The 61523-nt window shown below is 27.8% G+C and overlaps 3 protein-coding genes across 4 annotated transcripts in view; 1 reads left to right on the top strand and 2 right to left on the bottom strand.

Moving 5' to 3' along the window:
* Positions 1–1134: 1134 nt before the first annotated feature.
* Positions 1135–13013, top strand: LOC132939066 (proton-coupled folate transporter-like). Of its 2 annotated transcripts, XM_061006081.1 has the most exons (8): positions 1135–1304; positions 3568–3929; positions 5266–5814; positions 7879–7980; positions 11704–11841; positions 11928–12011; positions 12111–12267; positions 12332–13013. In XM_061006081.1, the coding sequence occupies exons 2-8, from the start codon at positions 3707–3709 to the stop codon at positions 12387–12389; spliced, it is 1311 nt and encodes a 436-aa protein (XP_060862064.1). In that variant the 5' UTR covers positions 1135–1304; positions 3568–3706; the 3' UTR covers positions 12390–13013. The 2 variants fall into 2 exon arrangements, with proteins under 2 accessions (XP_060862064.1, XP_060862063.1); XM_061006080.1 differs by lacking the exon at positions 1135–1304 and having other exon boundaries at positions 3424–3929.
* Positions 13014–15754: 2741 nt separating this feature from the next.
* Positions 15755–35503, bottom strand: LOC132939329 (probable peptidoglycan muropeptide transporter SLC46). Its single transcript, XM_061006427.1, has 7 exons — positions 34843–35503; positions 29884–30610; positions 20724–20825; positions 18738–18875; positions 18563–18646; positions 18159–18315; positions 15755–16310 (listed from the first exon to the last, which is right to left on the bottom strand). Exons 1-7 carry the CDS (start codon positions 34930–34932, stop codon positions 16178–16180), a joined length of 1431 nt encoding a protein of 476 aa, XP_060862410.1. The 5' UTR covers positions 34933–35503; the 3' UTR covers positions 15755–16177.
* A 21468-nt stretch (positions 35504–56971) lies between these two features.
* LOC132939491 (CUGBP Elav-like family member 3-B) overlaps positions 56972–61523 on the bottom strand; it is a 19109-nt gene continuing 14557 nt past the window's right edge. The window contains 5 exon segments of the mRNA XM_061006680.1: positions 56972–58554; positions 58557–58574; positions 58929–59090; positions 59162–59215; positions 59361–59477. Coding sequence (XP_060862663.1) covers positions 58454–58554; positions 58557–58574; positions 58929–59090; positions 59162–59215; positions 59361–59477 — 452 coding nt within the window. The 3' untranslated portion in view covers positions 56972–58453.

Below are 61523 nucleotides of genomic sequence, written 5' to 3'. Positions count from 1 at the left end.
AAGATATGTAATCGATACGAATGCACTCAAGGGATCATTGGCACATAACCATAGAAATCAAATTCAAGAATCACTATATAAGATTCAACTTAAACAAAAAGCAAATAGTATCATATTATTTTATTATCATTATAATTGACATAATATATTTTACTTAAAACCATGGTAGGTTCAAGGTGTATAAGCCTACTCTGTACTCAATCGGTTGTACCCGGGGTCTCCAACCTTTTTTTACGGTTGGCCAAATTTGAGATACGCTTTGGCATCGCGGGCCAACATTTTTAGAGGAATATAGAGTGGTTAAGAAATTGAAGATAAGATAGATAAGATTTATTTAGAAACATTGATGTTTGTTTATATACTTTTTCATTTTATAACGGGTTCTTCTATTATTAGTTAGTGTTAGTAAACTTAGTATATACGTATAAATTACTATTACCTATAAGCAGTTACGAATAGCACCAAAAGAAAATAATAACTAATTAAATAATAATTCAATCAATTAAAAGCAATAAATAATTAATAATTAATATTTAATAATTAATAATTCAATCAATTAAAAACAATGAAATCTAAATGAAAATAATATACTTAATAAAATAATAAATATATTATTTTCAAAACATTAATTAGCTTGGCGGGCCATTGAAAAAACCTTGGCGGGCCAAATTCGGCCTGCGGGCTGTAGCTTAGGTTGGAGACCCCTGACTTATATCTATCCGAAGACATACTAACACAGTATTGTGTAGGTAACTTTCACGATTACACAATCAATTAGGTTGCATCTCATACAGGCCATTCATAATATTTTGTATATTAACGTACTCTAACAGTTATAAATATATGCTTAATATATAAACACATAATTAATGTCCCACGATGCAATATGTTATGCCGTAGACGTCGTTACCTAATAGTTGATTTCTAGATTTATTCCTGATTTATCCGGTTTGATCGTTTGGTAGAACGATGGAAGTGGTAAGAATTCAGTTACTATATGATAAAAATATATATTCAACATGTTATGATGCGTCTATATATACAACTATTAAGTATTTATCGTAGGAAAAAACCTTCAGATCCATAACGTACAATATGCAATCACAAGTGATAACAGTGATAATATTATAATATTACCGTACACGCGTGTGGACGAAGACGTTGATTTCTCACCGGATAGCAAGTTTTTGATTTGTTCAATTGTAATTAATAATATTGTTGCTAATTATTTGAAAGGTGTGCTGCTAATTGTAAACATTCACATGTCTTCAATTTGTGTTACTTCGTGAAATGAAATTGGTCTGGTAAACATATATTGTTTTATATTATTACTATACCTATCTATATATTATGTTTATGGCTTGAATGGTACCTCTACATTTTAAAATAACAAAAATGTAATTAAATAGTCGTGCTTATAATATTTATAATATTTAAAATTAATAATATTTTTATGTTTTTAATTATTATTTTATATATTTATATAAGACACCAAATTCATAATTTTTTTTAAGCTGTTATATGCACTAAATTTTTTAAAGTAATCAAAATAAAACTACATGTTAATTTTTAGACCATCACTTATTAGTAATTAAAGGTACCTACTTATTGTGATTGATAAATTAAGTTCACAATCTTGCTAATAATACTATTGCAGTTGATAGACCAGATATGACTGATGGGCCAACCTGATAATATACAATATGTGGTATAATATTATTTTAAATATTTTTAAAATTTTTCCCACCATAAATTAGGTTTTTGATCTATGTTGCTCCGAAAAATACGTTTGACCTGCAACGGATTATAGATAACAGAATATATTAAACATTAATCGAAATCGATAATAGTGTTTTTGGTAGGTCGATTTAGCAGCAGCTGCAACATTATCTAGTATTCGACGATATAGAAACCATAATATTGCCAACAGTTTTAAACAAATACACGTTATGGGCTTCGTAGCTATTTAGTTTCAAACGAGTATACATAACACGAAACGAGATAATGTTATATTATTATACAGAACTACAGAATGGTGTTAGCGACCAATACATTGGTAGTTGCAACATGACGTGTGGTGTCCAATATTCCGGGGATTAGACGCTTATTTATATTATACAGATAGGGAAAAAACACGTAAACATTAGTATTCGTAGACAAAACACCCGTTCACCCATGACTATTGGGAGCTCTGAGGGTGGGAACCACGGTAGCGATATGAAGATGTCAAGTTTATCTTAGTCTTTCTTACACTGGACCAATATTATGCACAATAATAATATATTAGGTAGGATTGTAGGAATAATACCAAAGGGCAAAGACCAACGTATTTAATATTTTTATATAATGTTACCCGAATAGCTAATAAGTATTAAGTACCCACTAAACAGTGCAACTCGTTTGGGCACAACAAAAAACATATTATATTATACATTATATTTAACACGTCATAAAATCAATTAAAAACTAATAATAAGTACTTAGTACACACAAACATAATTTAAAAATAAAGAAAACTAATATTTTTTTTCAATTTAAAATGATTTAACAAAAGGAAATTTAATAGAGCATTTATGAGAATTAAATCATAGTACTTATACACCTAATGTTTAAAAAATATATCTAAGTAAGGAAAAACAACATTATCTAAAAAAAAAAAAAACTATAATTTCAAAACTTATAAAACCATAAAAATGTCGATAATATTCGTGTTAACAACAAATCTATAATAAACAATGAGCATGTACAGTATGCAAAAGCTTCACAGATGACATCCTTGCACTCTGCGGTGGGTCGAAGGAATAATGTGTGTTACCGTCGTCGTATCGTCGTAACGCGTTGTTCAAATTGCATGATATTACCTATTATTATAACGACAAGTTATCGATGTTGCAGATGTAAAAAAAAATATTGTAATATACAGAGCGTATCACGAAGCATGTTCACACCAAATTTTTCTTATATTATGAATTTATTTAAATTCTTGTTTTATTGAATTCAAATCTAAATTGTAATAATTTATTTCTGAGTTATCTAAATGTAAATATTATGGTTTTACAAAAAATAAATAGATGTAATATTTCATCTAGTACCTACCTAAGTTACTCATTTACACGGACAATTATTACAACAATTATCAAATCATCATAGGCCCCATATTTTCCAAACATATTATTCTTAGTACACAAAGTTAAATTTTGATTTAGAAACATCTAAATGTCCGATAAAAGTCATCTGCTTAACATTTACTAGAAAATAAAATGACTGTCGTACGAAAAAAAGAAGTCGGTACGTAATTAGTTCATTATTAAGTAAAAAAATTGTCATGAGCGTGCTCAGTGAATCGCCCTGTATATAGGCGAGGTACCTATATCATACTTATCACAATATTATAAATCATAACACGCAGATAGAGTGTGGGTGGGAGAGGAAAACTTTGGCCGGCTACGACGACGACGATGGCAGTCAACTACCGTTGTTTGCGCAGAACGATGACAAATAAATAATGATAACCGGCGGCCGTGCACTGTAATAGATCGTAGGCAATAAGCGATCGTTTGATTCTAGTGTTCGGAGAAGCGCCGCCGCCGCCGCCGCTACCGCCGCCGCCGCCACTGAACACTCGTCCGCGTGCATCGCGTAACCCGGCGGGTAGGGTTACTCTCTCAGCGACCGCCGCACAGGACGGACGACAGACGAGGCCATCATGGGGTGTTTCGTGGAAACCGTGACGGCCCTGTATTCCGTGTCGCTGTCCATGTCCGCGTTCTTCCAGAACAACCTGTTGCTGCGGAAGGCGTGCAACTCATCCGTGCCGTTCGGCGAGTGCACCGAAGGCGAGGCGCACGCCCAGCACGTCGTGTCCACCATATACTCGTGGAAAGCGGCCATACAGTACACCATTCCCGTCGTGATAATCATACTCGCGGGTAAGTCGGCGGCGCATCGTGATAATATCATTAATATACATTCATACTATTGTATGGGTAGTATAGTAATAATAACAATAATAACATAGTATGTAACAATGTACGCTATAGATGATATGCAAATGCAATAAGCAGTTGGTAGGTATAACAACAACTGTTGTCCGATAACAACGACGACGGTCGACGGACAGCAATATGCATTAGAATACGATATCTTCGCGCGATTAAAAAAAAACTCAAACGGTTGTGTCCTCTGACCTAGACTACTGTAGTACATAGTAGGTATTGTTAGGTCGTACATGTGTAACCATATACCTAGGTACTTGAATTATATTATATTGAAATGCAATATGATTATCGTAATATTTGTTAACATCCAGCTCGTGTCTGCGGACGGTTATTATCACACGTGTCCTTCTTATCCATGCCAATGAAGATCCGATGGTTGCTTATTTCTTATCTGCAATACCTGTCCACCTGTTGACTGTTGTAGTCACCAGAAATTACCGTTCGAGTTCAAAAGGCCGCTCACGAGTTCAAGTTTTTCGATTTAATATTGGGTTCGTTTGGTATGCAGTTTTATGTTTATGACTTTGAAATAGTTTGAATACTTCCCATTTATTTCGGCACTCGTCATCGGTATCGGTTTTATTTTTTAGTAAATTTTAAATACAATAATAATAATAAATATTATTAAAATACCTTACATATTGTACCGCGCGGTTCAGTAAAAGTATCTTTAATTATTCAGGGAACACGTTTAAAAAAAAAAAGTAGGTATTATTTTGTTTAATTGTTTAGTACCTACTTATACATAAATATTTATTATACGGTCTGTAATATGTACATGGTAGTGTATTATACTATACCTACATTATTTGATGGACATTGGTTTCTCAATTTAAATTAAAATGAAAAATACTCTACAATTTTTATACTAGGTAATATTGTGCTTGAGCTATAGGTAACCTATTACACAGCCACACAGGTTAAGTATCTAAACAAATTATTTAAATAATATTAATAACAATGTACCAAATACCAATTGATGACATACCAGACTTCTAAAATCAAAATAAAACTAATTGGAATACCTGTATAAACTAATTTGTATAACTGTAGTTATAAGGTATATTTATTAACATATTATAGCAAATAATACAGTAAGTTATAATAGATCAATCAACTTTTCATCCAAATATTATATTCACTACCTTTTTATAATGAATGTATAATGTAGGTATATATTTATATCTATATATTATTTGTTTTGTACACATACTAATCGATGTGTAAATATAGTTGCGAGTTAATACATAAATAAAATTCGTTTCAGGTCCATGGAGTGACAGTCATGGCAGACGTCGGAGACCATTGATTTTAATACCACTTATAGGCCAAGTCTTAACTGATAGTTTGTGCATTTTAAATGTTTATTTTTGGAACTGGTCTCCACAAATCGCTGCGCTTTTTGAAGCCGTAACACCAGGGTTATTCGGTTCCCGAAATATGTTCTGGGTAGGTCTAATATCGTATATATCAGATAATTGTACTCATGAATCCAGAACATTAAAATACGGAATCATAAATGCAATTTACACTATAAGTACTTTAATTGGAACAGGACTGGCTGGGTTTTTAAACGTTGGTCTAGGATTTTATGGTGCATTTTTAGTACCTATTTCGTTAAATTTAATCGCTTTTGCGGTTGGTTTAATATTTATTAAAGACACTTCTATGCCTTACGACAAAAATGTTGTTTGGTTGAAACCAAAATATTTTATGCAAAATTATTTGAATGTATTTAAAGGAAGCAGTAAAAATTATTCAATCACGTTAGCAGCATTACTAATGTGTCAGGCTGTTTTAGTGGGAAGAATTGGAGGTAAGTTAATTTATAATTTAAATAATATTTTGAAAATGTATGAATACAAATAGTAAATCCGTTTGATCCTATAATTTATAAGTTTCAATATTTAACAGTGAATTTCTCATAATACATCCTACTATATTTAGGCATTATAGTCATAAATTATAATGAAATATAATAATAGTTATTTTTATTTTTTAAATGTATTAGTTATAACGAGCATACCATATAATATGTATGATTTGAAATTTGTTTAGCTTAAATATGATTTTCAATATTTCGATTCCCGATTACTAACTAATATAAGAACTTACTAATTCTTATAATATTAGCTAGAATTATATCAATTCTCATTCCTTGGTTTTTAATACGTTGAACAAAAAAAAGATAAAGATAAAGCAGCGATTGTTTAAAAATCAGTAAACATTGAATTATAAATCATAAAATAAATAACATTTTGTACCCTAGTCGGAATCGAATAAAATTTTTTTTTTAGTTACTTAAACAAATATATTTTTGTTTCTATTTCACAATGATAAATAATAATAAGTTTAAAAAATTGCATTACCTATAGTATTTATTAAAAAATAATTAATACGTAGGTAGGTATAGTTATAAAAATTACAAATTAACTTTCAAGTACGATTAGAGGTACTTTTAATATATATCTCTAATCGTGCTTTCAAGTTAAATTTTTGTTTATTTTTTAGACAAATGTTTAAGGAAAACAAGTTTAGTATGAAAATATGGTGAAATATAATATGAATGAAGGTAATGTTTATAAATTATGATGTAGCATATTTATAATTTGTAATTAAAAAAAAAATGATGCAGTACAGTTGATTCAAAAGTCTTCACCCAATTGCAAATTTATTTAGCTCAAAAACAGAAAAAAAAATTTTATATGACCTTTATATCATTGTAAAGATAGACGGATAATCAAGTTTATTTTTATTTTCGTTGCTGATAAACGCGTATTGTAAATAATTCAGAATATTTTTAAGCGTTTGTAATGATTAGCGGACGGACGACAGTGTCGAGATGAACAAATAACAAAAAATACTTACAGCAAAGAATATAGATGTGTGATGGGTTGTCATTGGGTTTATATTCAACATTTGTAACACACTAAATTTATTGAAACTATATTATTTAAAAAATATTTACTTTCTCACCTCGCTATTTAATCTTAATTTTGAAAATAAATATAACCACTGATTTAGACACTTTTTATTCGTTTAATACAAGGACTAGGACCGATTGAATAAATGTTTTATTAATCAAGCTAGGTCAACGTTATCTGAAAAATCGAAACAATTAGGCTTTTGAAAAACCACTATCAATTTATTGAAAATACTTAAACTTATAATTTTACAATGTACTTGGAAATTACTCATTAAAATCAAATGCATTTTGTATTTTAATATTATTTTGGAAGTATTTTGCCAATCTCTGATTTAGTATTAAATTCTTATTATTGTTTATGTTGTAAAATGTATAATAGCGTATAAAACTACCTATCGATATTTTTTGAAAACAATTTCACAAACCTACTTGCTTCACGTTTACTGGGTTTGTATAATATATCATACAAATTATAATCATTAACGGTATGTCCGATGTATAGCCATATTAGTTAGATTAGTTATAAGTACCTACCTATATTATTATGAGTTATGAACAAAAAATAAATAATATCAACAATACTAATCAATTTTAATTAAATTAAATATGAACTTTTAAAATTGTATAAAGACTTTTGAATCACTGATACACTTTGTATAATATCAATATTAGTTCAGTTTATCAAAGAAAAACTAATTAGTCAGTATTATAGGGAAATGTGCAGGACATACTTTGAGTGTTCACATTTTAAAATTTGAATAAAAACTCAACAAATTAAATATTTAGAACTTTTGAGGTGTTGTTCTTTGTTTTCCTGGACATTTTTAGTATAAAAAATGGTTATTATTTCCATACAGTTTATTTGAACTCTTCAAATTATTGAATTTATCATGATATCATACACTAAGTAAGTACAATATTTTCAGTTGAAATTAAAATTGTTTAATGTTTTAGGTGAATATGCTGTCACCTATTTATTTATGAGATTTAAATTTAAATGGTATGAAGTGCAATACAGTTATTTTGCTGCTTACAAAATGTTGATGATATTTGTTGGTGAGTTATAATTTTATTTAATAAAATATAAAAATATAATTTTTAATGTATAACAATATAATGGTACTTAACAAAATTAAATTAGAAAACTATTATGCAACCATTGTTATTGTTTGAATATGTTTATTATATCTTATTGTAGGTAGGATTGAATTAATACCGTCCTCATCTAAAAAATAATAATATGTAAATAGTGCGTGGTTTGAATTATAGTAGGTATATATTATGTATAACTAGTTTTTGAATAACGTGACCTTGTGGGAGTATGTCGTGATGTCAGTGGATCCCCTCCCAACAAAAAAAATTTTGATTAAATAAAAATTTTCAATTATAATTAGTTTAAAAATATTACATTTTCCATCCCCCCCCCTCCTTCACGGATACCAATGTTCCCAATGATGCGTTGGTTTTTCAATTTTAATTTCAAATTATATTTTATATAATTGAATCAGACGTTGATTATTTGATTTGATTTGGTTTTTAGAGCTAAATTTTAATGAGGTAATTTAACTTTATAGTGTTTATTCGATTTATACAGCGTATTTAAAACTATTAAATGTAAGTATCCCAACTATACCCAACATTCGATAATACTAGGTATATAGGTAGAACAATAGACATTTTCTTTTTCGAAAGTGTTTAAAAGTTTTAATTATCTCTATATTGTTTGTATGTAATAATTATAAACTGTTGAAGTTTTCAAGTAGGTAAACAGAATATTGTATAGTTCAATTTAATAATCTATCTTTTTTCTTATATTTAATTAGAGGTTCCAGATTATTTGATAATTTATCATTGTAATAAAATATTTATAGTTTTAGTATATTTACAACTTGAAAAGTACCAATGTGGCTAAATGTATGTGATACATATTCATTATAGTCGATTTGAGTAGTTATTTTCTAAATAATTTATTGATTTACAAAAAAAATACTATTTAAAATATTATGAAATATGGCCGCCAAGATGCTGAAAGTTGTTGGTCTACTGACTACTTTTATTCGATTGAATAATTGAATTATGTTAATATTTTCAAATTTACTGTTCTGATTTAGTAGTTGTATTTAAATTCTTAAAACGATAAGACTGTACTTTGTGGTGCATCCAAGATTATTATCAGTTGATGGATGAATGGTGTAAAGAAAGATTAAAAGGGTCATTGCTTTTCGCGTCCCAAAGTACCTTTTCAAACGGGGATATTCCAAGATTGTTCCATTTTTATGTACCATATACCTTTATCACAGGCCATAGCCCAAAGGACTACGCAGTCCGTAGCTGGAAGCCAAATTGTTATCACTCCAAATGTAAATTACCTATTTCAACAACTTACTATAAAGCTCTTATAGTAAATAATTATATTATGATACCCTATTTAAGATTATATACAGTAATAAATTAGTATGGTTACTAATATACAGATTACACATAGTTTATCAATAGACAATGATATAATACTTAGGTACAGACTGTGTAGTGTGTATATTATCCCACTTGACACTTTGTTAATAATAATTAATAACAAATTAAAATTCTTATAACAGTGTAGGTACTAAATTTACTAATAATTCATTTTTTTTTTTAAATATTTAATTTCATTCCCACATGATAAGGTTGTATGGCCAATCCATTCTTCTATTATCTATATGGTGTCCAATACTCGCAAACACGCTACCTGTTGATTTTTGGAGTGTAAGCAATTTCAGGTTGTTACTAGTTGCATCCAGCTGTAAAAATATCGTTCTGATTGCAGCCCATATTTTTAAAAATAAATTTGTAAAAAAAAGTGTAGAATACGATACACGAATCTAATACGCTCCTTCCTTATCACAAAAGAACCGGTCCTTACATGCAACACGTGCATGGGAAACCTAGCAATCAATCACATAATTGTGACCCAGCCTCACTCTAACACGCACTTAACAAATAAACTGTAAACAAAAATTTTACTTCGACGCATTCTTTTGACGTAAAAAAATATCTTTTTCTGGAGATGAATATTTGGTATATTCGGTACATCTACGACGCTTTTGGGAAGACAAATTAACACTGGGAGCACTGTCGACGCCTGTCGTACTGATGGTTAGGCGGGTTCCTCCTTCGTGGAGTCTGCCGGATACTATTATCAGGTTGAATGTATTTTCTCAACATTTCGTATACGTTTTGCTTCAATATTTGTATGTATTTGATAATATTAGTAGAAATTTTACTTACCAACGTATACATAATAAGCTATACAACCCTATAAAGTTACGATACCAAAAATAATTTATTAAAAAAAGTAAAATAACCAATATAAAACTATATCTATACATTCTGAACTAGAAGATAGAAACCAGAGCGCGTCTTGGTAATATATTTCCCCAATACGTCAAAAAAACTTTCTTTTTTCAAGGGACACACTTGGATGATACGTTATCCTGGACGTATTTGGGAGATAATCGGGAAACTCAGTTTTAAACAGCCTAGTTTCGTCCCAGATTTTAATAAATTGCATGCTATTATATATTGCACAATCACTAGTCTAATATCATTAGTTTGTGGTAGGAACCCGTTTTTTTTGTGAAATTTATTGATAAAATGTTATTATTCAAGAATGTTTTTCGTTTGATTAACAATAATCAACACGTCTATCAAAACTGCAGTGACCGACCTCGAAAAAAACCAATTATAAACAGTTACATACATATTTATTCGTTGAAACGCCATCTTGCCAGGAAAATATATATACAAGGAGATTATAACTAATTGTAAACAGGCAATATAATATAAGGAATTACATGGAATTCTTAATTATTTTTTTTTCGAATATTTACTATTTTATTTGTTAAAATTTTCTATGTTTATCAGTAATAAATAATTAACACAATAAAATATGGTACAAAGAATTAAATAAGAAGTAATCAAATATTTATTCTTAAACTAAAAAATAAAATGTAATTAACTAGTAGGTATTTCCAAAATATTGCATCGCTCGTGATGAAAGAATCTTTTATCTATATAAATGACATGATAACAAACTCTTCAGAAATAAAATAGTAGGTAAAATAAATTATAAGAAAAATCTTTAGTTATAAATAATTATATCATAATAATATCATAGTATGAGAAAACAAAATATAATATGAAGTTTTTGAATTATTATAATTTAAGACAATGTATTAAGTTAGATTTGTTTGAATTGTGTCACTATTTTAATCTAGGTAGATGGGATTTATGCGTTTACTAGTAAATAATTTATATTATACAAGCCACAAGGTATATAATTTATTGATTATATGTGAATAATAACAGTTTTCACTGTTCCTTATTTCAATTTTTCCATCATTCCAATCCAATGATGTTCCAATCTGTTTCCAATTTGGCAATATGGAATCTTCAATAGCGCTATAGGTACCTGATTTTATTTAATGACAGGACCTCTGACCTCTCGAATATTGCATAAGATTTAGCCAATATAGGTACAATTTTTTTATTTAATTCGCATCAGCTATTATAATATTTTGTAAGATGAATTAAAATTATGCATTTATTTAAATCTTTGAATCCAATTTAGGTAATTCAATCGTCCTTTTACAGTTTAACATATTAAAAATGAAAACAGATTCGATGTAGGTGTAGTATCGGCCACCTGGTAACCTACTTAAATATAGCATCGTAAATTAATATCATCTTGTTTAATTAACTATGATGATCATCAACTACTTATCTAAATCTAACTTCTAGGTACACTTTTTTCTGTTACTGTTTTGAGCCACCGTCTGAAAATAAATGATGCAATTATAGGTTACATTGCATGCACATTTGATATTCTTGCAGCAGTGTGTTACGTTTTTGTCAACGAACCTTGGCAACTATACATCAGTAAATATAAAAATCAATTTCTTATTATAATGCATGAGATTAAGCGTTTTGTATCTAACATTTAATACTAAAATTATTACTTATAGTTCCATTAGTTGACTTTTTCCATGGGACCGCACTCACTATTTCTACTTCGTTGACATCTAAAATCGTAGAAAACGAAAAACTTGGTAAGTACCTATATCTTTACATTTTCATAATAATGTACCTTTATTTACAATTTTTTAATTGAATTTAAATGTCGTGTTATTATTATTTATGTATATTAGGTCGATTAAATTCTGTCCAAGGATTAATGAGCACATTCATGTCATTCATTTTAGTTTCATTATACAGTACAACGTATAATTTAACATTTGAATACTTACCCGGTGCTGTGTTTTTGTTAAATATAATCTTAACTTTTCCTTTATTAATAATATTTATGTGAGTAAATATATTATATAAATGCTAAAAAGTGTTGTATATTTATAATTTTTATATTTTTCAGGATTATTTACTGTAAATGTAAACACATGTGGACAGCAAAAGAAATAACTCAGAGTTAATTAAGACAATTTAGGTATAATTTTTAAATTGTAATTGTAAGAAAAGAAAAGACAGTGTACATTGTATAACGTAATATCATTATCGTTCATGTAAATGATATTTTAATTATAGTTAGTTAGTTTTATAAAGTATTATTTTATGTATTTCATATTGTATTAATATACATCAATATAAATAAAAACTTAATGTTCCATAAATGTTATCTTAACAGAGAATTAAACTAATATGGTTCAATAAGTGGGTACTAAATGTTTATGGTCAACACTTCACTAGCGTAAATACATCTTTAAATCAGGGCGTGGACTTTAGTCGCAGTTATTTTCTATGGAAAAATCTCACTCACGTCCCCTAATTTTTTTCGTTAACGAATAGAATTACATATATTATTACCTTATATTGATAAGACTGTATACAAGGTTTTGTAACTACTTACGTATACTTCAAAATTTCGAAACTCAAAATTTGAATATTTATATTATTAAAGGGAAATATTGGATTAAGCATGCTTATAGAATCATCCTGCAAGTAATATACATTGCGGTACTAAATGTTTGTGCAACAAACTGATAACTTACTAACAGAACCCAAGGCCGTATCTAGAAATTTTTTTTTTGGGAGGGGGGGTCCAAAACATGTATATTGTATTTTTATTGAGTTTAGGTTTTGATATTTGGTTAAAAATAAGACTTATTGATGACATTTTTTTTTTTTGGGGGGGGGGGGGTCCAGACCTTAGTACGGCCTTGACAGTAGGTACCTATACGCGTTGGAGATTTCAAGTCTAGAAAATATTATATACGATTTAATCTTAGTTTAACGATGTATACTTATGAATGAAAATCAATGGGACAGAAAAAAAATCTAAAATGTGTTATCGAATATCCGGTAAATATAATATATTGGGGTTGACCACCATATAGATTATAGATCCGTCATCATACCTAAACCTATAAATACAGTATACACCACATCGCTGTGGTATAGATCGCGTGTTAATCAAAAACCAAAAATAATTTCGCAGAGGCAAGAGATTATTCTTTTAAATACTTAAGTTGTAGTATACACTACACTTAAACGATCAGTGAAAACTTAAACCGAGTTAAACCTCTTGTTTACTACATTTTATTAGGATATATAATGTTTAAAAGTATTAACCACCTTCTTCAAAAAGTAAGTGTATATAGGTTGGCATCTTTATACTTGTAATATAGTTTTGTGAAAAACTTTGATGTATCAATCACAAATTCAGAACTTTACGTTGGTCAAACATTTGAACTAAATACACTAAATACACCTAAATTAATTTAACCTGATCATTTATTTTTACTTGGTGTGTAAGAAATGTATGTTTCACAAATACTATCTGAAATTGTATTTTAGCATTTAGGTGTGAGATTTAATGAAACCTGGATCGGAACGAAACCGCCGTCGCTCACGGGAGGGCTGGTTTCCCGACATTTTTATTACCTAATATGCTTTTGGTGGTCCTTTGGCAGTGGCTGATCTTTAAACTCGTCCTGCTGATCCTTTTCCTGTATCTGCGTCTGCTGCAAGTGCCATCGCTGCATACCATATTTCATATTTATCACCGCCGTCGAGCTCATCCAGCTCCTGCTCCGCCGTATGTTTCGCGTTCGGCCGTGTGTTGTAGTATACACCGCGATAAGTCGTCGTCGTGACCTTACGAGAACATGGCCTGGTCAACGCAAAGGCCCACGTCCCACGGAATCAGCCGCATGACATCCCAGGCCGACAACCCACCTGTAGCTGCCCTCGGTACAGTATGTCTCGTTATAGGCGTCACTCCAGTTCCACGCGGAATGGACACTCCCCGATGGTCATAACCAGCGTTTCTCCTTAAGTTTGTTCGGTTAACCTTTCATCGGGCGCCTAGTTAGTGTAAATAATAGATTTTAAAAACTTTGATTAAAATAAATAAATCTTGATACTATGGTCCAAGATATTATTTATAATAATATAATATTATGACATGATTTAACATATTTAGTAATTAAAATGAAAATGTATTAATTAAATTATAGCCAGATGTCTATATAGCTTATTATGAATTAGTTTATTAAAAGAAAATAAGACGAAAATAACTGTGTATTTATATTTTCTACCATATTAATGTTATACCGATATCTTATAAATGTTAACTAAAATTTGCAGATAGTTAATTTATTAATGAACAACGGATATAGATTATGGACATGAGCTCAACTATAAGAAGGCTGGAATAGTTAAGTGGCTTATTCCCCCTCAATAATCACACATAGCCTCCCTTCTAAATAAAAACGGCTTGTTTGTATTATGATTTAGATTCATCAATTTTCAAAAACTTATCTGTTTACAGTTTACAGGAAAATAGAGTAATTATCAAATGAAAAAAGAAGTTGGTACCACCACAGGAATACGGAATACTCTTTAAGAAGTATATAAAATCTAAGTATTTAAAAATATGATCCTTAATTAAGTATACTTAAAATACTAAAAATCGAAATTTCAATTTATTCATTATCAAAGAAAATAAATGTAGGCGAACATGCTTTGTGAATCGCATGAAGGTATATAATAATTAATATTGTGTATTTACTTCATGTTCATTACATTAACGATTTTGTTCTTATAATATAATATGTTCTTATATTATATTATAATCTTATTCAGTACCTGAATATTTTTTAAATAAATTATTTTAAGTTTTTTGTTTATTAAAAATTATTTATGATTTTGTTTAAAATAAAAGTGATATAGGTATACATAATATATAATATTATTCTTTAATTTATAATTTATAATTTATTCCATAAATGTCTTTCAAATATTTAAATGTTTAACAACGAGTTTCTCATTATGTAAAAACTATAATACTATGAAAATGTTGGCAAAATTATATCAACAGTCTTCTAGAGTCTAGACTAATGAAGTGAAGGTATATTGTAATATTTACTTTACTTTCAAAAGAACAAGAAAAAATATTCTTTTAAAAGTTCAGTTTAATTTTATAAAAACAATTTAATTTTGGTCATAAACAAAACAGTAGTTTAATTTAACATAAATTATATCATGATGAATCGAAAGATTCTAAGGTTGAAAAAACGTTTTGAATAACTTTTATTAGCATGTCTGCATGTGGTAGCCGGTATAGGTACCAATGCACCGAATACCGATTAGCTATTACCTACAATAACATAGGTAATTACATAGCTTACCATAATATCAAATTATCAAATTGTTATATAATTATTATGCTATACATTTATTCAATATACTTAATACTAGTTGAGGATCTATAAAACGTTTCCTATTATTATAGGTATAGGTACATTGGACTTAAAACTTATTCATATAAAAACATGTATACAAAACAAAAATTAAAATCTCTATTAGATAGATCGAATTAGAACAATCAAAACTTAGATATCATTAATACATTATAAAATGTTGTATCTAAACATACATCTTATACTATTTACATTTTTCACTAAACTTATGAGGATTTAAGATTTTGTATTAATTTGCATTACATTTTAGTATTTTACATTATAATATAAGCAAATGTGGTATAAAATATGATACAATTTATTACAGAGGCTGTTTTACATAAATACAATTTTGGTTATACAATAAAGGTAATGCCAGTAAAGGTATGTATATTGTATAACATTTATATCATAGGTAGGTAGGTAGGTAGGTTTATAACATAATAACAAATAAATATGCTGCGAAGTGTTAATAATATTCACCATATTATTACATCATATTAGTTTACACATGGGTGATGTCAAACAGAATCTATAGTTTTAATCGATTCTTCTTTGACAGTATTATTACATTCGTCTTTAGTTTTTTGTGCTACACCATCATCTTCATTATTTTTAAATATGTTGTCTTTTTGATCGGCTTTGTATGTCAACCTGAAAATAATGCAAAGTAATATTGTTACACCCTGAATAATACCGTCTTAGTTGGCAACATTCAACGATAAATAACTAATTAGCAGTAAAAACATGAAACACAATAATAATAGTAGTCTTAGGTGGTAAAGTCTAATATTAATATATTACATTTCGTGTGTTTACTGTATAATAATTCTTATAATTATTATGGAGGGTTGTGGCCCCGTGGCCATTCGTATAGCTCAGTTAATCAATTTTCAAATACAAACACATACGCACCGTATGTTTGTATAAACAAAGACCATAAGAAAATAATCTTTACATTTACAATTTATTTTTCAGGTATAAATAAACTACCTATGCTAAACAATACTAAATAATTAATACAGAACCTCATATCGCAGTTATATTTTATACATTTGAATTTTCAATAGGTAGGTTTTAACTTTTTGTTGGGTTATTTATTATTATATATTTACATAACAATCTTATCATTTTAATTACCTTGGTAGGTACCTATATTATAGAAATTATGGTTGGTTTGGCATGTTATTATTCAATTATTGTAATGCTATTAATACAATAAAATTATTGTAATAAATATGACGTATTGTGTAACAGTTATATAATATTGAATTATTATTAATTAATGAAGTACTTGTATTTGGAAAATTTTCATGATAGATTTATAACCGTTTTTTTTTTCGTTTTTCACAATTTTTTTTTCAACATTTACTGTGTTTATTGATTTGTTTATTATTTATAATATACTTACCTAGTATTACCTACAAATTATAATATAAAATATAAATATGACCTCTTTAAAATAAAATGTATGTTCAATCTTTACTAAAAGATTATCAAAACTGGGGACTACACAGTAAGAAAAAATTTTAAATCAATTATCATGTGTGTGGATCCTCGAAAAACATAATGTTGTACAGTTATACTGGCTGCAACGCATATTAAATATAATACAATATCAGCATAAGTAGTAAACTGTTCTTATAAAATCAAATTAGAGGCCATAGAAAATACCAAACGTTTTGTTTGTATTTTATAGCCTTATAAGCTCACACGTCCAGATAAAGTCAATATTGACCAACAGCCAACCATAATAACAATCAAAATCAAATTAAAAGTCAGACGGCCCTGCAGTACCTATACCTATACTTTGCACCAAAACCACTTAATTTCGTCGAACGAATTCTCACTACCGTTTATATATTATTATTATCGTTGCACAGACTTTGAGAAAATGTAAAACGATTTTATTACAATATATTATCCTCCCACCAAATTCCAAATTTATAATTTATAGTTTCTACCCCTTATGATAAAATGTTATCACTATACAAACTGTTAAATAGTTCAAAAAAAAAATGCATGTACATTTAAATTATAATTAACTGTTACAGTTCCAATAAAAAAGCAATTCAAATATTTTTGAAAAATATGAACGGGTATTTGTGGCAATTTATATATAATTTAACGAGAAATATTATTTCTATAGCACGTATACCATACCTATTCTTGATTTTACATTATTTAATTACAATTAAATGTTTTAGGATTTTTCTATTCATTTAAGCATTGATAAGGGTTATATACCCTGCATATACTCACTACTCGGTCTATTTTTTTTTTATAATAGCTGTAAGGTACCAACATCAACATTTATTACAATGAATGTTATGAACAGCTCTATATGGATTTAATAATGCACACACTGTACACATTGTAAACGAAAAAGTACATACTAAAGCATTTACAATTTGAAAAATACGATTCTATATAATATACCTCATAATAAATATAGAGCATAATATTGTAAAGTTGCGTGGAATATCATTGCATTGTATTTACCCGAATAGTATGACAACTGGAACAGTAATAACCGCAGTCAACAGGAAAAAAGCTCCCGGTAGTGTTTCAAATGTGAGCTTATATAATTGATTATATAACGGATAAATAATAATTGGAGCGAGCGTTTCCAGCATACCACGAACAGAATTGAGTTGCGCTAAAAAAAAAGTATAAGAATTACGTAGGTACGCCTTATAAGTGTGTATGTTATAGTAATACTATTATAATTTTGAATAATAATTTAATGAAATATTATCATTGACATAGTTTGCCGTTGTCCCACAATGTTTGACAATCTAAATTATATTTGAAAAACGGTTAGCGTATATAAAATTGTCACAAAAAAAAATAGCTATAAATTCGAGAAGTTTACTGTTGACATTTATTATAATAACAGCATTTACCTAGTTCACTATTATCGACGAGTTTTGACGCCATCGAAGTGCTGACTGTAAACGCTGCACCATGGAAGATGTCTATCACTGGCACTGCAATTTTAAATCACACGTTAAATCGTATATACAAATCGTGGTTTTCGATTTATCATTAGAAAATTATCGAGTTTGGTGAATGACCAACCTGCATACAGCTGCCAAGGTTGGGTGACAAAACTATAGCACACGGCAGCGATCAAGTCGAAACTGCTGCCGATAAATCCTATTGCTGCGTCGTGCATTTTCAGTTTTACACTCATTAACCATATAGCTAAGATAGTCCCTGTAAATAAAATAACACACATAATAAATATTTACTGTTGACTATTTCAAACGATGCATTAAATTTTCATTTAAATTTTATATTTATATTTTATATCATAATATTATGTCATTTATGAATTGTTACAGTTTCAACTTTCAAGATGATGTTTTAGTTCAAGACAAAATGTTTAGTACCTATAACATGTATAATATAAATATTATATAACATGCGTGTGCATTCGTCTTACTTTTTACGGTTTGTAGGTTAACGTCCATCTATTTATAAGATACGTTTGGAATTATAAGTTGAAAAATATATAACTACTACCTATTAATATCTATATAGAACTGTGTTAATCTATAATAATTTTCGTCTTTTAAATATTAACCTTCGTGTCACTATATCACTTTCTAGAATGCTTTGAAAAGGAAAGGTTGAGGGAAAAGGAAGAGTAGTATATACAAATTAGAAGTAACCCAATTTTTTAAACATAATATACCGATTATGTAAATTATGTAGCTGGTATGAGATTGTCTTCACGCTCTAAATCTGAAACGGACGACTATACTTATATATTTGCAATGGGTTCGACCTCGCGGTATCTCACAATTATAATGATGTATGATTGTTATGACGTTATAAAGTTGTAATTTGTAATACAAAAAATAGTTAATTCATATATATGTAGAGGTAATTATACAATTATAATATGTAGAATCTCTGGCATGTACAATGTACCTGCCTTTAATGAATTAATAATGGTTTAAACACTTTAAATTATAATTATATATTATAATATTATACCTACACAACATTTAAAAATAATAATCTGTTACAAAATAATGATGATATTGATATAGATTTTTTTATCTACTAAAAGTTCAAAAGTTTTCTATGTTACATTGACTTGCCTTCTTAGATTGGAAATTAAGCACAGATTATTATTTTTAAATGTTTTTTTTTTTATGAATTTCCTAATTATTTTTGACAAATTTAAGAAATATAACTATGCAACTGTTGTGACGTAAACCTAATATTATTATTATAGCCAGTTTTATATTCTCCTCAAAGCTTTTAGTAAATTCATTGATTTATAGTTGCTTTCACTTTTAAACACCCACCAAAATGGCCCATAAAAATATTATACTTCTCAATTTATTTTTATTTTTACAAATATCGAAATGATTTAATTTCTTAGAAAAACCCAACATATAATGTGGGTGAAAAAATTACATTAAAAGAGAACCCATGATTCCTAGACAATATAAATGCCAAACTACTACACTATTTTGGTAAAAATTAAGCATAGAAACGTTTAATATTATAGTGATGGTTGTTTAATTAAAATAAACATAATATCTACATTATTAATTCATGTAACAGGATATTTACACACGCCAAAATAATAAGCATGTCAATAATAGTTATCAGCTACCTATGTTTTAGCCGGAAATACATTTTAAAAATTGATTTATTTAGTTAGGTACTTAGGTGGGTAGGTTATAAGTACGTGTATTATAGATACCGTGAAAAATCGAAAATATCGTACTTATACACTATTAAATACGCCAATGCATTTCCACATGAACAAATATTGTTTTTAAACCCAAAACGATATTAATGACGAAAACGGTATATATACAATAATGTTCAATTCAACGTGGGTATTTCGAATTTCGACTGTTTGCGTTAGGTTCTAATAACTTTCGAATTTCATTAATACAGAAATTAATTGCGATTGAACTTGCAAGAATAAAAAATAATTCTAGGAGATTTGTCTCCGATAGCGCACATACACCAAAATCACCGTGTGATGGCTTAAGTCAAACTTATGTTATTTTGTCTGAATAATATTAGTTATATTACCTATAAGTATCCCGGTCATTTTGTATGCAGCGTAGAGGCTGTAATCGATTTCGTTCCATCCAAATTTATATCTGACAAAAAGATAAAGAATGGAGTATTCACCTGAAAAAAAATGTAGTTAAAGTTTAACATATTAGTAGTTTATTTCTTCATATTAGTTATGTATTTAATTTATTAATTGTAATTAAACTCTAATGTTTACTTTTCTATTGGATATTAGTTTAATAATATTTATCAACACAATAGAAATCTGCTAAGTATCAAAATATGCATAACACAATGTCACAAGGTGTATTGTTGTTTATTTATACCGGTGCTGTAAGTTGTCAAGTAATAAAATCAAGATTTCACATTACATTTATTTTTGTTTTAAGAATTTTAAGGAATTCAGGTAAAATAGAAAATGTTATACATCATACAATATATAAATGTATAGGGGGGACGGAGTGGCTGAGTGGACTAAGGCATCGGATGCGACGCGCACCGACGCCGGTTCGATCCCGGCCGTAGGCTGCATTTTTCTTAGGGCAAGTCACGGTGTCCGGAGGGAGATGCCGCCATCCCCCGACCGGGCATGGCAGAAACCTACGGGTGCCCAACTTGAAACTCTGCCAAACCTAAAAACGTGTTTCAACCAACCGTTCTAACCACCCTCTCCCCCCAGCCCCCCGGCCATAACACAAAAAAACAGCTAATGACCATAGTTCAATGAAAAAAAAAAAAAAATAATAAATAAATAAATGTATTTTATACTTATAATTTGAAGCCAAACATTTTGGAAAGTTAATTATTTTATATACTATTAAATAAGGTTTATGGGTAGTATAAATATTATTTTGTGTGAGTTACACATTATATATTTGTAAGTAACAATAACGTAGTTTAAAAATAGGGACAAATTAGGTAAAAAAAAAAAAGTAAATAAGTAATTACAAAATAAATATATGAAATAAGTAGGTATTAATTAATTTAAAAAAAACAGTTAATACTTAGTATAATATAATCAATATTTACAAAGTATCAATGAATTTCAAATTAAATTCCTGGCATGAACTTGATTGAAAAAATCTTTTTCTCTGGATAAAATATTTTATCACGTCACGCTTGAAATTTAAATTTAAAAAAATATATTTTAATTTACCTACATATTTCAAATGGTTTAATACTTTTTTCACTTCTCGTTATTTTAATTTCTATACTTTCATCAAATTTTATTTACAGTCTTATCTACAATTTTTTTTTACTTCTGTTACAGCATCAACTATTAGGTTATTAGCTTGAAAATATTATTACGTTATATAAATTGTAAATTTTTCTAAGAATAATAAAAATAATATATATGTTATAATATGCATATAAAAATAATTGATACTAGTATTTATAATCAATGGTAATACGTATCTTAGCTTTGAATAGTAATACGCGGAACTAATATAAAATATTTTATATTCTGAGCGGAGCGATGAATGCATTGATTTTACAATGATGTTTTTTTTTTTTGTGTGTGTCTGTCATTACCTTTTGGGACAGTAAAAATGCTTTGATTTTTTTCAACAGCATTTTTTCTAGAATCTAGTTGGTACTTACTACTTGGAGAGTCAGGAAAAACAAACAACAATTTAAGGAAAAACTAAGATTTTTACGCAAAACCAGTTTTCAAAAAGATCATTTGACGTATAGGTACAATAATTGTATTAAGTTCAAATTTAACTTATCCATTAGGTACAATGACTCTCTAGATACTTAATGTACCGCAGAGTGTTACCCACTTACCCGCTTTTTTTTTTTTTTTTTTGATAGTTGGTTTATTAAAATACAAAAAAATGTTTACCTGCAAAAGGCTATATACAATAGCCGAAAAGTCACAATATGCTACACGTATTATACGTTTTTTGGGTATAAATGTATGGTACGTATATTAATTACATATCATACTAGCTAAATAACTCAGCTTATCGCCCGTTTGTCGTTTTTTTTTGTGTTATAACTTTTTTTTTAATCAGTTTTTATATTACTTCTAGTAATTGCCTTTAGATCATTACTATTATTAATATTATTATTATTATTTATTAGATCATCTTGATTTATTAAAAATAGTTGTTTCTGGGTACAATTCTAAAAAGTATAATATAAGATGTCAGATTTTACCTCATCTGCCCAAGTAACCAATTAATACACAACAAAAATATATATATACTAATTTTTACTTTTAGGTAGGAACTGTTATAATCTTCAAAAAAGTTTAAATTTCCACTGTGAACTCAAAATCCTTGTTCGAGGACCTTTTTAAAATGAGAATTTTGGAAAACCCTTTCTTAATGGAACTTTACATCATAAAACGAAACTACTGACCAAAATTTATATTCATTGCTTCAGCAGTTCTGGCAAGGCGATGATGAATCAGGAAAAGTTCATTTATATATTATATAATAAATAATATACCAACAAAGTTTTGTAAATATATGCAAATCAAACTAATGGAACTACCTACCCTTACTTATTTTTCACATTATTGATTGAAGACGAACTACATATTTTCAATATTTAGCTAACAAATTATATGTAAAAGATTACAAACTTTTAAAAGTTTTTGATAAATGTATTTTACATTAAGACCATTTCATATTTGAATCTCACATTTACCTTAATTTAACGTTCACCTATACTGTCAATCTTAATATTTAATACCTATGCCTACTAAATATTTTATTTAAACTTGAACTTTCATTTTAAAAATTCTACTTTTCTGAAATTGTCTTGTCATTATTTTGGAAAAAATATTTAAACTATTACAATTGAGTTCAATATTTAAATAGAATACATTTCACAGTACATAACTTATGTTATAGATATAATGGTGTATCGTAGAAAGGAATACATTGAAATTACTAAAATATTTTTGAACCTATGTAATATATTTGATTAAATGCAAAATACAGTAGGTATAGAACAATAATATAAACTAATATTTAAACGTTGAATCTATAACTTTTAGATTATTTTTTATTCTTTTTTTTTTATGTAGGTACCTATCTCAGAATCGATGTAGTGATATAGTACAGGAAAATGATAATTGTTTGGTTGATATATATAAAGTGTAATATAAATAAGTGACCGGTGTAATAAACTAACTACCTTTATCATACATTTTATTCAAATATTTTTTTTTTTTTTAAATAAAAATGATTATATGCATTTAAAAAAATGTAATTTTTTAATACAAGAACAAATTCTGTTATTTACGAACATAGTTTGTTAATAGCCCATTGACAGTTATTTATTTTACACATCCTGTTTATTAACTTAGTGGCTAGTATAATATGTTCTAGATTGGGTAGGTAAGTTTTTACTTATCAGAATTTAAAATTAAAAAAGTTGAATGATTCCACACATATTATGTAAATAAGAATATTTGTACTTAAATAATTTAATAATTATGCTATTTTTAAATAGGAAATTAACATTAAAAACCCAACAATCTTAGAATAAATTAATAAAGGGCAAGAATTAAACGCATAGATGTCTGAATAAAATTACCATTTCCAATAGATCGCTATGTAGAGTGTAGAGTATGATGTACATTGTAGACATATATTATTATAGATACGATTATGCGAATTAAGTATACTGTAGTAATTGTTGTTTTGTAGTCGAAAAATTATTAAATTACCGTTACGATATTTTCTCGTAAACAGTATTTTTGTATATATTTGTTAATATTATGAACATTTTCATCATCCTATAATCATGAAAAATATAATATTTAAAAAATATATTATCACTTTCAAGGGCATATATTATAAATTTTAATATTATGTTGTATCTCAATAAGAAAATATATTGAACTAAATTATCTGTTCGTGAGTTTCAGGCACTATAGGTAAATACCCAACCCTAAATACACGTTCGAAATACAGTAATGACTATACGAGTGATCTTAGATTAGGTAGGTAAACAATTATTTTGCGCATTCACAGCGATGTACCGTAATATTATATTAGTTAAATTAACTAAGTAATAAATTTAATTAAAATAAAAGGGATTTAAGGGGATAAATTGAGTTATAACTTATTCCCAGCTAATTTTCTAATACTTTTGATGTTTCGAACTCGTTTCGGCGTGTAGGTATATACTATATTATAATGTTTGTATTTTACGTTGTGGTATACCTAGGTACAGCTTAAGTTGGAACATATTTTCGGAGAAGACAATTTCCTGAACACGCTAAATACTTGCAATATATCCATAATATAGGTAAATATTAAATACTCGTGATTGAGTTCTCAAGAAGAATAAATCATGTGAAAACAGACTGGGTATATAATATATAATATGGGGTTTTCAGCAAACTATTATGAGTATCAGTGAATTGGTTGGCGGAAGGACGAGATGTTGCCGAATGGGTACCATTCAATATTCTCTGACCTACAATCTACTAATCTTCATACATAGGTACATATTATATAATATATATAGATTATACGTACTTCAGAGCAACTGTTAAAACCTAGGCCAACTGCAATAACTTCTATTGTGACTGCGCAGTGGTGTCACGCGAAGTACGATTCATGTGGCGTTATATAATTTGAATAGGTACATAATATATTATAATATCTGTTTATCACAATCGTATGCCAAATGCTTTACCTGTCACATTATCCATTGTAGTAATTGGTAAATTACAAGTATTATTATTACCAAACTATAACAACAGTTTAATTTCATACTAAGAATTTCTATACTACCCTTATGAAATGCAGAAGTAGACGATATAAGTACTATATAATACTACATGTTATATGATATTATACACTTGAATCACTGACTGAGCACCTTTTAATTTGGCGTAAGTTAGGTTTCATATACCAATGGCGTATTACAACGAAATGCAGATAAACTATAATATACTGTACAATTCATCTATTTTAATTACCCGTGTGATAGCGATTTAAATTGCTGCCTGTCGATTTCATGTCGGTTTAGTATATTTTACAGAAGCAGAATATAATTTTATTACAATTTTGTATAGAGAATTTGAATACAATTATAGACGATGATAAACTAGAAACAATTTAAATAAAATATTATGTAGGTAGTTACAATAATGTAAATGTATGTACTGATTATAGCTAAGTCGTAGGGGTGATACAATAAAGATAAATTTAAAAAAAAACAACAATTACGATTCTTGGGTAATATTATTAAAACTATCACTGCAAGTTACAAATGTAAATAATATTATATTTCAATACTCATCTAATACCTATCATATCGCGTCGCTTAGGTAGGTACTCATAAGTATAGAGTTATACGTATAAGGTATGTGTCACACTGACAATTGACAATAAATGAGTAGGACAGTGGAATTGTCGTATTATTATTAGTATCAAATTCGAGTATAAGAAAATCGAATTGTAAAACAGGCAATAATATTGTCAATCTAATAATTTGATTTCTTATTAAAATATTATTTATATCTCAAATAATCAATTTATAAATTACAAATGAATAATAATATTTATTAATACTATTTTGCGAAACAACGTCTCGTGTTAATTAAGAATCATGAATATCACTTTGATGTTTCGTTCAAGGAAAATGTTAATTAATTTCGTTACAGACGTATAATTCCTTCAATACAAATTTAAACCACACCATAGCTCTACATTCTACAGTTATAATACATAATATTAATATATTATATCACTACATATTGTCAAAATAATTAGGAGTATATCATAATAAACAGTAATATTGTATGTGTATCAAATTACACGACTGCTATAATAGCGCATAGAGTAATAGCTAATTGACAATCAGTTAAAAAAGTACTTCACATATAAACATAACATTGAAGAATTTAATATTTGTTACTGCTGTTAAACTTTATTAATATCCTAATTTCCAAACTATACGTTGGCTATTTAGGTTAAGATATGAATATCTTCTAAATGTTTATTAATTTGTTCTCAAGAGATTGCTCACGGGATGTCATACTCACCCTCTGATTTATTTTTATCATATAATACACTAATTGGGGGTGTCATCTATCAAGGTGCTTTTATAGTTCTATCCCTCTCCCTGGAAAAGATATTATGAGCTTATAATTTAATGAATGATCGTCATGAAAAAAGTGAACTTGGATATTGTTTTATTCAGGATACCTATATTAACAATATCCAATATTTTAGGTGTTATGTTTAGAATAAAACAAATATATTAAGTGCAGTTCTAATTTACCGATACCTAATAATACATTTGACTACCTATATTTTATTTCTATTTTTATTTCTGTACTTATTGAAATGCAATTCTATTTTATATAGGATAAAACAATACGAACATTAATTATTATTACTTAACATAACAATAAGCATATTTAAACTTCTACGTTTAAATAACAATAAATACATTTCATTTGGGTTTGAGAATTTTTTACTTTGCCCTCTCCCTCATCCCTTGACATTTTACCTATGAACGCCTATTAGTATATTATAATACTACTTATACAACGCTATGGACGCAGTAGTCCAGTTGTCCGATCGATCGACGTTTATTTAAATGTGTGCTTTGTAATATGGTCGACTATTATAGAGTTCAATACGCTAAAAATACGGGGTAGGTATATGCGCTTTATTAATTATTATTATATATCATTCTGTAGAAATTTTAATTGACCCACGGACAGGTAGCCTGCAGCGTTTTCCATTAAGTACACGCTCGTGTTTTACGTTCAGATACAATTTTACAAACAGATAATACCTGTCGTGAAAAAAAAAAAAAAAATAATGATACTTGTTAATTGATTTTGTTGTTTCCGCGTGCCGATTATGTGTAGGATGATATCCCGCACGGTATCGGCACATGGTCCGCCGATTGCAGAGCGTAGGTACACCCAATTAAACGTTCGTATTATACGAACAGTACTCTACAACTTCAGCGGGCAGGATTTTCACTTGAAAAAAATATTATGTTAATACGGTTTGAAATATTTTTTATCAGTGCAAATCGCGCGTCGCGAAGTGTGCGGGGAATGACGATTTAATTTTGCCTACAGATTGCACAATTAATGCAATGCTAACCGAAATGAGAACAATAATATTATTATCATTATTTTATTTTTGCTGGTTAATCGTGAGCGGCGAGACAGTAGGTAGTAGTGTAGTACCTAATAAATAAACTAAATGTGTCACCGTCTATAAGATATATTATGTTATACAAACAATAATAGTTATTAATAACGACGACGTTAAGATTTTATACCACACTGCTGCCGGAGCTACCATTGCGTGGTTTATGTTATAACGTGTTCAGTCAAAAAGTATAAATTTGTTCCTCCTACGCATATAATAATAATAAAGTTTGATATTGTTTTCGTATACTTCTAATGTATAGTTCTTTTGTATATTATACACCAGCGATTGTGTTATAGACATCAGGCGCTCCCGCGTGGAATACTTACTAAAATAGTGTTCACAATTGTATATGTATAGTTGAGCACGTCTTGAGTTACCTCTTCGAATAATAATATTAAAATAACTATAAATACTGGATGAATAAATTAATAAAATTATCGAAAAACGTTTGTACCGTATATATAATTAGAGTTCAGATATTTGTGAAGACGTGGAGTTTTAGACATGCATATCTTTGTTTTATGCAGTATAAGAAATGTACATTTTTCAAATACAATCGCGGCGATATTATTCGTGAAATCGTCGGAATTTCAGTGTTTTTTTTTATTCAAAATATTTTAAAATAGAATATTTGTAATGAAAGAGTAAGCTTACATTTTCCGGGGAAAAATTTTCTCAGAATTTTTCAACAAGCATTTTGAATTTTGTTGAAAATGCGAGCTATTTCAAGAGCTGAACAGACGTATAGGTGCCTCACAGGCCGCATGCCTAAACACAAAAAGAGTTTTAAATTCATATATTTATTCACCTATACAATAAACATAGGTACGTCATAAATACATACATATTTATTTGAAATTTGTATCTACATAATGGTACATATCATAATATAGTGATATGACATGAGTTTAGTGAAATTGACGACTTCAACTGAATAAACGCCAACTAAAAAAAAATTCTCTCGCTGGGCTCAAAATGAATCTTCTCAATACAATTCCACATAGAAATTTAAATACAATTTAAAGAACTGATTTAACTATGGAGTGTTATTGTAAAATAATATATCAGACCTAATAGACGTAGTAAAACCCACTAATAAACTTAAAAATTAGTTGGAAATCTAAACTTAAATTTATTCGGTATGAATTGTACGATGTATAAATCATAAGTACCTATGGCTATTTTCATGCACATAAGTAGGTTTATAATATTATTATTATGTAAACCTACCAATGAATTGGATGTATTAAGTATAGACTTTTATGTTGGCTTATGATCGTAATCTATTAATAGAAAAGATGATTAGCATCTATTATCATCTATAGCGTCCTTACTTCTCCAATTATAGAATAGTTCTTTTGCACAGTCATACTATAATCATATGTACGGAGATCTTATTAAAAAATTATTATTTGATGGATCATAAAAAGAGTTTCTAATAAAGGCATTATTTCACCTCAACCAGCCCAACCCTTTATTACCTACCTACTAAATCATCTTAATCTACGAAATTGATATTTTGTTTTGTAATAATATATCTAAGTTCATATTATAAGAACGGTCTGAAATTATAACTTTTTTTTTTGTCGAATGTGTACTATAATATTGTAGATAGTAAATATTTACAATAATTAATATTACTACTATTCATATATTTTTTTATTTAGTGCATGTCTAAATGCCTTGAAATAAAATAAATTTAAAACTAAAATAATATCAAAGTGAAACAGTAAATTTTAACATGTATAACTGTCAATAAACCTTAAACTTAAATCTAATATCCTGAATTCGTAATATCTGAATGACTCTTACAAAACGTATATTATTGTTTTCCTTTTTAGATTTTAACAAAAGTTTTATTCAATTGACATACAGCTAATGTAGGTCGAGCAACCACTCCTAGCAGTTCTAACACGTCTACTCACCTCCACCCCTTAAGTGTTTATCGTAAAACCTTAGCTCCCCCGAGTACCTATAGATACCAATATTGTTATTATTATATTATTATGTTCGTTTCGACGCACCTTGCATGGGTCCGATGGTGAGCGGAGACACGATGGTCATGTAAATGAGCAGCGACCGACTGGGCCGTTTCTTGACCAGTACGCGCACCGAGTCGGCGATCACCTTCGGGTTGACCGTCTGCCATATGGACGCGCCCTTGTCGTACGGCACGGACGTGTCCTTGACCAGGGCCGCGCCCAGCACGAGTGCTGCCACGTTCATCGCTATACACACGCCGAACGTGCCGTAGAAGCCGATGTTGACGTTGAGGAAGCCGGCCGTGCACGCGCCTACCGGCGTAGCGATGAAGTACAGCGACATGAGCATGCCGATGCGCTTGGTCCGATCCTGGACGCGCGTGATGTCGGCCACGTAGGACGCGACGCCAACCACGCAGCATATCCGTGACCCGGTGAGCGCGGGCACCAGGCACTCGGACACGGCGGCCACGGCGGGCGACCAGTGCCAGTTGTACACGTTGAGCACGTTGAACGCGTCCGTCAGCAGCTGGCCAGCGATCGGTATGAACATGAGTGGCCGGCGCCGGCGGCCGTGCGTGTCGCTCCACGAGCCCGCGAACAGTATGAACAGCAGTGGCACTGAGTACTGGATGGTCAGCTTCCATGTCTGTATCCTGGCCACCAACTCCTGTGCGTAGCTCTCGTTCAGGCACTTGTCCCTCAGGTCAGCCGGCTGCTCGGTGGCCGTCATGTCGCATCCCTTTCGCAGTATCAAATTCGTGCCCACCTGAAACCACGCGCATACGCACGCTTATCCGTTAGTTGTAAGTTATAACTAGGTCTTAAGGTTAGGCCTAAGGTTTCGGTTCGTGCACTATGTAAACGATTAAATAAGTATGCAACTATACACTCCAATATGCAGAGAAAAACTTTTAGTACCTAAGTAATAATATAATATTATACAATGAAAATATTTCATAAATATGAAAAAGTATGATATTGTGTGGCAAGGGACGTGAGCTATTTCAGTCGCTGACGACGTGTGGTGCACGAGCTGCAAGGGAGGGCCGCATTTCGCCCAAGACAGAAATCGCCTTCCCGCACGAGCCACATGTACTATTTTTTTTCCACGCCTTTGCGATTATCGATCAGTGTCTGGTTCTACTGGGAATACGCCAAGCACTTTTGGGGATTTCCATTTTACCACACGCGGCACTATGTGGATTCCCACTTAACCGCCCGCTGGAAACTTAACCGTACCAACTCTACCAACCTTTAAGGGTAATAATCTCAATCGTCGAAGCCTTAATCCAATAAAAAAAAAGAACATATTATATATAAATTATATATTGAATCCTGTGACCTTAAATAAAATGTCTAGGTTATAGTAGTAATATTACTTGGCAGAATTGATATGAAAATTCATGAACCTACGAGCCCAGGTTATAGAATAAACTGTTTATGTTATAATTCGTAAGTATCACATTAGAATATTAGGAGGATGTCAGCGCAATATTTGTTTTCTCTCTCGGAGAAGTTATTATTAAGTATTTTAATATGTGTTCGATTTGAAAATAAAAAAAATGTGTAATTCAATTAATGTTCTTAAAATTGTTTTTGAGACAATATTTAGGCAAATCGATAAATGTCATACCCTCTGCAAAAAAATTATTCTCAATCGTTTTTGTAATGGGTGATGCCGCGCAGCAAATACGTGTCCAGACGATGTGGCATTTGTTTTTCGATTAAAATGATTTAAAATATAATTTAAATGTTAAAAAAAATTATCAAAATAAGTACTGTTGCCGTGTGGCCTTGCACACGTGGCTCAAACCACGTGGATTTCCTTTGATGTGGACCGGTTATTAGGATGATCGGAAATTTTGCCGGAAATGTATTTGTGACGTCATATTCATGAGCATGGCCGTGAGGCAGAAGCTAGTCCATCTGGACGGGTCTTAAGATTACTCAAAAACATAAGAAAAAATGATTCTGCGTAAATACGTATTGTCTATATTGCCAGAGAGAGAGAAAACAAACAGTGAATTGTTATCATTAAAGTAAGCACTCAAATTTGTTTTCTCCATCTTACAATTAGTGCCTATAATATATTAATATTCAATAGTCTGTGTTTAGCAGTTAGCGTTAAGTTCCGTTAGTTTAAATATTAGCGATCTAATGCCATGTATAGGTATATATACTGCATGTTATCACTCAAGACTTGAACTATATTTTTAATCCATCTAGGTAAGTATGATTTACAACATTAGTATTTTGAGTTCTCATAAAAATGACGAATTCCAATAGTTAATTTCAAATATATAGGTGGCTATCTATATCATTATAGAATAGTTATTAAAACGGGAACCAATTTGTTTTTAAAGTCACTACCTACACATGTTTTATCTCGGGCGTAAACTTTTACACCTACCTATAATATAAAATATATAATATGTCTGAGACAAAACATGGGTAAAAAATATATTATATGCCTATAATAATAATTATAAATTTAATTTAATAATGTATCAACATTCACCATAATATTTAAAGTTATCCGAAACTCAACGCGAACTGCTAATTACGTAAATAGTTTGTTATGTTCCGCGTGCTGGAAATACTGAGACGACCGCAATAATACCGGTGCATCGTCCTCCTAATACGAGATATCCGTGCAATTTCGTTGTCACGCGCTGCGATGTTTTAGATTTAGAGTTGTACAGGTAGTGGGAAATTATTATTGTAATACGCAATTTGCCCATTACTGCCGTTTTTCGAGATAAAATCAAAGCCGCAGGTGGTTGCATCACCGCGGTGATGACGATATGGCGTGCGTGGTGCGTAGCGTGTGTACCATATTTAATATTATAATAATAACAATATAGTACCTATAGAGCCATAACGACAGTTCAAATAGTTGTATTGCGTACGCGTGGTTTGAGTCAAAAACGATTTCAAAAATTCTGCGGGCAACTAAAAAAAAAAACCTACCTCCGTCGAGATTTAAACGCCTCTCCACCGCACGCCACACGCGAGCGCCAGGGGAGGAGATCTGTGAATTAGCCAGCAGTCGGTGCAGGCGGCGTCCATCGGTCGAACGCGTTTTGAGTGTAAGTACCATAAACGAGCGATTTTAAACGGTTTATGAACGGTGCAGCTATACAATATCCGGCGTATTGCGTTTTGTTAATCTTCAAAACATACGGCACCGTTTTTGTTTGGTTAACGATCGAATATCATTTTTTGATTACCTATATACCTATGATGGGTTCCTATACCGAGAACAGGCTCGCTGAACCGTAAATATTGTTATGCGACCTGCACGGCTCCAGATTATTTTTTCATATTGTATAAATAATACCCTCATAGAAGTTGTGTTTGAACAAGCGAGAGAGAAGGAGAAATAAATACTAAGTAAAGGGAGCTTACCCTTCCTATTATCCGCGTCCGCGAGTAAAACGTTTCCCTCCATCAAATTATGTGTCGCGTGCATGGGAATTTTAAATATTTTTTTATCGATTTTTTGCGTTTATTTATATTATACTTAATTTTCTTTCAAATTAAAATCGTCGTGAAAAAAAACCGAACGATCTCCGGTACTCTACTTTTAACTTAATATAATACGAGTTTGTGTACTTTTCATTTTACCTTGACGACGGAATAAGTATGCTGCAGGGATGCTATTTTTGTACTTCATCGGGTAGAATACGGTAATAAATAATAACATAATTATATCACCAGCGTGTGTCCGTAGTTATTAATGTGCGCGCGCCAAAATGCGGTCAGCAGTCGAATCAATTTAACTACATTGCCCAAATCTAGAATTATAGTCGATTTTCATCAAGAACGTATATTAATATACTATTAATTTATAACCGAAAGAATAAAATCTACCTTAAATAAAAAATAATAATTACTATTTTTCAATTCATACGCACGACGCATGAAAATTTTATTTTCGTCAAAACCATGACGAACATTCGAAGAAACAAGAAACTTTTAAACGGCCGTACTAAAAAATATACTTTTTTGAGTTGTGCCACTGTTTTTGTGCACCGGTGAATTATCAAGTGTTAAATATTTAGTGTTCACGTATTCTCAGAACACAATTAATTACCATTTTGAGCTCTCCGTGGTTGGCTGTTAATTTATAACTACCTACTATAAGATAATAATATGGAATTTCAGTGAAACCTCAAAGCAATATCATACACGTGACAAAAATTAAAAAAGGTTCATGAGTCATGAACCAATACTATTCCCAATCTTCGGTGTGTTAAATATCAAAATAATAAAAAATATACTAACAATTATTTTTATTTTTTTGAAGACAAAAATCATAATGAAAATGTTTATGCATACAATGAATGGGGCATGCAAACGTCTTAATAACGTTAAACATGAACAAAAAACGATTGCAATTTTTAAACGAAAATAAAACGATGACTGATAAAAATTAAATATTTAAATACCACAAAACAAAACATAATGGTTAACAAAATATATAGAATATCATTAAACAAAAAATAACACAGAACGAAATAATTAAAACCATTTTATATTTTTATCATAAATATAAAACTTATTGACATTTCATTTTATTTTTATCTTTGCAAAAAAGTTAAGCATTAGGTATATCCCAGTAATTACGTCATTACATATCAATTAAATATTATTATTACATTATTAATATTATCGGTCATTTTATTTCTAGTGAGTAGAAACTTAACATTACACCCTGTGGGCTGTGGTCGATTGTAGCCCTACATCATATTGCGCAGTAGACTTTTGTTATAACTTATAACAAGTTATAAGCATTTATAAACAATTTACAATTTTCAAATACTCATAACTTAATTCAAAATATTGCAATATCAAGAAAACCTAACACGGTGCCCTAAATAATGATAAACACAAATGTTGTTTGAATCTAAATAAAAACATTAAAATGAATAATTTTTTCGTTTCAAATGCAAGCCCTCATACTTACATAATATTATAAACTTTAATGGTACTTACCAAAGCTGAAATGGCCAATGTTACAAAATACAAAAACAGCATTGGTTCCACGGTGACCTTTTCGATCCATTTTGGCTTTGTAATAAACATATTTATTTAAAACAAAAAAAATGTTTAACTGTCTACAATATTATAGTTGTTACACTTTTAAAGTATATAAACACATTGAAATCATATTTAGAATCACTAGAAAATCCCTGCGAGCGTATAGTTGAACTGTGTTATTAATTACGAATGATTGTGATATTGTATATTAGCTGTAACTTTGTAAGCAATTGATGCAATATTCAATATTGATAATGCTGGTATTTATAATTAATTTTTTTTTTCTATATTTCACCAAAACTTGACTATTATAATATCGTAATTCCGTTATTGCAAAATATGCTTTATGTATTATGTTAGGGTGGTAGGTTCCTATATTATTGTAAAATGTAAATGTCCCGAAACGGAAGGTATTAAACGCACGTCGAAATGATTATGAATGACCTTGTCAGCGCGTTTTCTATATTTAAAAGTGATTTGATTTTGATTTTTTTTTACATAACGCGTCCGTAGCGAATAAATTTTCTCAAAAGTTCTAATAATATTATTGTCCGATATATCGTTGGACGGACTGCGGCGGTGCGACTGCGTCGTATACATACACTGCCGCGTGTTTCGAGTACCTACCTGTAGTACCTAAACCCACCTATAACTGATGCGTCAGTACGTAATACTTCACCGCGATTAAGTAACATACCGGTCCGAGGTCGAGTTCAACTTTCTCCTTCATTCCACACGGCCGTATATTATGCCCAATATATGTGTCGCCGATATTACGGCCAATTTTTATTTTCCCCGGCAGTGTATTATTATAGGTATACCCCGTCCGCTCAAAGTGTGGGCTGTATAGTAGTACAGCATTATTGTATAGCAGTAACAGTGGACAGTGAGTTAAGGTAGTGGTATAGTCCTATCCATATAATATCGTGTTATGTACAAGTTCCCATTATGAATAGGATTGCTCCCCCCCTCCCATCATTCGATATATTATGCGAGTTTTGGATAATAGGAAGTAGCGACGACGACGTGAACGAACGCGCGAAATCTGCTCTTTCTAGGTCACATTGTTACACAGGTAGGTATACTCCTGCAGTGAGCTTGTATAGGAAACGCATAATACATAATATACTATTATTATTATTACTATTATGCGCGTACACAACATTCACTGGGTATATACTACATGATGTCACTACTGTTGCAGATATCGTCGTTTTCCAGTCACCCGCGTAATGTTTTGTAGGTACCTACCTAATACCTATTATACAGCTATACACTTCTAATAATAACGACAGCTATAGTTATGTGCTATGTAATTAATTTCCTATTTCGTTATTCCCAAAATTTATTTCTACAGTCAACGCCTAAAACAACATTTGTAGAGTTGGAGAGTTTACATGAAAAAATTATTGGTAAATTAACTGGTAAATTTTCCAATAAAATAGTGGTAAAAATGCTTGGATTTTATTCAACTGTATCTTTTCTGATAGGAAAGTGAATCTAGTTGGTACTTTGGGGGGTCAAAAGTAAAAATGTTTTCAAAAGCGCCGTGAAAAATAAAAGAAAAATTAAAGAAAAACGGGAATTTTTACGCAAAATCTGTTTTTGAGAAAATCGATTTTGGTTTTTGGTGCAACTCTTAAACAAATGACCGTAGGTACATGACATTTTGATTGAATGTTTATAATTCCCTATACACCATAACATTTCCTAAATATTTTGACTTATTTTGAGCTGTTTACGGATATTTTCAGTTTCCAATTGTGTTATTCTTTTTTTCTATGAATGTCAACAAAACTTTAATTGTTGGATGAAAAAACTTGAAAATTTGATACAAGGCTCCTACTATATTGTTACAATGACGTTTAAAAAATATTAAAAATCCTTAGTCACAGTTTTTATTTGTAAGCATTTAAAGTTCAAATCTTGACAAAAAAACGGAAAAATCACGAAAATTAGCAAATTATTTTGAGTTGAGAATTCAAAAAAATTTCTCTTTTTAAATCTAAGACTTGAAAATGTAATACAAGATTCCTTATAAGAATCTCTACCTTTATCAAAAAGAAAAATGTCCATAAGAAAGTCAAATTAAATTTTTATGAGCGTTTGAAATTCAAATTTTTACAACATTAGATATTCACTCGATTTCTCGTGTAGCGGTTTTGTTATTTTATTGTTATTCAAAAACAAATAATTGTAGATACATGAAAATTTCACTGAATGTTTATATTTTTATTTTCTATACACCATACAATTTTGAAAATATTTTGACTCTTTTTGAGCTGTTTACGGACATTGTCAGTTATAAATTTTTTTAGTTTTTTTGGCTATAATTATCAATACATTTTTATTTGTTGGGTAAAAAAGCGTCAAAATTTAATGCAAGGCTCCTAATATACTGTTACAATAGCAGTTGAAAAATATTAAAAATACATAGGCACAATTTTTTTTATGTAAGCATTTAAAGTTCGAATTTTGACAACATTTATTAAATTTAAAATTTAATAATTATTTTGTAGTCAAAAATTTATAAAATGTTCAATTTTTATAGCTAAGGATTGAAAATTTAAAACAAGATTCCACGTAAATAGATAAATATATAAATTACTTTATTCACATTAATATCATCAAACTTACTTAGTAATATCATAGGTTGACTGACCGTTTTCGCACAGATTCGTTTTTCTTATACAATGATATTATATCATTGAATTCAAATTTAACACCATCCATTACAGTGACCCACTTGTAACCTTCTGTACAGCAGAGTGACACCCTCTTTTCCACTTATTTATTGTTGTATACGTCTTGACAAATTTGGTTATTTTCAATAATAACAATAAAGAACTAAAAATGAATCTATTGTTCTATATCAGTACATATTATGAATACTATTCATAACTATTCATAATACCATGAGTAAATAATTTAAATTAAACTATCAAAATTAACACAGTATTTCCTTTATTTTTTTTTATGTTCAAAAGTCAAAACATTTGTATTTATTTACAGTGTCGAGAAAATAGAAAATATGATCAGTATAGTAACTAATAAGTTATAACTATTGTATTTATTATCAGTTGATAAAAAATATTTCTTTACAATTCGGGGTAGGTGTTTTTGATTATTTGATTAGAGGGGCCACACAAAAGTTTTTCGGCTAAAAAATAATTTACCAATAAAGAAAAATTGCTAAAATGTAGGTAAATCGTTTACAATTAAATAATTACAGCACTATAACATCTCTAAAAATTTGAATTTCAGTATCAGTGTACCAATATAGTGCTCCTTTTATTTTACGATTTGTACATTAATTGTTAGTATACCTTTAAATTTTAACTGAAGATATGAAAAATATGTTTTTGTCAATCTAATTGAGTTGACATTGAATTGTTATATTATATGTACTAGTACTATGTATATTAAAATTATTGAAAATGAAAAACTACGAACGACTCGACTGAAAATCTGGTGCCACAGACCACCGGTGTCTGTCTTTCGTACCATATCCTTCAGATTATTACAATTGTATACGTTAATAAAATATAATATTTTTATTATTATTATGCGCGGACACAACATTCACTGGGTAGTGGGTACTACGTGATGTCATTATTCACTATATACTGTTGCAGACATCGTCGTTTTTTAGAGTCGCCCGCGTAATGTTTCGTAGGTATAGACAGCCAGATATATATACTATTACTCTTCTGATATAACGATACCTATATACGTATTGGATTTAATGTATTTATTATTTCACCACCCGCGACGTTTATTCCTCCAGCCATATTATATAGTAAAATATTATAATATTTATATCGCATATACAGATAGATAGGTATGTGTGTTTAGAACGGTTTTTTTTTTTGCCTTGACGCGATTTCGATAAAACGCGAATTTAATATATGGTTACACTTTAAGTATACACCGTGTACACACAACACATAATGTGTTTATACATTTGTATACCCCGCATAGATTGATAGCTTTTATTGCGCTTTTTACACGTATCACGGATGAGTGAGTTGTATGTTTTTTTATGCCCCCTATTATACACGTATAATGTATAGGTAGATATAATATCATGTATTGCCAGGTATTCTGTATAGTGTATACACGAGGTCATACGACAAAAGTACATTATGGTATAATACTCTACTCGAGTGTTTTTATTTTTATTTGACGTTAATAGTAAAACGATTTGTGTTTGTTGTCAGTTTTAGTCTCACTGTAGTACGCTAGTACTATATACTATATGTATTATAATACGCAACTTGTTGCAGGTATCTCGGAACGTTATTATCAATTTAATATAATAATAATAACAGGTATAATATTGTTTACTTGTTGCCAATATATATATATATATATTATGTTTAAAATAAAGTTTTTCATTCATTATGCTTGGTATATTATATTAATAAAAAATACGGTTTTATCGATTCTGCTTAATGCTTATTACGCTATCACCATGGAATTATAGGTTGAAACAAAAGCCTGTTAGTATGAATAAAAGACGAGTTATGGAAGAGTGAATACTGTATAGTGTATACCATTAAAAAACAATATGAATTTCTTGAAATAAGAACTTGCATACAATAAATTATCTTAAACTGAAACAGGTGAACAAATTATAAGTGATTTATGGGCAAAAAAGGGGACATTAGCTAATGGAATTAACTCTGATGTACAGTAATAGTTTCGAGTGTACCTCGTCATTGAGCAACTCACTGAAATAGTGTAACGTCTGTGTTCAATTTGAATTGAATATGATAAAATATTGCATACGAAAAACAATTCTGAGCGATATGGTCTGCCAGCATGTACTCGTATATTAGGCACTACAAGTATATGTTATGATAAATTTATATTGCTTGGTACTACTAATTTATCTTACTATTAGCAATAAGGTAAGTTTAATTAATTTTTACTAAAAATATTGCATTTATCATATTGTTAATATTTAATCATTATAACAGCAGACATTCAAACTTCTATATTATGAAGTCTCTTGGGCGGGCACCAACAAAAATTCGTATTATAGAAAATTTCGTTAAATATAGAATTAAATAAATGTGGTTCTACTTGGGTTTGGTTCTCAAAAATATTTCGTTTAACAGAAAATATTGTTAATTAGAAGGTTGTATGGAAGTTTTACTATATTTATATCTTATATTATTATTATTAACTTTTGAGTCAATACTGACTTACCGTAGAACCATATGAATGTGTTCGTGATATAATTATATAAACAGGCAATTACATACAATTTATCTAAATTTGTCATAGTGTATAATATAATATATAATAGCTGGTATACGTAACAGTTTTTAGACCACACGAATGATATTTGTAATTACAACAAAATTACGAAGATCGTTCTTCTTCGTTTAAATAATATGTAATTTCATGAAAGTTGTAAATTTAAATGTGTATAAAAATTTGTTTTTAAATATTCAACAGATGTTTTGGTTTTAATGAGAACTACTTACGAGGAATCTTGTATTAAATTTTCAAGGTTATTGGCGGATTAAAATTTTTTATCGAGGTTTATAGAAAAAAATTTAAATAAATTGAAAATGTCAATATTGACTATAAATAGCTTAAAATATTTTTAAAACCATACCCACACACAATTCTAAAATTAACATTTAATGAAAATTTCAAGTATCACGGTTATTTGCTTTTTAATTACCACCAAATAAGAAAATTCATTTTGTTGAAAATGGTTTTGAGTAAAATTTCCCATTTTTCTCTTATTATTTTTAATTTTTCCCAATAAATAAGAAAAGTACAACTAAATTCACTTTCTTAATAGAAAAGAAAAAAGATATAATATAATAGAATATAAAATATATACTCCAAAAGGTGATGACGGACACAAAAAAACACACTTCATTATTAAATCAATACATTCATCGCTCTGCTCAGAATCAGAATAAAAAGAGAAACAGAAGTATACTTACTTATAGGTAGTTTAGATTTTAAAAATATTCTCCATCCACAGCAGGTAATCTACAGTACAAAGGTGAAAGTTTTAGAAAAAAATAGAAATCTATTCTTGAACTTCAAAGGGCTATAACAAATTGATATATGAAATTTGATTTATTCTAAGGTTTAACATTGTTACTTACGCAAAAAAATCTATATAAAGTAATACTATTTTATTGGGATTGGTAAGGCTCTGCATTAAATTATAATTATAATTATTTAAAAACTATATTTCTTAGATGTAAAGATATATTAATATATCAATCAAAGATATTATGAATTGGGCACATTTCAAGGTGTCTGGTAAATAACGCTTTTAGACTATTTATGTTTTTGGACGCATGTTAATGCATGTGCCCATTTTTTTTTAGTTAAATAATAAACCAATGTATACCTACATTTTATTAAAAAAATTAAAAAAAACAATTTGCTAAATAAAACGAAAGAATACAAAATCCATACAAACAAACATCTTATAATTTTTTTTAATAGTTTTGTTTTTATTTAAAAAAAAGTAATCTGCGATTAAAAATTATTCACGAATGAACACAGATAATAATAACATTTAATTAAACTTTTAATGGCTTTTATAGTATTGAGAACTTGTTTAGTTACCTAGTTAAATACTATTTTATCAGGTTCGCTTTAAATGCAGGCAACATTGCATCATATTTTATTTGTGGAATGATTAAATGTTTGTAAAAATAAACTGTTGTAATAGCAATTGACAGCGGTTTTTCTTAATTTTCATATTTTTAAACACATTATTAACTATAAGTACCTACCATAAATATTTAAAACCGTAGTTTGTTATAAGTTTCTATTTTAATTCTCGTAAACTAGTCAGTCAAAATATAAAACAATTTTTTTACGAAATATGAAAATACATAATAATTTAACCAATACTTATAAATATTGGTTGATAGAAGCTAATAAAAATAATACTATTTATTAAACACATACTAATAAGCACATATTGTACATATAGGTATAGAACTATGCCTTGAAATTTCTAAAATAATCATACAATTATAGACATTAATGGCGTTATGACAATTTGATAATTTTAACGACAGGCTCATATGATACCCATTGTTTATATTTTACTAAAAATCTATAACAATGGATAATATAATTACTTGATTAAATCTTAAATGTCTGATGGTAAGTACTAAATACGTATGCATAAAAATACCGATGTTTAAATATAATAAAATATAATTTTTTTTTTATTTTCAATAGCTAGGTGCCTAGTATAATCTATAAGTACTTCAGTGGTTAATAATTGTACAATGCATATAGCAAAACAAACTTAATTTATAATCGAAATTCCACTACACGTTCACAAAGAACTGTCATTAAAAATTAGACACAGAATTCTAATATACAACACCATTTTTACAGTCCAAGCTGACGTATTTGACGGTGCCAATTTTAAAAATGCGAAAATATTTTATGGTAGAGTTGTGTGACCGTTCGTTTGATTGTATCTGTACTAAGCTTTGAAGTGATAATTATATTTATTACTTTAAGTTGGACATAACTTTATTCTTATTTTACTTTTTTAGAATTATTAGGTATCACTAATATATATAAATCAGTACGTTGGATAATATGCGTTTTTAAGTCATGATCGAGACGAGCGAGCTAGCGAGCGTGTCTAGCATGGCGTGCATTACGCAGTGTGTTTATGTGACTATGGTGATTTCCTATCATCATTATTACTCATTAGTAAATTTGTGAGTTTCGAACTTGAGACATAAAAACTCACGTGTGCAATAAAATGATAACGGTTTTAAACATGGATTGGGTTAGGTCTGTAATAAAAATTATTTTATATTATATTTAAAAAAATCAACTTTTAAAAATAATGAATATTATAAAATCTGTCATTCTGCCATATTTTTCTTAAATAAAATCACATAAAACTTTTTATCAATTCAATATAAGAGAAGGTTATACATTTCAAAAATTCTGGAAATGACAAACGTAGCATGCTACCCGATATTTTCGACTTCGGAGAAAATTTATGAATCATAAATAATATGTATTATTAAGTAACCATGAATTGTATATATTATTATGCAATATGTATATCTAGTGGGAATTAGACAATTTTTATGTTTTATTCGTTTCTATGGTGATAAGCGATAACTGCAGATATACTAAGCGTTACGCAAAATTGGTTTCAAAATAAATAAAAATATCTGTACCCAGCTCATAAACATAATCATGTTAAAACTATTTTCCTGACATTTTCAATGTAAAAACTATAGACAAATTATTGATTTGATTTGATTGTTGGTTGGGAATAAAATTATCTATCGCAATATAGTTTATTGTAGATAATGAAGCGACTCAAGCGAGTGATTGAATTATTGATATTTTTAATATGATTTTACCATATTAATATAATGATATTTAATCTAATTGGTGATACTATAGAACTAGTACTACGGTATAGGTACCAGCTATAGGTATTTATTTATATACTTAGTAAAAATGTTTAGTGATCAACTTATAGCCACATTTGACAATGTATATTTTATTGTAGTTATTTAGTTGAGTGGTTCGTTTATTGCATATTGTTTACGTTCATTGACACGGTGTATCTGATTATGACACGTTTTGATCGCCTGTACGATATATGTATTTTACTCAATATATTTTGTATGACACGTTTTAGACACGATATAGTCAATTAATTCTCACGAAATTAGTATTTTTTAAAGGAACCCAAAACATACACGTAACCAACAAAAAATATATCCAGTGTACGGAATGTTCAATGAAAAATTGAATTTATTTTTGCCAATTTCAATGCTAATAACGTATTCTTCGTTTGGAAAAAGTCCACTAACTCATATTTCTTACGCTTACAACGTTTGACAAGTCACCTATCTGACATTTCTAAAACATTATTTAAGTTATTCATAAATCGTAAGTCATAATATTAAAATAAATCGAGACTCACTCGATAAGAAACAAGTTATATTATTCTTTACGTTTACTTACAATTCCAAGTAAAATGTTTAATTATTAGTACCAAATCGTGGGTCTAGAATGAAAAGGTTCTAAATCGCATTTTTTTCAAAAGTCACTTTTAACTAAAATGGTTTTAGAATGCAGAGGTGCATCTTTTAAGCTAACATTTATGATTATACGATCATTATTGACAATTTTTTTAAAACTAAAAGGTTCTAAATCGCCAAAAATTGAATTATAAACACAATTTAATCAAATTGAATACGCTCGGTTAATGGAACCAAATTATTAACAATACGTTAGTATGAAAAGGTTCTTATTTAATTAATCACTACCAATAAGTGTTATAGCCTAATAATTGTTACATTTATTCATATTCAACAGAATTTTACGATCGAGATATAGATTTCGATGTTTCATAATTATTACAATTTACATTGCTTCATGATAGAATATTGGTAGCAATGAGAAAGCATTATTCTGAAAAGGTTTCAGCTAACAATAATAAAAATAATAAATGAGATTGAAAAAGTTCTAATTAAATATATTATTTTTTATTTTAGGAAGAAAAAGTTCTAAATATTCTAATATTATAGAACGTTTTCATACTAAACATTTTATAATTTATATTTTATTAATTTCTATATTAACCAATACCTACACCAAATTATTATTAAAACGTTGTGAATTAAACTATACAAGTTTCTGCATGCTTTAGAACTTAAATTTTTAAAATATTTTGTTAACGGAGTAAGACATTTGAACTCAAACCTAAAAATTGCTCTCCTGGAAAATGATTTAGAACCTTTTCATTCTAGACCCACGAAATGTACCTTAAAATAATACAATTCATTATTATCATTTTCACTACTTTACACTCTCCAGTTGACTTCTAAAAAAATAAAGTTGAATTATTTGATATCTACCTATTAGACCTATTAGTTATTACTATTATTTAAATTTTTCATGAACAATAAATTTACGGAAGAAAATTGTTTACGTTTGATAAAGACCTATGGGCGTTTTCTTTCAAATACCTATTTAATATTGTATAAGAGACTATAACTAAATTATTTCTACAAAGGAAATAAAATAAAATGCTATTAATATTACATACTATCAAGTACTAAAGTGCTTGAGCATTTTATTCATTTTTGTAGAAGATAAACTCATTGCTTCTAAGGTCTTATGGAATCTTGGATAAGCCTTGTTTTGCTTTGAAGTTTAGAATGATTTTAGGATGAATATTTATTTATCATAAATTTATAATAATGCATGCTGATGCTATAGTAACAATTATTATTGTTATTACCTACCATATAATGTAATAACTATATTATAATGCTTACCATTTTGCCAAACTGATCGAAAAGTAACAAATGTCCACTGCCAACACTCAATATCTGTATCATTCTTTTCGATATTAGTTGGTAGGTACCCGTTTGATTGTCATAACTCTTTATAATTTCTAAATCTTATTAAAAGTTAATTTATTATATTATTTATGTTTAACGAAAATATTAATAAATTACATTTTATAGTAGGTATCTATTGGCTTTTTAGATTCTTAGCGGAGCGATGAATTTATTTATTTTACAATAATGTGGTTTTTGTTCTGTCTGAAACATTCTTTTTGTTAGAATTGATACTTTGATTTTCAACGTCAGCATTTTTTCAGATCTAGTGAATCTAAGTTGGTACTTTTGAGAGGTCATATTGGAAAATTCACAGATTTCAAAAGAGTCTGGAAAAACAAAAAAAAAAGTTAGGAAAAACGGGGATTTTTACGCAATACCAGTTTTCGACAAAATAGATTTAGTTTTTATTTATGTAACTCAAATTTACCATTTCCTATATGACTATATTATATACCAGGGCTTCAAAACGTTATAACTGAAAATAATGAAAAAAAATAAACGGAATCAATTAACGAAAAATGAAAATAATCTAATATCATTAAACATAATTATAATGATTAAAAATAGGAGGGTACGTGGATGTCGCTCTGCTGTACAGTAGGTTACAAGTCGGTCACTAAAAAGGATGGTGTTAAATTTTAATTCAACGATATAATATCATTGTATAAGAAAAACGATTCTGTACGAAAACGGTCAGTCAACCTATGATATGACTAAGTAAGTTTGATGATATTAATGTGAATAAAGTAATTTATATATTTATCTATTTACGTGGAACCTTGTTTTAAATTTTCAATCCTTAGCTATAAAAGCTGAACATTTTATAATAATTGAACTTTAAATGCTTATAAAAATAAATTGAACCTTTGTATTTTTAATATTTTTAAACTTTTATTGTAACAATATATCAGGCGCCTTGCATTAAATTTTCACGCTTTTTTACCCAACAAATAAAATTGTATTGATATTTATAGAAAAAAAAACTAAAAAAATTGAAAACTGACAATGTCCGTAAACAGCTCGAAACAAGTCAAATTATTTTCAAAATTTTAATTTAATTTTTTTAATTAGAAAATGCTAATATAAACATTCAGTAAAATTTTCAAGTATTTACAGTCATACGTTTTTTAATTAGAACAAAATAAGAAAATCGTTACATGAGAAATCGAGGGAATATCAAATGTTGTAAAAATATAAATTTCAAACGCTCATAAAAATTTAATTTGAATTTCTTGTAGACATTTTTTCTTTTGATAAAGGTTGACAAACTTATGGATAATCTTGTATTACATTTTCAAACCTTAGATTTAAAAAGATAAATTTTTATGATCTCTCAACTCAAAATAATTTGATAATTTTTGTGATTTTTTCGTATTCTGTCAAGATTTGAACTTTAAATGCTTATAAATAAAAACTGTGAGTAAGGATTTTTATTATTTTTCAAATATCATTGTAACAATATAGTAGGAGCCTTGTATTACATTTTCAAGCTTTTTTAACCAACAAATAAAGTTTTATTGACATCCATTGAAAAAAATACTTATAAAATTGGAAACTGAAAATGTTCCTAAACAGTTCAAAACAAATCAAAATATTTTTAAAATTTTATCGTGTATAGAAAATGTAAAAATAAACAACCAGTGAAAATGTCATGTATATACGTTCATTTGTTCTAGAGTTACACCAAAAACCAAAATCGATGTTCTCGAAAACAGATTTTGCGTAAAAATTCCCGTTTTTCCTTAATTTTACTTTTGTTTTTCACGTCGCTTTTGAAAATTACTAGGGATATGTTTACTTTTAACCTCCCAAAGTACCAACTAGATTCACTTTCCTATCAGAAAAGTTTCTGTTGCAGAAAATTCAAACATTTTTACTGTCCTAAAAGGTGATTACTGACACAAAAATAAAAAAATTTAGAAAATTTAAAAAATAAAAAAAAACACACATCATTATAAAATCAATACATTCATCGCTTCGTTCAGAATCTAAAATAAACAATAAACGTAACATAAAAATTTAAAATAACGTTTTGTGCTTTTTTTAAGTTGAACTTAACATTACTATTGTTTTTAATTATTTTAGTCTATATAAGTATGAATCTTATAAGTTATAACTATGAACAATTTAAAGTTGGCAAATCTATGTTAACAGTAATTTATATTTTTGAAATACTTTATCCCTATTTGATTTATAAATATTGAATTTAATAGAATATTAGTTTATTTCTGTAATTCAAATTTCAATAAGATAAAAAACTGCAAGTGGGTGGTTTGGTGTACCTACCTACCTACTAAATACTTATATAAAATTAAAATTTATATGCCATTTCAAGTTGTATTATTGCTATAAATATTTTTTTCTTAAGAAAATCTATTATTTCATCTTTCATTCATGCCATAACATTTAAGCAATATTTGACACCTAGACTAACACTGACTTGCCAGTAATAGCTACTTACTAAAAACCATAGCATGACTGAAAATAACCTATCCTGGACAACCAATTCTACTAATTTGATAGTTCTTACGTAAAAGTGTGGTTAATTACCCTTAATTACCTATCCCTACCAAAAATACCAATATAGTTTACAAAAAAAAAGTTCAACAGAAAACAAAAATTAAAATAATGATTAAAAATATAAATACCAATATAGTTTACAAAAAAAAAGTTCAACAGAAAACAAAAATTAAAATAATGATTAAAAATATAAAAACGAAAAACCGAAAAAATCAAATAACATTTAAAAATACAATAACGATAAACATTAAAATTGTATAACGTTTAAATATCCGAAAACGTAAAAACGATATATTTATTATATATTTAAGCCCTGATATATATCATTACAATTTCCAAATATTTCGACGTTTTTTTTTGATATTTACTAGTTTTTTTAAATTATTGTCGATAAAAAAATATCTTTATAAGTTGTTGTTACTGGGAATTCAAACATAAATTCAGAGTAAATTCACAATAATTTTTTATGAGCGTCTGAAGTTAGAATGTTGACAACATTTGTTAAAATCACGAAAATGTACAAATTATTTTTAGTTAGAAATCCATAAAAAAATTGTTATTTATATCTGATATTTTAAAATTGATTATAAGTTTCCTCATGAATGTTCCTACCTTCAACAACAAAAAAAATTTAATGGAGAGTCGAACTAATTTTTTTTGAACATTTGAAATTTAAATTTTTCCGCATTGGGTTTTTAGTCGTAAATTAACGAATTCTCATCAATCAATTTTCTTATTTTATGGTAATTCAAAAACAAATAACTGAAAATACCTGAAATTTTCACCAAATGTTTATTTTATAATTGTCTATAAATGATAAAATTTTCAAAATATTTTGACTCCTTTTGAGTTATTTATAGACATTTTCAATTTTCAATTGCAAAGTTTCTCATAAGTTGCCATAATAATAGTCAGAATTAAATTCATCAAAATCTAAAAATGTGAAAACTATATTTTGACATTTTGTAGTAATAATAAATGTATAACATTTTCCGTTTTTATTGCTAAGCATCGGAAATTTAAAACAAGGTATCTCATAAGTTCATAGGGTCACCAAAAAGTATATATCAACTTAAGTAAAAATTTGGACGAAATTAGATATTTAAACGTAGAAAAACGATCTTAGTTATTTTATTGAAATTTAAAAATATTTTTATAATATAGGCTGACTGACGACCGTCTCTACTCAGAATTGTTGTTCGTATACAACAATATTATATACCTATAATTGGCTACTTGTAACCTACTGTACAGGCGTACAGGAGAGCGGTATCCACCTTTTTATTTATATTTTATCATTTATACATATCAAAGATAATTATTTACAAGTACCTTTATCGAGAGTGTTAGAACAAAAATGTTTAAACATTTGGGTTAAATACATACACTATTACGTGTAATAAATATATGTATAGGTATAACTGGTATAAGTGTATAACTATAAAAGTGTACGCTGAGCGGGCAGAGAATAATGTTTATAATAATAATGCAGATAATAATTATGTATAATCTTTATTAAATTAATTCTTTAAAAATAAAATGTTATATAAAAATAGTCGGTACATAATAATTTTTTATCATTCAGATATTATTATCTTACAACACCTAAAATACACTAAATAATAATGATAATATAACACAATGTATGTGTTAAAGAACCAATATATTATTACATCATTTATTTGACAAAATAATTTTTCGGGTAAGTAGGTATACCTACTTCACTGTGTTTTAGTGAGTTTATTTTTTAAATAAAAAATACCTACGTTGATTATCCGAATATGCTTCCTAATCTACCCAATCCACCCCATCCGCCAAAACCTCCAAATCCACAATTATTGTCACATTCACAGCCACAGCCACAACAACTGTTTGTTACAGAAACAGGCACATTGCATGCCTAATAAAACAAATTATAAACTTATTTTGTTAATAAAATTAATAGAATTATTATAGGAATTAATAATACTTACTCGAATAATGGCAATGGACATGACAACGATTAAATAAAACACAATTAATTTCATATTGTACATGGCTTATTAAGCTTATTTAATATACCTATAATACATATATATATATATACGTATCGAAAGAAATTAAATTTATATTTTATAGTATGATGATTTATTACAACAAAACCAATTACGAATGAAATGACAATATTTGGTTGTTCTGTCTTTTTATACCGATCTGAGTTAATAAACACTTTCTATAATGTCAACAAAATAGATTTCCGTTTGATGTCACGTACACATTTTATATATTCAGTTGTTCAATTATTTTTGGGTGAAATATTAATAACAAAAAACTGCAGTGTACTGTAATAATAAATAACTGTATTTAAAGCAAATCTGTGTGTTCACAACACAACCATTTTAATAACACAATGGTTATATTTATTTTAATATTACAAAAAACATAAATGAGCTTTAGGATATTTTTTACACATTCAGTTTTATTTCAAATCCACTATATTATTATCATTAGCAAGACGTACAATTGTCAATTTATGTTGTACAGAATAACAAATAAAATACTTAAGAATTATTTTACTAGAATATAATGTAGGCAGGTATGTAATAATATAATATATAACTGACAGTATAAGTACACAATGTGGTATTTGTTTGTTTTAAATGCGTTTATATTGGATCGTTTTTAATTTATATTCTCTCAAAATATATTTTTATATTATATAAACAAAACTTATTCGTGTTTAAACATTGACAGTAGATATCAAGACGCATCTCCGTAAAGTTTGATCGGCTTTACCAATATTGGTCTAGTTATTAAGGCCAGCCAATTGATTTTTTATTTTTTTTACCAATCGTCGTTTGAAGATTTCCCCCTCGTCCATTCTTCTCACAAGGGCAATGGGTGTACAAATTATTAGTGGCCCGTTAGCTTGATTTTACATGAATATTATCTCTTTGGTGTTTACCAATATCTATCAGGAAGTCACGTCTTACACCGATGGCAAGGCCAAATCCGACCGGGACACGTCTTTGATATATACTTTCAACATTTTAAAATTATTTCATATAACCCAGTTGTATAACTATGTTACAATCATTTAATGAAAATCAAAACATTTAAAAATGCACAATTTTTAGATTTTTAAATCAAAATAATAAACATGGAAAATAACTTTCTAGGCATATTAAAAATTATTTGGTACAAATCGATGTAGAAAACTAAAACAATATTTACTATTATATGGAATACGACTAATAACGCTAAATAATATAATTTAAAACTTTAGTAATTAGAATAGAATAAAAATATTATTTTTCACACAATTATTAACAATGTAAAAGCAGCTACATATGTCTTGTATATAATGGTATTTTACTAACTGGTAACTAATCTATATATTAGCCAGATATATCATTACACTGGCTGTACCATTAGATATAATATAAACAAGAATGCATAATCTAGCGATAAATGATTTGAGCATATAAACATTTTTTATACAAACTATAATATTATAGAAGACACTATCTAGTTATAAAAAAAAATAACAAAAAACAGTTTTATTATTTTCACTTAAAATTTAATTTACAACACAACAGAAATAAGGGTTGTATTTTATGTCTTGTTTTTTATATTGACTTATATATATATATATATATATATATACCTCGAATAAGTATAGTTTAGTTATAGAAACCAAGTTAAATTGATTACATCTCTAATTGAATTCTAATACTAATATTATTATTTTATTTATCATTTGATAATAATATAACTTAGTTGAGTATTATTTAGTTCCTATAATAAAAATAATGCAACTATAGTTCTCTAGTATTTATAATCTTAATGTAATTAATTGATCACTAAGTTTTTCACCATATTCATAAATTCATAACTAATTGACCAAGTTTAACCCATAATTTATTTTACAACATCACTTTTTACACTTTTTTGTTGATTTAAATTCTTTGATAGAAAAATTTTAAAAGCAAATTTGAAGTTTTTTATTCCGATACACCAAACACTGTGCCATCGAATATTTGCAACTAAAAATCAGTGATTTTTTAATTGATACAATAAAGTTTAAAAACTCAAATTATAACCCTGATTTTTTGTTATGCAGGAAAATATTGATTTTATATTTTATATGTTACATACCTAACTATTTAAGACGATATAATAAATAAAAAATGGTCAAAAAATTAGTAAATTATATAATATATTTCACCAGAATAATAAATTATTTTTAAGTATATCTTTAATACTAAATTGAAAAAATTCACACTTTAAAATAATTGATTATAAATCAATGAATTAATAGTCGTCAAAACAATAAATATATACCTACAATCAATTTAAATATTGAATAAATTATTAATATATTATGCCACAACTAATCAAAATATAGAGTCCAGTGTCCTGAGTGTATAGTTTCCTAATTCATATCACTAGTTACTCATGATTTTAACACTATCGGTACAATTGAACATATGAGGAATGGTTACAGTAATTTTTTACAATTTTAAAAAATAATTTAATGGAAACAGTCTGAGAGTATTCACGTTTGAATAATTTCCAATCAAATTAGAAAATAATAAGAAGTATATGAAGTACCATTTATGGTTAAGAAACTCCTCAGTAAACGTCAGTATATTTATTTATTTTTAATTTTTCAATTATAAAGTTTCACCATTATGAGTAAGTTGAAATAATCAAAATATGCATAAGTACCTATATTTGCATAAAAATATATTTGCTATTTAATGAAACCTGCAAATTAATTATTTCTAATCGATAAATGAATAGTTTTGAACAAGAAAACGTCAGAAACATCATACATATTTCGTTAAAAAAGAAAAAAAGTTAATATTTTTAATTTTTAAATTTTATATTAATCAATTTGTATTATTTTTTTTTATTTATTATAATTGAATCCACTGAACAACAAATAATATGTGCATAATCCATACTTTAACTGATATTTTTTTAGACTTAATTATTTATCTTTACTATATTTATTATTTACATAACATTTAATTAAAGACTTTTAGTTATGCCAGTTATTAAATATTATATTATATTAATTTAATAATACTTAAAAACATATCGGTAAATAATGTTTACTTATATGATCAGTATATTTTAAGCTTTAAAACAACTTTTAATAATTTATTTGTCATAACTTAATTTTGATTAATAACATATATTATTGTATACGCTAAATAGTTTGGTAAGGAACCAAAATAATGAATTTAATATTAATCGTATACATGTTTATTGGATATGTCGATATATTATATTATTTTCTTATATTACTCTCACTGTTCTTGCGCATGCATGTTACTATCTTGTTTATAAGTTAAATAAATTGTATTTTATTGAATGTTAAAAAGATCAATATTTGTTATTTTTGTAGCTCTCGCATATGTAGCAAATAAAAATCATGTTTAATAAACAAAAAAAATATATAATCCAACTATTATTAGAGTTCTTAAATTGAACTATTAAAAAGAAAAATATTTTTTTATGTAAGACTATTTATGATTGTTTTAATATCCAACACCATGATATATCGTACTTAAGAAGTTACATTTATTGAATTTACATAAAACGTAATAAATAGAATCTCTCTTGGAATTAAAAATGAAATCACATGTTCATTAATCACAGTAAAAGTAATTTCCTTTAAACAGTAAAGATGTTAGTTTAATGAAGGTACAATTGTGAATTGAGTGAATATCACGACGTAGACTTTGTTTTACAGAACTACACGTGTGATGGTAATTTACGTCACACATTTTCTTTAAAATGTTTTAATTTGAATTTACTATATTTGATTAGACACCACCTACCGAACGTACAACGTACCTATACTAATTTATATTTAGCCTGTCTGAATATTGTAGGGCTGACGGTATTTTCGGTATACCGGTATTTTAAAATTATTTTGGTAAACGGTATACCGTAAAATCCGAATGAACGGTTTTAGTGCTGTTTTCTAGTATCGATGGCAATATTATATATTATAGTATATAATAAAGTTTACAATGTGAAACAATAAAAGTAAAAAATATCGATACTAGTTAGATTTTATTTATTATTTCGGTATACCGAAACATTTCGGTTTTTCGGTATACCGTGTCAAACCGGTATTGAAATCAACACCGTTATACCGAAAATTATTTTCAATACCGTCAGCCCTAGAATATTGAGTTATTTCAATCATACATTTGTTATTATCCATACTCTATACTATTATATAAAGAGAAAAGATTTGTTGGTTTGTAACGAAATAACTCAAAAACTATACTTGACCGATTTCAAAAATTCTTTTACCAATAGAAAGCTACATTCATGGGAAGTGTCATGGGCATACATTTAGTCCGATAAAGTGAATAAATAATTAGTTATTATGAATAATTAAAATAAACGTGTAAATTGTAAACCTATATATAGCACGGCGGCCGTTGGGTTTAAAGCTACCTGCAACCTGACCTTTTTTCTTTTGTGTGTGTTTTATCGGCGTGTAGATATGAATATTGTCCGAGAAGTAAAATTCGACAATCTATTTAAATATACCATACGTAGGTATAATGTAAAATATTTTTCTAATTTAATTTTTAATTTAGGTATTTGAAGTCTAAGTTTGACATTTAGTTCAAACTATGTAGTTTGAAACGTGTAATAATCCGATCACGAACTAAATTAATATTGTTAATTATGATAAAATATCGGAAAACAATTCGTACAATATCGTACAATTCGTTTTTAATATAGGTAATCTCTAAACTATCATAGTATTGGAATTATTAATTTATTAAAAATTGAATTATATTCTTAAACTTATCATTAGACATATGAAGATCTAATAAGTTAACCACTACAATATATACGCTTATATTATTTTTTTCGTTACCTACTCAAATGTCTTAGTTTTAAAAACACAATATATAAGTTTCTGATAATGATTAGTTCATACATAAATACATAATATTATAATTACTGAAAACTGTTTAGCGTTAAGTCAAAAAAAAAAATAAAAAAATATATATAGGTATTCGTATTTTGTTTACTTAACGTATAGATACGACATATGAAGGTAGATATTCTAAATAATTAACTTTGGTTCAAAGTCCATGGTATGGTTAAGTGGAAATAATGCAATTTATTAGTAGCTTTTGAATTTGTATCGTATTATATATCATTTTTATATAATCTCTCCATATCTATAAAATTGGTGTGAAATATGTATAGTAGGTAATTAATCAATTGAGAACAGCTGGGCTGAATTTGAAGAAATATTTTGTGAGTGTTTGAGTGGTTCCCTGGATGGTTTAGATTCACAATTTGACCAGGTAAGTTAAACCCGAGGAGGTGCTCAAACAGGAATTTTGAGATTTACGTTGGAAATTGTTGTTTATAAAAGGTTGCTATTGGTTATAGGAGAAATAATTAGTAGAAATTAGTATTTATTATTTTATTGGTTTAGGTATAAGCATGCATGATGCATCAAATCGAATTTTCACACATTGCCAACAAAGGTGGCTGAGTTGCACTTACTGCAACGAGTTACACCCCAAAAGAGTTGAACAATCACAATTTGTTTAAGAGTTGTTATTTTTTACGGGCAACGGAGTGCGCGGGATCAACTAGTGTTAAATATTATTATAAATTATACCCTATACTTATATTATATATGTTTCAATTTAATAATATTATTATTATATCGTTATTTGAATCGTGTTTAAATATAATGATCTCTATTAAACAGGTATAGTTGATTAATGTAATGATCAACAAATCATATATTATATAGATATATAAACTATAGGTATGATTAAATCATATTATGTGATCTTCGTTGAAAATATTCATGATAAATCTTTATCGGCAAGAATATATTATAGGTGTTGATAACTATAGTTATTGTGTTTATATTGTTTTAAAATAAATAATTAATCTTGGTTTGAACGATGAAAAAAAAAATTTTATATTGTTCTCTAAAATATTTAGTTTTTTGTATGAATTTATTAATGCAAAATTTAACACAATAGTTGAATTATATAGTTTAGTAGTTGAAGTGATACTACTGATACTACCTTCCTTAATTTCAAACTAATAAAAAAAAGTATCATTGGCAAATATTTATTATAGAACTACTTCTTCACAAATCTGTTAAATGTGATCAGAGAAATGTTGAAAATTTGATATATAATATGAACGTATTCATATTATAAGCATAATGATTTAAAATGTGTTGTATGAATTTATAATTTTATAGCATTGTTTAATTACTAATATCCTAATAAAATGGGAATATATTTTAAAGTATAAGTTTAAATAAATACGTTTAGTATAAGTTTTACAATATGCCATAAAATTATTGCACGTATGGCTGTTAAACATTTTCGGGCCTAGAGTAAATCAATGACGAGGGGTGCAGTGAAAGTACCTTGTAAATTTTAAACTGTTAAGTTGTTTATACACGATAAGAGTGGTGAGGAAATAACTTCATTGACCTTTTTTTATAGGTAGTTATTAAAGACAATAATAATTACTGTTTACTGCTGTGAAAATTATACGTTATTATAACTATTGATATTTCATAATCATAATAAAATAACATGAAAAATATTGAAATAAATGCGAAAATATTAAGTTGACACGTTAAATTAATTGATACCCTGCGAGTTAAAATCTTCAATATTAATTAATGTTTTCATAGATTAGTAGATATGTTGAGCATATCTGAGCTTATAGATAAAAGTTGTTCATGAATATAAATATACGTCGTTAGGGGGTATTCTCTGTGTTATTCTGTTGTAGATGTGCCGACATTTTATAAAGTTATTTTAATATGTTCCATAATACATTAATATGAATAGAATATTAAAAGTTGATAACAGTATAAGGAAAATATAATTGCAAATTAAAATACATTTTAAATTATTTTTGCCTTCAGGACAAGTATACGTATGTACCTAAGTACTTAAAGTTTGAGTGTACACTGTAGATATTATTTAATGCAAATTACAACCTATAAATATTGACATTCGATAGTTGATAGGCATTTTTTTGAAAGAAAGAAAGAACTTAAATCAATTAACAAAATGTAATTTTATTTTAAGTATAGGTACTTATATACATTTTAAAACCAAACACACCTTTTAATTTTGTTTAATGTTTATATTATATTTCATTTGCAGTTTAAAGTACGGTTAAATTATTAATGTTTACCAAGTTCAAAACTATAAACAATTATAAGAACATTGTGTATTTATTATGCCTTATTCATGGTAATATTTAAATCGATTACCTATGGGTATTTCAATTTAATTAATTTAATTAAGTATGGGTATTAAATTGTTTTTCTAAAATGTATTATTGTTTTTCAATATTCGGTTATACATAATTTGTATGATGTCCACATAAATATAATAATTTTAAATACTATACAACTTGAATTACATCATATGAGTACATTTTTTATTTAATTTATACCTACTCAAATCGTATGTCTATATAATTGAATAAGTAGGTACTAAAAGTATTTTGTTTAAATAGTATGAGTTGCGTCGAGTCGCGTCGTACAAAAATCATCTAAAATATTAAGTCATTATTTTAATCTAATTATCTACTAAATAACTGTATTAATACTTTAAAAAACCTCTTTTTATTCAGAATCAAACTTTAATTTTAATAATTTCATGCGCATTGATGTAAAAATAAGCATAAACATGAAAAAAAAACTTAAATATTGTTTTATGGTTTATTTAAGGTTGGCGAATTAGTTAAATTTCCTTTAACTGCATAAAGAAATTCTACGGTTAAATATTTAAATATCCCGAACAGTAAATCATATTATTTTAACCTTTTAGACTACAAAATTTTTTGATTTAATTAAAATTAGGTAATCGTCGTATTACCCAGGTATTTTATTGTCATATTTCGAATAGGTTTATCATAGAAAATCTTCTAATGACATTATCATGTTTTATCAGTAAATAAGTATTTTATTTTTTATCGCATTCTAACATTATACAGTATTATAAAATAATGTATGTAATTCTAAATTTTTAGTTGTAAAATAACAATTTTTAATAGATAGGTACCTATATAGTTATTATATGAATTAATATTTTTGTTTTTCAGTAGCTATTAGTAGATATAAGATATAAGTTATAGCCTAACTAATTCAATTTTGAAAATAAAGAAACAAATTCGTTGTTGTGTGTTTAAAAAAAGCAGAGTGCGTCACTAATAATATTATAATTACAAACAGTTTTCTCTGTTTCTGTACAAATCGAATCATTACCTACCACTTGCAATGATTGTATGAAACCATAAAAACGTCTTGATTAAAATTAAGTTACATAATATACCTATATAATTACTTGTTGTGTACCTATTTGATACATTTTGTTAAGTTGATATTTTGAAATAATTTATATTAATAGTCCTAATGAAATCTGTATTTTATTTATTTATATTTTTTTTAAATTTAGCTCGCTTTTAGCTCAGAATAGTACATTTATAAAAATGTTTACCTTAGAGAATTTAATAATATTGTTGTATCAATTTTACAGTATACTGACTGGTTTCATACATTAAATTTAATACGTAAGATCGTTCAAATTTGATAAATCAATCACATTCAAAAGTAAATTCTACTAGAATTTTTTTCCTTTGGGCGTTTTAATTGTACTTTTAATCTCTTCTGGCAGATCTGAAAACCATTCATTACTTGAATGGCAGTTTGTGCACTTGTTGGATTATCGAATGACACAAAACCTGTTACGAAAAATGTTTTAAAAATGTATTATTCAATACTAACTGTAAAAGTTCAAAAATATTTTTAATAATAAGATTATATATGTCAAAATATTTATGCATAATTTCATATTTACAGTTTGGTAAATGATTATTTTATTTTTAATACAATAAGTTATAACGAATTTGAATTAACAAATAATAAATTAAGCATTGTTTTTAATTTTAATTATCTGCAGGTATAAATCTCTTTTTTTAATTAAATATTTATGTGGGAAATCTTTCCATTTAACTTTGGTAATAATTAACGCATGTTCAATAACTTTAATAACTACTGATGTTTGTCGTAAAATAATTCGCAAGAAATGTACTTACCGAAACATTTGCTTTGATTTGTTTCCCTATCTATGTACACTTTTGAGCTCAGCACTTGACCGAATGGCATAAACATATGGGTGAGTTCGTTGTCACTAAACTCTTGTGGTAAATGGTATATAAACAAATTACTGCCTTCAGGTCCAAAAGTGATATTGTGTCCTAAGAAAAAAATGTGAAAACAACATATTAAAATCTACAATTGTATTACAAATTCAGAAAAGAAAACTTACGAGGAGTATTTGGCATTGCAGCTGAAAATTGATTAAATACCGCTTGGTAAGGGACTAAAATAATTATAAAATAATTTATAAATGTGTATAATAGAGTCTAATATAGTGATTATATTATTATACAAAAATATTTTTCGAGATATTACATTGATTAATTTCTAAATAATAATAACTATTATATGATAAATGATTACCATACCTATACGATGTAGTGTTGAAACATTATTAAACGTGGTTGGATCTCTGTTTGATGAAATTATTCTGTTTTGATGCGCTGGTATTGATAATTGAAGAGACTCTGCTAGTATAGCATGATCTATTTGAAATTATGTCTGCATTATTAATTATCATTGGTTTTATACAAACGTATTGTGGGAAATTTAATTTATTTTTGTTATTTACGACGTATATAATATACTATGGATAAATATATTATATGATAACCATTGACAACCCTCAAGGCCATATTATATGGATGTGATATGGATTGACAAAGATTGGAAATGACTAAATGAAATTGATTTAGAGAAAACTAAATGTACGACAACATGAGTACCTATAATTCAGAACCACCATTGCACTATAAACAAATTATATAATATTGTCTTTTGACTGCAGAAGCGTTGAGTATATTTTACTTCTCTTCCAATTATTATTTTGCGGATGTCAACGAAAAAAGGGGATTTTAAATGTTTGCTTAACACGTCCGATAGTCTAGCCACAGAATTAATGAAAAAGTAAATCGTGGAATGTCAAAACTCAAAATGTATCATAATCCAATAAATCAGAGTTTACTCAATTTTAAAATCGCTAGATTTAATTGTCAATCAACTTTTGTTTTAAATTATTAATATAAATTGTAGACTCGGGGGGTAGAAGCTGAATTTTGTAGTTAGATTTGGAACGAAGTATTTGTATCTATCTAACATAAAGTATGTTATGACTATTCTACGAGTATTGAATAAATGACTAATAGTTCTAAAAATGATAGAAGATTCAAATTATGTTTAATGTGAAATAAAATACACTTTAAAAACACAAACTCACTATTTATATTTTTCCATTATATTTTCTACAAAATGAAAAAACTTCAAAAACAATTCCATTTATAGCTATTTTCAAATAAAATAAACTAAGACATTTGGCTTAAACCGTATAAAGATATATATTATATGATGTATCTTTATAATACCTACTGACACTCGAAAGACTCGCCCGAAGACAAAAACAGTGGCTTAACAAACGAGTGAACTATTTCGGGATTTTCTTATATTTATTAATCATTTTAGATTCTAAGACAAGATAATATAATTTTTATAATTATATTATGGTCTATTTCTTAGATTTGTCAAATAATGGTATTAACATGTTATGCTGGAATATTGAAACACGAAGGTTCAATATTTTTATACAATCCTTTACTGAGCCATGTATCCATCTAATGACAGTTACTAGATTACTAGATTATCATAAAAATAAATAAATATGTTTTTAAAAATAATTTAAAACTCTTTGAAAAAATAGAAAATATTAAAAGCTGGACATGCCTATAGCCATAATAATATATGATAATTATAAGTTTAAAATAGAATAAAAATTAAAGTTATAGTCGAATATTTTATGACTAATATCATTTTTGTAAGATTTTCACGATGGTTTATCATGAACTTTACAAATACATAAATAATAAATATATTTTGAAATGTTATCGTAATTTGAATATTAAATGCCAATATCACCTTTAATATAATATCATAATCATACGCAACTACAGTAAAACAACTATGTAGGATAAAAGGCATATTTAATGATTAATATAAATTTTGTACAGTTAATCCCAGTGGCGCTGAAACCATGTTTTAGGGGGTGGGTGGGTGTACCCCTAAAATTGGTGGGTAATCGTTATCCTAAGTATAATAATATATTGTACAAATATACAATTATAAAAAGATGAATTCCTAGTGTGGTGTAGCGTGCAGTGTGTACTGTGTGTCTGTGGGTGACTTTAGAAATAGCTAATAACTAACTAATAATTAATTAATTAAATTAATAATAGTGTTTTAATTAATAAATAAATTCTAGTATTTATAAACAATAGTATCGTGAAAAAGTCAAAAACCTCTGATAATACATTACATTTACTATTTTTATTTTACAAGTGATAAAGCAATTGGTATTAATTGAAATAACCGGAGTGATGGGCCCCCGGCACACATGATTGAATTTTTTATAACAATGATTCGTGCTTTTAAATTTCATTTTTATTTTGTGTCTGCAATCACCTATTAAGACAGTAAAATTGGTTCAAATTTCTTCTTCGGCATCCCTTCTGATGGGAAAGTAAATCTAGTTGGTATTTTTT

This window comes from Metopolophium dirhodum, chromosome 2, assembly GCF_019925205.1.
Source record: "Metopolophium dirhodum isolate CAU chromosome 2, ASM1992520v1, whole genome shotgun sequence".
NCBI lineage: Eukaryota > Metazoa > Arthropoda > Insecta > Hemiptera > Aphididae > Metopolophium > Metopolophium dirhodum.
Note: the sequence above shows the minus strand (reverse complement) of the source record. Positions and strands in the feature narration are given on the sequence as shown.

What these genes read in the sequence shown, in the direction of transcription:
- LOC132939066 (XM_061006081.1), top strand. Translation starts at nt 3,707, where the DNA reads ATGGGGTGTTTCGTGGAAACCGTGACGGCCCTGTATTCCGTGTCGCTG. An exon ending in AATGTTGATGATATTTGTTG is followed by an intron (nt 7,981 to 11,703) that starts GTGAGTTATAAT and finishes TCTAACTTCTAG; the next exon opens with GTACACTTTTTTCTGTTACT. An exon ending in ACCTTGGCAACTATACATCA is followed by an intron (nt 11,842 to 11,927) that starts GTAAATATAAAA and finishes TATTACTTATAG; the next exon opens with TTCCATTAGTTGACTTTTTC.
- LOC132939329 (XM_061006427.1), bottom strand. Translation starts at nt 34,932, where the DNA reads ATGTTTATTACAAAGCCAAAATGGATCGAAAAGGTCACCGTGGAACCA. An exon ending in CACCATCGGACCCATGCAAG is followed by an intron (nt 20,826 to 29,883) that starts GTGCGTCGAAAC and finishes ATTTTTTTTCAG; the next exon opens with GTGAATACTCCATTCTTTAT. An exon ending in ACCTTGGCAGCTGTATGCAG is followed by an intron (nt 18,647 to 18,737) that starts GTTGGTCATTCA and finishes TTAAAATTGCAG; the next exon opens with TGCCAGTGATAGACATCTTC.